This window comes from Xenopus laevis, chromosome 5L (genome assembly GCF_017654675.1).
Source record: "Xenopus laevis strain J_2021 chromosome 5L, Xenopus_laevis_v10.1, whole genome shotgun sequence".
NCBI classification, from domain to species: Eukaryota; Metazoa; Chordata; class Amphibia; order Anura; family Pipidae; genus Xenopus; species Xenopus laevis.
In genome coordinates, this window is record NC_054379.1 from 93,951,581 (window position 1) to 94,023,669 (window position 72,089).

Below are 72,089 nucleotides of genomic sequence, written 5' to 3' on the forward strand. Positions count from 1 at the left end.
CTTAAATTATGTATGTCATACCAATATTTTATTCGTATGACATTATCAGTTTATGCTGTTTGATCTTATTTTTAATTGATCTATTTCCTACTAGCTCACTTTATATTTGCTACTTTTATATTTGATATTATTTTAAATATATTTCCAACCCATTGTATCCTAGCTTATTTTAATCTTCTTCTTTTAGCTGTCCTCTGTACTTATATTTCTTGATTATTTTATGTTGTTTGGTCTCAATCTATCTGTTCACTTAATTTATATTTGCATCTTTTATACTTTTTGTTATCTTATATTTATTTCCATCCTATCTTATCCTAGCTTATTTTTAAGTATACTATACTCAGCACTAACATTTCTACTATTACCTTAATTCTAGTTTGATTTTATACTATCTGTTTTATAAGAGCCCTTTAGTTATATCATTTAGCCAAAACTTATATAACCAAAGGATCCCAGCTCTTTGAATATTTTTAAAATACTTACCACCATTTAAAAATACTTACATCAGCTCTTACACATTTATATGAGGGTTAGAGAGGGTAGCTCAGTAAGTCCATACAGAGATACAACTGATGGTAGGCCAGACCCAATGTTTTCACCTGAAGAGCCAGTAATCCGTTGAAGGGACAGGGACGCTGATGGTAGTTCTGGTGATTTCACAGATGGAGATGGAAGTAAAGGTGATGAAGTAGCTTTGATGGAAATGCAAGATGGACTTGATGGTAGTTCCAGAGATGGATTTGATGGTGGGACTGATGACTTTGAGTTGGCTGCTGAGCTTTATGTAGCAACGATGCATTAGGTGAAGCTGATGGTAGAGCTATAGATGGAACTGTGAATTCATACAGCAGACTGGTGGGATTATGCTGTTTCCTAGTTTGGATCTTGGACTTGGTGTATCCTCTCCCACAGTTGTAGTGAGTGGGCTTATGCCTGCCAGCTGGGGCTCAGATATGTGAAGTCCTGAAGATGATAGCTGTAAGGTGAGGTGCTGTCACTCTTCAAGACCTCCAAGGCACTGACTTGAATGTTCACATCAGAATTCTAGAAAAAACATGAAACCGTTAATTGCCTTATATGATCAATGATTAACTTAAATCAATAAGACCTGTGAGTGTGGTGTGTTATATTTTGTATGTGTATATATATATATATATATATATATATATATATATATATATATATATATAGTTTTTTTTTGTTTTTTTGAACTTTAGAAAATAAAGGTGCACTCCAATCTCTGTGTTTCTCTTCTCTGTGTTTAATGTAAAGAAACACTGATTCGTTGAGGGGTACCTCATATATTTATGGTTTTTGTTTAGGCCCTCTCTGAAAAATAAAGCACCAGTTTCTATAGAAACACCATGCCACCATCTTAATTATATTTCCCCCGGATCTCTAGTACAGGCTTAGCCTTTCATATGTGCAATGTAAGAAAATCAGAAAAGGTGCCTTGAGAAGCTTCACTATATATGTGTTGTGTACGTGAGACAAATTATATCTCCCATTCTGACTATTTAAGTAAAACGGGTACACGTTTTTTTTTTTACACATTATTAACTAAGTGGCCACTGCTTTTTATTCCTTGCTTTGCAGTCAGATAAAATCAATATAAAACTTTATAAGTACTCCTGGAATTTAAATAGTTATATGTGGTATTAAAGGCATTTTTTGTATAACTTGATAAATAGGTCCAAAATAGTAAACTGTGTTTGTAGTCTTTATCATACAAAAGGTACAATAGGTAGTTCACGTCTAGAGCTCTTCCTGTTATATAGGTGCATAAAGACAGACATATTGCTGGATATCTAGTGTGCTGAACTGTTAGATAAACTAAAGAGTGTAGCTTCAAATCCATGGTTTCACAATATTTCAGTCATATACTTACAGGTTCTGGCTGGAAAGGTGGTTTAAGCTTTTGACTTTCTGCTTCGATCCAGTTAATGGATTTGAAAAAGGGGTGTCTCCTGATATCCCCCTTGAACCCAAGCCGCTTGTATGGCTTCTTCTTTAGGAGCTAAGGGAACAAAAACAAGTGACTTACTGCTTCTAATAGAAACCAAAACTACAGTCCATATAAATGCCATATATATATCCTAATCAGATGCACTGGCACCCACCTTTTCCAGAAGATCTTGCAGTTCTGTACTGAGCTGTTCTGAATAGCTGGGCTGACAATTAAGGATGAAATGAATGCATTTCTCTGCTTTACGGCCTTCATAAAAAGGTGATCTTCCGGTGGCCATTTTGCACAAGACAATCCCAAAAGCCCACCAGTCTACTGCTGAATTATAGATGTGACACTGGATCATCTGAAATACAAAGAACAGTTAAAAAAAGGTTTAAAAACAAATGTCCACAAAGATCTGTGCAGGCAAAAAATTTGATGTAGTTTAAGTAGATAATGACAACAGTGTTGTACGTGTAATAATCTCTCACAATTCCTGCAGAACCCGTAAAACCTTGGGGTTGCATCACTGGGCCCACTATGTCTGTATGCAAATAGTCCACAGATCTGATTTTGCTCTGCATTCCTATTCCCTAACTAGCAGAAACCCACAACCCAAAATACAGAAGCTAACATTCAGTGCTGACATTCTGAAGCAGAGAGAGGAACCCAGGATGCTGAAAGTCAAGAATATGCCTTTAGGTAGATAACAGCTGTATATATATATAGAATAAATAATTGGCTTCTTCAATCTGTCAACATCAGGTTAAGATGCAGTTTATTGAGCCACTGATAAACATTATATGGAGTGTGCACTCATTGAAATTGTTGTGGTATTCTGTGCATTACATATATTAGTAATAAGTCTCTCACCTCTGGGGCCATGTTGTGCAATGTCCCAATTGATCCTGAGATGGTTTTGTTGCCAAATACGTTCTCAGCAGCCAATCCAAAGTCAGCAATCTTGATGTTTCCCTTGTTGCTGAACAGAATGTTTTCTGGTTTGAAGTCTCTGTAAGGTAAAGTACAGGTGTCACTTCATAATTCTGTTTGTATGGCAGAACCTGTGTGGGGTTCACTTCTACATAGGAAACACTTTATGGAATGGCCAATTTGAGTTTTTCCAAAGGGTGTTCATAATCTATGGAATGTCTTATTGGTCAGATAGATTGCTGCTCTGTTATGGGAGGGGAGATCAATGTTACCACCTGTCTATCTGTTAAATGTCTTTTGACATTTGTACAATATTGTAATTTTAAAACATTTAAAATGCATTGCCTTTCCCTACCATAACCTATATATTACATGGGTAAATGAAAAGGTAATTTCAATTATAAGGGGTTATTCAAATTGACCTTGGACACATGTGCAACAGTACTAAGCACCACCACTAGGAATTAGGCAGCCCTGTCCTTTCCATCTTCCATAGGTGCTCCATCCAGTGGCAGGATGCAAAGTGCACCTTTTTTTTGCACATTGACCCCTGCAATGCACTTGCAATACAACAATGCCAATAATATCAATCATTAAACATAAGATCACATTTTAAAAAGAAAACTGTTCTTACCGATGGATAATTCCTTCAGAGTGCAGAAATTGCAGGCCGCACACCATCTCAGCTCCGTAGAACCTTTGAAAAAAATGAGTAAAAAATGCACATAGTGGATATATATTCTTTACCTGATACCTTTAAAGGACAAGAAAGACTTAATTATTATAATTTTGTGCCAGGTGCTGGTAAAGTGATTGTGTTGCTGCTACAATCGGGCTAAATTTTGTTGCCATACTGCACATCGTATGGCTGCTACATGAAGAAAAACTCCAGGCTGTATGTCACTTACAGTACGGAGTCCATGTCCAGATAGCCTCTGTTGTTGAGAAGATCTTGTAGGCTTCCTCCACTTGCATATTCCATCACGATAAAGGCATGCAGCTGGATAGAATGACAAAATAAAAGCATCTGTACCGGTACAGGTTGCACAACCATCTTAAAGGAAAACTAAACTCAGTTAGTGACTATACACTCCCTCCATAGGCCCCTCTCCCGAACTAAAGCAACCATACTTCTGAAAGTGACCTTGCACCATGGTTATTTACTGTAAAATACTTCTGCTTCAATTCTACACTGATCACCAACTAGAAACATGTGCCCTGGAAGCCAGGACCAGATTTGCCACCAACCCTGCTATGTAGCTCAGCTGTAATAAGACAGGTACAGAGTAGCAGAGTCATTCTCAGGAACATGATTGCAGTGGGTTTGGAGGGGCCCTGTGTGGGGGGCCATATGGTCAATAACTGGGATTATATGCAGTAAAGCAAAAACTCACAAGGAAACTTCGGACGACTTCGGAAATCGAAAGCCATTAGGCATTACCGCAGGCGTTTTTTCATTTGAGCAGGCTTAAGGCAAGGGGAAGGCAGTTCGGGAAGATTGTCGTCCCAAAGAAGAGGCGATTAGTCACTAGGTGACTAAATCTCCCCAAATCTGCCCATGTGCTTAAACCCTAAGACTAAAAACATTCTCTTTGGAACCAAAAGAAGGACGCCAACATGCAAAGATTTTAAAAGGAAAGCTCAAGATTTTTTATCAAAATAAACCTACTTACAACTAACCCTTTAAAAACAACCATGTGTGCTGAGTGATGCATTATGCAAATAAAGTTCACAGAAATAAGAGGGATCTATTATCCAGAATGCTCAAAACCTGGGATTTTCGGGAATCTTTCCGTAATTTGGCTCACCATACTTTAATGCTACTAAAAATATATGGATTGATGCAGGTTAGTTAAGATCAAGTACAATGTACTGTTTTATTATTACAGAGAAAAAAAGATATCATTTATAAATATGTTCATTGATCCTATACCTGTACTTTGCTATATCTCCTCGTGGCTATGTGTAGGTGCCACAAGTATTAGGAATACAACAACAATAATAATGGGTAAATACAATGCCAAGATGAACTATAGAATATTTTATGGTCAGAAACATTTTTAGCTTTTTTTCATGTATTCATGTATAATGTAAGACATCCTTGGCAGTAACTAGGCCTCCTCTTCATCTGAATTCAGGTATCAATTTGCTGGGACCTGTCAGACTCACATAGGGATACTCCCTTCCCTCTAATTAAAATGTATGTCCTTTTAGGAAGAGGCCACTACATCAACACACCTCACTGCAATATGACACTTAATTGTACCTGTGTTTGGAATGCTGCATGGATGTTGCACAGGAAAGGACATTTCCAAGCCAGCTTCATCACCTTCACTTCAGTCTCATATCTTTCTTTAAGCTTGATGTTTTCTTTCTTAAGGATTTTAATTGCCACTGGATTCTTTCTGTCGGGCAATGATGCTAACATAACCTAAAAAAGAGAAGGGATAAATGATACAAAACCACCACAATGTGCACATTTTTATACATAGACCCAGGACCACCATGAAGGGGTAGAAATTAATCCATTCAGGAGAGGTGCCCAAAATCACAGACTACAAGAGAGGAAGGGCTTACCCAACAATGGATGGACAAGGGGCTTGTTTCACGGAATTGGAAGTAACTCATTAAGATGGATTTTTTACAACACAGGTCATTGTTCTACTTGGAAAGCCCATATACAAGGGTCCCAGTCACACAGAGGGCCAAGAACTCAAGCTACTTTTCCTAGATCCCTGGCATAATCAGGTTTTGCTTTGTGAAAGCCACGCAATAATTATTTGATAGCTAGCAAATACACTGATTGGGATGTGCCCTACATAATTACACCTGTATAATGATAATTATCATGATATATTACTAACTGGAAGTCATGTGATCTTGTTCCCAAACCCCATCACCTTTTCTTCTGTCTGTACCTTTTAACCCCACCCGTTGAGAAAACTGTTCAATAATAATCTATAAAATTAATAAAACATTTTTTTAAAAAGATAGTGGCAGTATGATAGTTCTAACCCCAGGGCCCTTGTTTTTAACTGTTAACTGTATGGGCTATGTTTAATGGCAGATAAGTAAAACATGCATGTATTGCTCACATTGCCAAATGATCCATTGCCCAGCTCGTGATGGAAATTGTAGCTGGAAATGTCCAGTGGATCACATCGTTCTTCATCCATGTGTGGTCTCTTCCAGGCACTTTCTCCTTCTGTTAGAAAAGAAATTACGTTAATAGTTTATATTGCAAATATATAATACAAATCTTATGGGTATAACACTGAGGATCTCTATATAAGAAAACAAAATTGTGTAAATACCTATTTTTCCCCAACTGAGGAACAGGTTGCTGTGGTATATACTATTAAAGGTCATAGTCATAATTTTTTATTTTCTATTTTATCATGATCGAAATTATGGAAAAATAAAATTAATCCTGACAACAGTTCATCCCAAGTATACCACTTAATAGATCCCAGACAGCATTATAGACTAAGCAATTCCAAATCATGCAACAAGTATAAAGGGAGACAGGCCAGAACATCCTGCCCATAAGAGCTTACAATCTAGAGGTTAGAGTACAAATTATAGAAGAGGCATGGGTTTGAGGCAGTGTTGCACACTACATATGATTCTGCTAGATACATTGCTAAACATTAGAAGGGCTGACATGGGCATTGCATTTTTTTAAGGAACAACACAGTAGTGAGACTTTTGAGGGATCACGATTTGTTGACTACAGTGACTAAGAGGGGATAGATAGATATAGATAGATAGATAGATACTATCAGATCCACCCTTTAGCCTTTGAAGAAGCACCCTTTAGCCAAGTCCCCCTTAGCTCATGAAATCTCACCCAACTGACAAGCTGAGTCAGTTATGGACCAGTGACAGCTTTCCCTTAGAGTGATTCTGCAGCAATGTCACTGTATCTAATACATTAAATACCATGTTACAGCCAGGCTCGGAATTTGCCTTTGCCAATGAGGTCAAAATATGATGTCCTGTGGCTAATAGCCATGGGTATAGGTAACAAGCTTGAAGAGACAGTTAGAGACAGTTACACTATGTTATGGGATAGTCTGATCCTTTTTACCTTCTGCTTCATCCCTGTCGCTGCTTCTTGGTCTTTTCCACCTTTGCTCTTCCTTCTTCTCATACAAGAGCCTCTGTCTCCTCCTCTCCCTCTTCCTCCTTCTCCTCTCCCTTGCTCGCTCTGTCTTTTGGTGGGGTCTTTTGTTGTTTGTCTCTGGGCTTTGCTCCCTCTTTCTCTTAACCCTCTCTTGTGTTTCAATCCTGCTGTCCTCCTCAAGCTGAGATCTTATTTGCTTGATCATATTGATTGTAGAGTCCATCCTGGATAAGTTCTTTTCTTCTCACTGTAAAAAAAATCGCTTTGGAAGACGCTAAAATCTCCAAAATCTCTAAATGCTGGTGCAGCACCAAAGACAACCAGGCTCGTTGCAACCAACTGTTACTTTGCAAGGGATCATGGGTATTTAACAGGAAGTGCGCATACCATGTGACCAACTGCCATTTTGCTGCACCTGAATGTTACAGCACATGTACACTGCAGGCCGGATTTAGGGCACATAGTATTAACTATAACAAGAAAACATATTGCTTGAGAAAATGTTTATTATTTAGATATACCGTATACTGTTGGATTTGCGTTGTGGCAGTTTTACTTTAGGCGAATGGCACGTGAACACATTTGTAGCAGTTTTTGTAGCCCCATGGTATTGTCACTCAGTGTTAGGGGGATAAAATTCTAGGAATCCCCCAATAAAATGTGAAAGTGAATTACTGTAAGGAAAATTGGGAAACACTGTTTAGCCTACAAAGAGACAGACTATTTAGGAAGTTGTCGGACACATCATCTCCTGTTCTATTATAATATAGGAAAAACATTGGAAGACACCTCCTACTACTAGTATGAGACAAGGCACGTTCCCAAAGGGCTACCATCGGGGGAGGCAGTTGTAGAAGGGTCAGGTCCTGGGGCCCTATGCCTAAAACTCAGTATGTATAAAGGAGAAGGAAAGGTCTTTTTACTTGGGGGTGCCTTAAGTAAGGCACCCCCAAGTACATGAAATCCCAGGCTGGTGCACCTGGTGCATCAGGAGGAAACCACACCAGTTCTGGACTCTTCCAGTGAGCACTATGGAGCGATCATTTTCCTGCTTCTTCGTTTTTCAAATGTCCTGGGGCAAGTGCATGCGCAGTAGAACAAAATAGCCAAATAGCCAAGGCTGGTGCACCTATCAGGAGAAAACCACACCTGTTCTGGACTCTTCCAGCAAGCACTATGGAGCGATCATTTTCCTGCTTCCTCATTCTTAAAATTTCCCAGGGCAGACGCATGCGCAGTAGAACGAAATAGCCAACTTTTTCATTAAACATTTTGCTCTACTGCGTATGCGCAGCGCGAGAAGAAAGAAGAAGCCAGAAGATGATCGATCCGTGGTGCTCACTGGAAGAATCCCGGCCCAGTTTTTTCCTGATAGGAGCACCTGCCTGGGGGTTTCAGGTAAGCAAATGCGATCACTTGGGGGTGCCTAACCTTTGGCACTCCCAAGTAAAACAGGGATTTCCTTCTCCTATAAGGGCACCTATAACATAAAAATAGTTTCCCCAACTTTGCACATTTTTAGCAGACGCACTACTAACAGTGATGGGTGAATATGTCCATTTTGCTTCGCCAAATAATTTGCGAAACATCGAAAATTAGCGAAAGGCGACAATTTTTGACACAAGTGTCAATTTTTATACACGCGACTATTTTGTCCATATACATTAAAGTCAATGGGAGTTGATTTTTGCATGCACCAATTTTTGTTATGGTGAATTTTCCGTGGGCAAATTTTCCGTGGGTGAATTCATTCGCAAAAACGTGGGCGGCAATAAGTGGAAATTTGCAGCGAATCCATGCCTGGCAAATTTATTCGCACGAAGGATAGAGATGCATCTTTTCTGGTCCAGTCCCGGACTGCTAATGGTGGGACAGGCAGTAGTCTATGCCAAACAAAGAGGTCTGGATATGGCAGAGTTTCCTGCTAAATGTTCACAGTAAGACCCCAAGTGCTCAGGCTCCAGTGTCTCAACTGTATAAGCATTATTCTCAAGCACAGGGTCGGACTGGGCCGGGTCATCGAAGAAAAACAGTATGCGCGACTGCACACATGAGCTCATGCGCGTAGCAGTCGGAGGGGGGCCCCCAGTCCAACCCTGCTCAAGCACAAATCAGTCGGCACTCTGTATAAAGCAGGTATATTGCATCAGGCTGCTAAGTAAACAGGTCTGTTTGATTAGCAGAATGCTGCAATAAACCTGTTTAATATAGAGTGCCGACTGATTTGTGCTAAATGGGCTAAATGCCAACACTTTGACTTGGAAATTTCTGGAATTTGCAGTGTATATAATAAGGCAGCTTGTAGGCCTGGAGTGGCAATCTGTGGGTTCTGGCAAATGCCAGAGGGGATGCTGTAAGGTCCCATAGACAGTCACTATTTATTGGGCTGGTGGGAGGCTCTTGGGGACTCTGTATACTTGGAATACCAGGGCCTATTTTTTCGGCTGCGCCCGTAACCAAGGTAACATTTTAGGTTTAGGAAAAATATAATATATAATGTGCTTATGTGTGTGTTAGAGGAATCAAGACCATTTGTTGGAACCTAACCTGTGAAATTCCCCACACCCCCATGATAAACACACATGTGCCCTTCTGCAATTGTATTGGAACCCTACTGGAATCAATGTTTCCAGTCAGTGTTCAGCCAGGGGAATGTAGTAGCTACCAATTTCACAGGGGGGGGGAGATGTTCTGCACTGACTAGTCATCCCCCCACCCTGCTGCTGTAAGTCATCTTCCCTGTGTGTCTGTCCATCTGCCACAAAGGGACTCAAGTGAAATGTCCATAAGAATGCATGGGAAGATACACTAGTCAGACTAAATTAGTGCACTGCTGCTCTGTAAAACATTGCTATTGCATAGGACTATTTAAAGGTAGAAACCCAGTTTGATAAGCCCCATTATTTCCCATGCACAAGGACATAATTAATAACAATGAAACCGTGACACTATGGGGCCCATTTACGTAGCTCGAGTGAAGGAATAGAGGAAAAAAACTTCGAATTTCGAATGTTTTTTTGGCTACTTCGACCATCGAATGGGCTACTTCGATTCGAAGTAAAAATCGTTGGACTATTCGACCATTCGATAGTCGAAGTACTGTCTCTTTAAAAAAAACTTCGACCCCCTACTTCGGCAAGTAAAACCTACCGAGGCCAATGTAAGCCTATGGGGAAGGTCAATTTTCTGATTGAAGGAAAATTTTTGCTCGAGTGAAGGAATAGAGGAAAAAAACTTCGAATTTCGAATGTTTTTTTTGGCTACTTCGACCATCGAATGGGCTACTTCGAATCGAACGATTCGAAGTAAAAATCGTTGGACTATTCGACCATTCGATAGTCGAAGTACTGTCTCTTTAAAAAAAACTTTGACCCCCTACTTCGGCAAGTAAAACCTACCGAGGCCAATGATAGCCTATGGGGAAGGTCAATTTTCTGATTGAAGGAAAATCCTTGAATTGATGGATTAAAATCCTTCGAATCGTTCGTTTCGAAGGATTTAATCGTTCGATCAAACAATTTTTCTTTCGATCGTACGGTCGTAGGAAATGCGCTAAATCCTTCGACTTCGATATTCGAAGTTGAAGGATTTCAATTCGGCAGTCGAATATCGAGGGTTAATTAACCCTCGATATCCGACCATAAGTAAATTTGCCCCTTAGTAATGAATATGGTAAGCAATGCATCAGGACAGCAAAACCACTGGCACCTAGGCTGCACATATTCATTGTTGTATTAGGACTGGGGAACACATGGTTATTAGCTTTATCTTAAAGAATTGCCTAATGCAACTGCTTAAAAGGTTCCCAATGTGAAATTAAATATGGCTTTTCGACATGACTTGAAAGATATATGAAAATAATGATTTGATGTTTCTTATTTAGCCCTGAGGACTTTAGATCTGTAGATAATAAAGACCATGAAAGAATGTGGCTTTTTTATTTCTTATCCTCAGATTTGCTTTCAACTCCATTACAATTAGCATTAGGATATGATCAGTCTGGGCACTCTAAAGGTGGCTATACACAGGCCAATAAAAGCTGCCGATTCAGTCCTTCTGGATCAAGTCAGCAGGTTATTGGCCTGTGTATGGAGCCCTCAAACAAGCCTGTGTGATGGATATGTCAGATCCTTGGGCACTTGGGATCAGCCCTATGTTGCTCATCTCAAGGTGGGTGTATTGGGGAAAGATCCACTCCTTTGTTGACCTCACCAAAAAAGCAGCTGTGAGACAAGTTGAGAAACTCGACTGCAAGTTACCAGGGGAGGCAAAAAAAGCGAAATACTGATTTTTATATCTATGTACTAGCGATGCTGCCTCCTTAGCCCTGCTCCAACGCTCTAAAAGGTAAGCACTGGATATGGGGGAAGGGATAGGCCTCCTCAGAGCAGCCAGAACCCTGAAATGACCCTGAGCAGATGTTTCAATATCTGACCAGCTTAAGACTAATGGAACATTGGACTGTGCTCAAAAAGCTCCTTTTAGCCTGTCACTGATTCCCAACCCAGTGCTTACAGGGAGACCAAAAACAAGGAGTTAACACTCAACTACAAGTTATGAAATAGTTGTGCATCTCACAGTGGCCACATTCTGTTGGTAAAAAATGTATGCTCTGTCTATCAGATAGAAAGCACCATATAAAGTTTTTAAATCCTTTATTACTAAAACAGGATGGAGTATGACGGTAGCAATACTTGAGGTGACCATAGTGTGACTTTGCCAATGCAGAAAACTTGATATGGTGCTGTCTAACCTATATTAACTCATTAATGAGCAATTTCGGTATATGATGGAAAGTCCCCTTGTCTGGAAAGGCACCGGCCATTCCATATGATAGATTCCATACCTGCATAACAATAACAATTATTCTTTAGATTTATTATATTTAATATGTAAGTGTAGAAGCCATTTTATTGCAGTGTTACCTGTCCATGTTTTTTGGCTCACCCTCCGTACAGTTCTGCTCCTTTGACAATATCAGCAGTGAGATAAGACTTTTGACAACAGCTGCTAGCATATTTATTTTGTTTTTTTTGTTAAATGGAACTTTGCGGCTATGACCTTGAGTGGGTGTGGTCAAGAGGGAGTGATCAAAAAGTAGTCATGCCCTAAATAAAAATCTGTACAATTAAAATATCCCTGGATTTTACTTCTGGGGCAGGAGGGGAGATGCCCATGTGCCCCCCAATGAAGCACAGTTAAATAGCAGGTGCAGTGCACCAAGTGAGACTCATTTACTCCTTGTCTATGGCAGGTGTGAAGTACAAAGACAAGAGGTCCTCTGCACTCACCCATTATGAATATTCTAAGGACATTAAGGAGGTTATTTATTACAGCTTGAATTTTTTTTGGTCGGGCTTTTAAAACGGAAAGCTCACATTTTTCGAGGAAAAACAACTTAAACTTTTCTAGATTTATTATATCCCGAAGCTGCTAAAAGTCAAGTCTCAAAGCTTTCGAGGTTCTGTAGAAGTCAATAGCAGATGTCCCTTTACCAATTTGAAGATGTCATGGTCTGTGCTGGGTTTTGTATGATAATTCCAAAAATTTGGGGCTTTCAGGCCATAACTAAAAAATCAAGCGATTCAGGAGTCGAATCCCAACAATTCATACGATTCGAGTTTTTTTTCACAATTTTATCGAGACTTTTCCCAAACTGAATAAAAAAGGTAAAATCGCAGACGGGAGTTTGGTGAGTTTGCTTTGTTAAAATTATGAGAAACATTTGATTTTTAGTAAATAACTCCCTAAATGTCATAAGTATTGCATCTTTGTACAGGTATGGGATCTGTTTTTCAGAAAGCACCAAATTACGGAAAGGCCATCTCCAATAGACACCATTTTATCCAAACAATCCAACTTTTTCAAATGTATTTATTTTTTCTCTGTAATAATAAAACAGTACCTGTACTTGATCCAAATATAATTAAGATATAATGAATCCTTTTTAGAAACAAAACCAGCCTATTGGGTTTATTTAATGTATCCATGATTTTCTAGATGAAGATCCAAACTACATTAAGATCCCTTATCTGGAAAACCCCAGGTCCAGGTCCCCAGCAATATGCATAACAGGCAAACTAAAATACATTTTTGTAAATAAGATCTAGTATACAGGATCTAGTATTCCGTAATTTGGATCTCCATACCTTCAGCTATCCCATTGAACTCCATTGTTACATACCGTGAGACGAGTCAGAAATGGTGAAAATGGCCACAGCATTTATTAACATTTCATCAAATAAATAGGACCTTTCCAGCCTCACCCCAAGGCAATATTCAAAGCCAGAATTCCATAAGGGGTCGCTGCTATGCTCTGCTGCTCCTCACTGGAGATCAGCACTGTGTCATTATATCCACCACTGAGTATTAGGCTGCCTCTTCCCCTGACATCACTTCCCTGTCTTTCTCCGCCTCCAGCCTGGCATTTCCCTGCCTTAACTCATTCCTACTCACCCACTCACAGCTACATCTGATATTGCCAGTCTTTAGATATAAACCAGTGTAATTTGGTTGCTGGTCATTCGGATCCCTTGTCATGCGGCCCCTGCGCTTATAGCTCCAGGGATTTCCTTTCTGGATAATGGGTTTCTGGACAATGGATCCCATACCTGTATTATCAAACAAATCATGCTAAATTTATAACTTGGTGACATTTATTTCCCAATTATTTAGGTCTGAGGTTGTTCTGTTTATAAATAAGGATGGGAGAAAAATATTAGCAGGAAGGAAGTTTCATGAAATGTGATATATACACCGGAGCTGCTGTTTCAGTGTCAGTTGTAGGAACTGGAAGATACTATTGGTGATACAATAAAAGGGGTAAGCTCCCAAATGCAAAAATTGAGTGTGTGCAGATACTTGAATATTTTGCTGTTGCTAAGGAATCTAGCCAGGTCAACGGAGGGCCAGCATCACCAGTGAATTGCAGGGGTGAGTTGGATAAATGACATAAACTTTTTTTTATTCAAAACAGGAGGGTTGATTTACCAATTAATGTTACTAATGTAAGTACAGGTATCGGACCTGTTATCCAAAATGCTCAGGGCCTGGCATTTTCGCATAAAGGATCTTTCCATAATTTGGATCTTTATACCTTAAGTCCACTAGAAAATCATATAAACATTACATAAACCCAATAGGCTGGATTATTGTTATCTTATTTGGAATCAAGTACAAGCTACTGTTTTATTATTATAGAGAAAAGGGGAAATGATTTTTAAAATTTGGATTATTTGGATAAAAGTAGAGTCTATGGGAGATGGCCTTTTCGTAATACAGAAATTTCTGGATAACGGGTTTCCGGATAACGGATCCCATACCTGTAGTAACATCTGATTTGCTTCCCTGGTCCAGCTTCTTCAATGATGCACTTGCCCAGGATACATTCTTCTAAGCAGAGAGTCACCTTCTCTTTCCACTTTCCCAGCATTCCCTGTAGTGCCCTACGCAAGCACATGCTCATTAATGAATGTCTCTGCCAATTTCTGTTCTGTGAATGCATTCAGCTTCATTAGATGCAGGGAGTGCCTGGGAACAGCAATTAAGATGGTACTCAGATGACACTACCTCTGGATGGTGGAGTGCTCAGGGATGCAGATTAAAGATTATAGTCCCTAGGGGGTACCTAACAGATTGGCACCCGCTCCAGTGATTTTATCTTTACTTCTCCTTGAAGGAAATTGGGTCCTCATAATGACATGGGCGTGATTTCTTAAATAATATCAATATATTTATTATTAACTGCTTTAACGTTAACTTTGAGTTAACTTTTAGGGGCATATTTATTAAGGGTCGAAGTGAAAATTCAAATTTAAAATTTTGAAATTCGAATTTTCGAGGGTTTTTTTTGTGAAATTCGACTAGGGAATGATTCAAATTCAATTCGAGTTTTCAAAAAAATTTGAATTCGATTTTCGAAATTGTACTGGCACTTTAAGAATTTAAATTTGACTATTCACCACCTTAAACCTGCCGAACTGCTGTTTTAGCCTATGGGGGATGTCCTGGGATCAATTTGGAGTTGTTTGTAGCCTTCCTGAAAATCACAGTTTTTTTTGGAGAAAAAACTCAAAACTAATTCGATTCAAATTCAATTCGAGTTTGCGGGTCTATCCCATTCATCCGAGTTTGAAAAATTCGAATTTGTAAATAAATTGCAGTTGGTTGAATTTTGGTCAAATTTCGAGTTCATGGGAGTTTTAAAAAACAATTTGCCATTAGTTTTAATTTTTTATTATTTGTGGTTTTTGAGTTATTTAGCTTTTTATTCAGAAGCTCTCCAATTTGCATTTTCCGCAATCTGGTTGCTAGGGTCCAGATTACCATAGTAACCATACATCAACTTGAATAAGTGTCTGGAATATGAATAGGAGAGGCCTGAATAGAAAGAGGAGTAATAAAAAGTAGCAATAACAATACATTTGTAGACTTACTGAGCATTTGTTTTTAGATCGAGTTAGTGACCCCTATTTGAATGCTGGAAAGAGTCAGAAGAATAAGGCAAATAATTAAAAAAAAATAATGAAGGCTGATTGAAAAGTTGCTTAGAATTAGCTATTCTATTACATACTAAAAGTTAATTTAAAGGTGAACCACCCCTTTAATTTATAAAAAGTCTGTGTCCCATATAGCTTTCTTTGATAGCTCAAGAACTACAGTAGATGAGAGCAGCAAGTCCACATTTTCTTGTATCTGTTACCTGGCAAAATTCATTTAAACATTAAATAAACCCAATGGGATTGTTTTGCCACCAATATGAAATCATGCAGCTTTGTTATTAAGTACAAGGCTGTTTTATTATTACAGGTATGGGATCCATTACCCGGAAACCCATTATCTAGAATTACGGCAAAGTCGTCTCCCATACACTCAATTATAATCAAATAATCCAGATTTTGAAAAATGATTTCCTTTTTCTCTGTAATAATAAAACAGTAGCTTGTACTTGATCCAAACTAAGATATAATTAATTCTTATTGGAAGGAAAATCAGCCTATTGGGTTTACTTAATGTTTACATGATTTTCTAGTAGATTTAAGGTATGAATATCCAAATTATAGAAAGATCCATTATCCAGAAAACCCCAGGTCCCGCGCATTCTGGATAACAGGTCCCATACCTTTACAGAGAAAAGTGAACTCTATGGGAAATCAATTATAGAAAAAATGGAAAAGGACTGCAAAATGACTAAATGTTTACAACACATCAAAAAATAAAGCCCTTGTTTCACAACATAATTCATTGTGAATACACATTTTAGATTCATTTTAGGGGTGTGCAAACCTTTTCTATTTATCGGGCCCTAAACTAATTCAGCTGTGAGGCCCAGCAATTTAGTTATGCCACTGTTTGCAGCTGGTGTAATGAATAAGTTCACTTCCACATTTCTGAATTTGTGTCTTAGTAGATTTATTGAGTGCTGCTGCTAGTCATTGGTAAATGAACCCAAATGTCTAGTATATATATATATATATATATATATATATATATATATATATATATATATATTTGTATGTATATATATATATATATATATATATATATATATATATATATATATATATATATATATATATATATATAGTGTGAATAAAGCACCCTCTGTTGAAAGATGTAGGCTATGACCCTATAAAAGCACGAGGCCAAAGACTATCCTCATTTTTATTATAATACACAAGCTTAAGTGAGTCACATGACAGTGAGTGAGTCACTAAGCACCAGTTATAAATGATAAGCTGAATCCTTCAATATCATTATTAACAAAAAATGGCCGACTAGTGGCACTAAGACTTTCGTGGAAGCTTTGAGTAGCTACTTACTGCATTCGTCTTACACTGGCAAACTTATCCTGATAGAAGTAATGGAAACATCTTCAGTATTTTTTTGGACCACCTCCTTTAACATGGAACATTAAATTGTTCAGGATTATAAAGAAAAGTTGTAACAACAAAAAAACTCTAGCAATTAAAACATAAGGGAAAAACTCTTGAAATTTCATGAATAAGCCGTTACATTGAATACATCTCGCTAAAAAAATGTGCTGCAGAAATGTTTTTATATATGTCCGTTTACCATCAACTTTGTATGTTTTTTTTTTTCATTAGGTTCAGTTCCATGTGACAATAGGACATTCAGCTTGATCGCTGTACATTGATTGTCCATTTCCCAAGTGGATGCATTGGGCTCTAATTGTATATGCCATCACTTTTATTATTCTTTTTGCTAACTTCTACTGTCGGACATACAATGCTCCTAAAGCAGCAGCTAAAAGTGGAAAATCACTCGTAGATGGAAAGACCTCTGTTAATGGCAAGTGCTCCGTGTTTGGAAAGTCCCAAATGAATGGAAAAGTGTTAATGAACAGATCAGTAAATGGAGCTGTAAGCAAGCATGAGAATGAGGTTGGGCAAGAAAATGGGCATAAAGGAGAAAAGGAAGAGCCCAGCGAGAATAGGAAGACGAAAGCCTTAAACCTGCTACTTGGAACCTCAGATCTAGGGGTGGCACTGATTAGCTAAATAGGCATACAGTTATTTCTGATTATGTAGATCAGGTCTGACCCAGCATTTTATAACCTATTTAGGTGCAATTGTTTGCTGACGTTATTTCTCATGTATTATTTGTGACGCTGGCACTGCCCCATACCCAGCGTATTGAGCTCTAATTAGTAATATTACAATTTATATCAATTCTCTGAACAAGAATATGGATTTGAACAGAAGTCCCTTTTTGGCTTTCAAGCAGTCATGGAGATACTGGTGAATAATCTATAGCGGAAGTATTTCTGGAACCAGCAATTTGGAGGATTAAGTGGGAGGCAGAAATCACTGGAAGCAAAGTCTCCTAATCTTATTTTACGCTAAAATATCATGGCACATTTACCTCATTTAGCCATACTGAAAGTTGCAATTATGTCTAACTGCCGTAATTATACAGAAACAAGAAGGTGGTATTTTACCCTACAGAGTCTAGTAGTGTCAGGCAGCACAGTTCACATTAGTAATGGCAAACCTATTGACCCCATGGTGTCTAGTTGTTTTAACACCCTGTACGAATTGTTGCGTGGCCTGTCTGTTCTAGCACCCTACAACCTACCAGGTTTTAGCTCAATACATATAGCAGCCATTAGCAAATCAGTCCAGAATTTTTAAGGGATACTGAACTTAAAATACTTGTTGCTCTTTTAGGAGAAACTACTGCTGTGGCATACAGAGGTGTATGTTTATATGAATCAATACGTTGATATAGAACTGCATATAAAGTTGCTGGTGTATTTTTTTCCTCTGGTTGGGTAATTTCCTGCTTCACTATAGTTACTTTTAGTACGATGTGAGAAAAAAGTGAATAATAAAACCTACTTACACAGAAAACCAGGCCCCTACCAGTATATCTTTTCTTTCAACTGCATGTTGCTTTGTTAACATGACATACTTACTGACTGGCTCCCATTTACTAACTGCTTCTTGCCACTAGAACAGGCACCACACATTGGATATAATTGTGAATGATTACATATGTATCAAACCTGCATTCTTTTGACTTTGTACATAGTGTAAAATAATTGAATAACCCCCTACAGCTTTTCATTTGTTTCCAAATTAATCAGCTTTTCCAATAGAATATGCATGATTATATGTATTCTATGGAACTATACACAACAGGAAAGGTAAGTATTGTCATGTTTAGTAACATGCCCATATAACAGTAATCTGGAACATTCAGTGATCTATATACATGGAATGCAATGCAGTTTACAGCATTGTATAGAGGGGAGCATTTCTTGCAACTTAGTAACTTCTTATTAAAACTTAAAGCTAGACAACCCAGTTGACAACTGATTATTTGATTTCAATGTATTGAATAAAATCATGGCATGTACCAAAAACCTATGCCTGCCAGCAGAGGTGTATCTTCACAGCCCTGAGTCCCCATGCAAGAAAACCTTCAACTTTGTACACATCCTGGGAGTGTTCAGCCCACAGTCCCCCACCCACCCTGCCAGTAATGTCCAAACAAACCCCCTCAATTATTATCCCACTGCCAACCAGCAAAGGTATTTCCATTTGCATGCGTCAAAACCTTATGATATGTACTACCTACTCTTTTAGGGTTCTTGTGTTCTTTAATGGCTGAAAACACTGGATTAGATTGAAAAAACCGTGAAGTGCTAGCGCCATCTTTTAATTTGAGATATTGTTTTAGAGTAATTGCACACATTGTTATAGGTCAAAAAAGGGCCGGGCCAAGGTATTTTGGCACCCTAGGCAAGGGCTTCAATCAGTGCCCCCACCCAGTCCTGCATTACCATTTCCCACATTCATATTGCCCCCTGTGCCAGCACCTATCATATTGCTCCATTTGTACTTGTGCCAATCGCAGTCAATTCCTCAGATTGCCCTCAAGCCCCCAATCTGTACCTGTGCCAGCATAATCCAAAACATCTATCATATTGTTACCCCCAATCTGTACCTGTGCCAGCAGCAGCCAAACAATCCACAATATTTCCCCCAAATATATACTTGTGGCAACAGGAGCCAAACATCCATCATATTGCCCCCAAATATGTACCTGTGCCAGCAGCTGCCAAGAGGGTGTGCTTCTGCCCGCTGTACAAATCACGGGCAAGAGAGGGTTGGAACAGGTGGTTTATAAATTTTAAAAACTATTAATGGCCAAGCAAACCAGGGTTGAAAAAAAAAAAAAGAAAAAAAAATCCTCTTAAAAGTGCGCCCCCCATGATTTCACCCTAGGCAGGTGCCTACTCTGTCTACTCCTAGTTCTGGTCCTGGGTCAAAATGAAGTGTTACATAGTCCCAAGCACTCCCTGGTTATGCTTCCTTTCCAGTACATTTTTGTTGCTCAATGGGCAGAAGACAAATTGCTGAACAGGTAAATTAACTGGTACTGTATGTCCTTTAAACAAGTGCTTGATAGGATGGCTGCACTGTATATATGGAGAGGAAGTTGGTGGTAAAGCTGAAATTTGGAGAATGAAAGCAACTCATTTGTAATTAAATTCAAGTTCAGGAATTGTTTTTATCATGCGTCCAACCCAGTGTACACCGATATAATAATAGACCCAGAAAAAGAAAAGAAGGATTTCCATGTTGGTGGAACACCAAAGGTATGTTAAAAAATTAGCACGTTAGCGACATATTAGGCACAGGGCTGCTGGCTTTAGTTGCCCTTAGTATAATGAATAGGACAAATGCTGGAGCAGACAGAGCAAGCAGCTTAACTATTTAACTCCTGTCTTGTACAGGGCTGCCCTCCTCCTGGGCAATCATTCTGTTAGTGGCTTTGCACAAAACATCTGTCATATACATATTGAGTTCTGACATAACTATGCAACTTCATCTTTAAGTAGTAGGGGGGCACATCTCTGTGGAAATTGACGTGAACAAATATTCATTTAGAACTAAATATGTATGCATTCTGTTAGTGTGATAAATAACAGGGCCAAGATTTTCTTTACAAAAAACGGTTGATTTTGTCATGACATAAGTTTTCCCGGTGAGAAGCACAGAAGATCATTAGACAGTGAATGTGAACATTAGCAATGTGGGTAAAATTTATTCTAATGTATTTATCTGTGTTCTTTTGTCTACCTGAATAGTTTATCACAACAATTCTGCAAAAACAAAAACCATACGATCCTGTCATCCCAGATATTCTTAAGCAGTGTAAGAAAGCAAATTGAATTCACATGTTTAAATGGGGTTTATGTTGTATTTTTCGTAAATGAAAATGATTCCTTTCTCACTGTTATTAAGTCGTTTTGCAGATGCTAGCTGGCTTGGCAGAGTACAAGATTCAATGCTGCCCTCCAGTGGGGAAACTCTCATAAATAATGATTTCACCAAAAAAGGATTTTTCGAAGTCAGACAGGCATGGATGTACACTTGTTTAAAAAAACAAAAGTCATAATGTCCTTTTGATCTTATTTCTTTTTGTCTTTTAATTAGGGATGCACTGCATCCACTATTTTGGATTTGGCCAAACCCCTGAATCCTCCGTGAAAGATTCGGCCGAATACCAAATCCAAATCCTAATTTGCATAGGGGTGGGAAGGGGAAAACATTTTTTACTTCCTTATTTTGTGACAAAAAGTCACAAGATTTCCCTCCCAGACACTAATTTGCATATGCAAATTTGGATTTGGTTTAGAAAAAGGCCGAATCCCGAACCGAATCCTGGATTTGGTGCATCCCTACTTTTAATACTCATGTTGAGCTTTTAGCAACGTTTGTGATATTTTCCCTCTTTCAATGTATTTACATCTTGACCTGTGCTATAACTTGTATTGTCTTGTATTAACCATTGATTCATTTCTGTTTTTGTTCTAAACACATCATTTTGAATGTCAATGTAACAATGATGTGTTCTCTTCTGGCATGAATGGGGTTAAAGGAAAAGCATGAGCTCATGTGTCCTTACAAAATCAGATCAATAAAGAAATCTGCGACATGTTTGATACTGTCTCTATGTGGAGAGTAGATTTGTCTTAAACATAATCTTCATTTTGACTTGGATTTTACAGATTTAAAAAGGTGTGGACACAAATACACTTTTTAATCTGTCTTTTATAGGAGAATTGTAACTTCTGTAACTGTTATTTTCTGCACCACTGGCAGACCACCTTAGCGGAGGTCCATTGTGCAGAAATTGCGTTTAAAGGGTTGTTAACCCTGATATTCCCAGACAACTATATTTTTTTGTATTTTTTTAAGTTCTCTTTTTATGCAGCAGCTCTCCAGTTTGCTATTACAGCAATTTAGTTGCTATGGTCCAAATTACCCAGGCAACCATGCCTTGATTTGAATAAGAACAGAAATATGAATAGGAGAGGACCTGAATAGAAATATGAGTAATAAAAAGTAGCAATAACTATAAATATTTAGCCTCACAGAACATTCATTTTTTTAGATGGGGTCAGTTACTTCCATTTGAAAGCTGGAAAGAGTTAAAGCAGAATTATTTAAAAATTATAAAATATAAATAATGAAGAAAAGTTGCTTGGAATTGGCCATTCTAGAACATACTAAAAGTTAACATAAAGGTAAACCACCGCTTTAATGCCTAACTCCCCCACCAAAGCTGCCCCTGACCATATCACTCAATTCCCATAGCTACTGAGACACATGTTATTGTCTGCAGAGTAACTTTTAAAATGGGGTCCAAAGAATTGCATCTGCTATTAGCAGGTGTATACACATATATCCAGCACTGGACAAAAGTCTAGTACTGGGCTTGGTCCATAATGTGGACACAATATTTCAGAGATCCTGAGCTAATTCACATCTTTACTTACCGCTGATATCTCTCTGCTAAGGAAAAGAATCTCATATTTAAATGAAAACATGTTCACGTAATAGACAAAATGATTTTAATTCCAAAATTGCCAATTTAAAAATACAAATATTTATTTATTTTATTTTTCAATATATTTTAAAGGAGAAGTAAAGGCGCTTTTTACTTGGGGGTGCCAAAAGTTAGGCATCCCCAAGTGATTGTATTTACTTACCTCCCACTCCTATCAGCAGAAAACTGCACCTGCACAGGGTTATTACAATGAGGACCACAGAGCGATCAGCTTCCGCCTTCTTCTTGCTTCTTGTGGCTGTGCATGCGCAGTTGAGCAAAATGCCGAACTTGAACAAAAAAAAGCCAGCTACTTGTTCTACTGAGAATCCTGCTGCCCTGGGAGAGCACATAAAAGCAACACTGCTATGATTAGATATTAATTTCTGGACTACAAATCACACAACATGTTTCAGGCCTGACATGCACACTTGAGAAAGGGCACATAAGGCCCCAAACATGTGTGATTTTTAGTCCAGACATGAACTAATAAGAGCAATATTGCTTTTGAGTGCTCTCCTTAATCACTATGGGGCAAAAATTACTGAGATTCGAAGTTGCGCCAGCGTCCGCTTCGCCACACTTCACCAGGCGAATTTTCACCAGCGCTACGCAAATTCACTAAAATCCGAAGTTGCGCTCAGGGGAAGCGTAATGTTGCAAAGTTGCGCTAGCGTTAATTCGCCAAGCAAAGCGAAGTTACACTAGTGATCATTAATTTACATACAGCGCCAAATTGAAGTTACAATGGAGGTATATGTAGCAGCACTACACAAGCCTGGGAAACCTTCAAAACAGCAAATAAAACTTTTATTTTGCCCTACACATGTACCCACTGTATAGTTAAGGTGCCATGAGTTAGGAAATGTAGGGGGGAAGGAGGGTAGCCCCAAAAAAATCTTTTTCAGCCCATCACCCATAAAAAAGAAAAAACGCCATTGTTTTTTGGGACTTAGAAAATTTTTAAACTTTTTTTGAAGCAATCCCTATCTACTCTATTGCACTTTGCCTGGTCTGAGGTGGCGAAGGAAGCCTGGCGTAAAAGGTAGCGTTCCGGAAAATGCGCGCATCAGTGAATTTGCGTAGTTACGTCTGTTACGCAAATTCGCCAGGCGTAAGGGTGCGAAGTAACACTAGCGAATTTACGCCAGCGTCCGTTAGTGAATCAGCGAATTAACGCTATCGTTAGGCGCTTTGTCCTTTAGTGAATTTGCCCCCAAATTGGAAGTAAGTATATATATATAATCACTTGGGGGTGCTTAACTTTTGGCACCCCCAATTAAATCTACCTTTTCTTCTCCTTTAAAGCATTTTAAGTATTGCCTTTTAAGATATTATAAAAATAATATAACTTTTAAGATGCATAGTTAGTTTACACAAGTTACAGTAAAGTTCATCTTTATTGCGTCTGGGTGATCAAAATGGATGGATAGTTGCTTTCATGCCTCTAAGTGCCCAACGTGAACTAGCTATATTTTCTTTGTGTATATCTACATGGAATATTGGTTCTCTTACATAGGTTGTAGAAGAGTAAACAGGACAATTGTATGTTTCTAATCCTCTTAAAGTATCTCCAATTCCAGGTTTCTCTGAAATGGGAAGACATTGCAGGTAAATGACTGGCAAAGTATTCACTGCTTGTTTTGGGGGGGAATCCACAACTTCTGAATCCGTTTTGTTCCATAACACTCCCCAGATATGGATTCCATATATAAATATACCGTCATGCGGTGGATCTCTTATCTAAAAACAAAAAGGATAAATAAGCTGTGAGTGTTGGAGGAATGATTGGAAGGTTGGAGGTGAATTAATCAGTATCTTGGAGCATGCTAATCAAGTAGGATTTTCAGTAAAATACGTTTGGCAAAGATTTGCTTTGAAAATGTTGTTTCTAGCTATGTGTGTTTATGATTATTGAGGGGCAAGGAGCACATTGAGGTCAACATGAATAAAAAGCTTCCAGGGCTCATTTACTGTTACACCTTAGCAGTTTTGTCGATGTTAGAGTGAAAAAGGTATTGAATGTTTTAGCAAAATCTAAATATGTCCCTTAACACTTGCCTCCTCATAGAGGCTGATCAGACCAGCTTGGCATTAGCAGTAGGGATGTAGCGAACATCGGAAAAAATGTTCGCGAACATATTCGCGAACTTGCGTCAAAAATGCGAACGGTTCGCGAACGTCGCGAACCCCATAGACTTCAATGGGAAGGCTAATTTTAAAAGCTAGAAAAGACATTTCTGGCCAGAAAAATGATTTTAAAGTTGTTTAAAGGGTGCAACGACCTGGACAGTGGCATGCCAGAGGGGGATCAAGGGCAAAAATGTATCTGAAAAATCCATTGTTGACACAGCGCTGCGTTTTGTGCTGTAAAGGGCAGAAATCACACTACGTCACTCAGGTGATGTTTCTGGACACGGAATGTGAAAAAGCTCACACAGCTAGGTGGCACTTGGTTAAAGACTGGGCAAACAATGCCTGCAAGGGCAACGTATACAGTAGTGGATACGGAATATATTATTGCTGCTATAAAAACATCACTCAGGTGATGTTTATGGACACGGAATTATTATTGTTATTTAGACAGAATGTGAAAAAGCTCACACAGCTAGGTGGCACTTGCATACCTCCCAACTGTCCCTCTTTTGACCACTCAACCCCCTGTCCCTCTTTTGTACTGGAAAGTCCCTCTTTTCTCTGCACTGAACAGCCAGAAAAAAACCAGTTTCTCACTTAATTGGCTTTTGGCAGAGAGCTCAGAACAGCTAACAGGTGCAAATAAGATACTTTGTAACAATTTTGACTCTGGTTGGTGCTGGTAGTGGTGAACTACTAGGAGGAGCAGCACACCAGTCCCACTCCCCAACACAGCTAGACTAATAGCACTGGGCTCTTATAGTAGCAAAGTAAAAAAACAAAAAAGAAAATAAAAGCAGTCCTTACAAGGACTATTGGGTTATTACAGCAGTCAGCAGATGAGATCAGAAGCAGTGCCCACAGCAGTTACATACAGAGCACTGCAGTAGAAGGTAGATTACTAGTCAGCAAAGCTAACTAACCTAAACTCACTGTCCCTCAAATCCCTGCAGAGTTCTGTCCCTACAATACAGAGCAGTATCAAGTAGATTACTAGCCAGCAAAGTTACTATCAACTGTCCCTCAAATCACTAACAGCTCTCTCCCTACACTAGCTCTTCCAAGCACACACAGGCAGAATGAAAAAATGCTGCAGGGCTTCAGTTTATATATGGAAGGGGAGTGGTCCAGGGGGTGTGGGGGTGGTCCAGGAGGGAGAGCTTCCTGATTGGCTGCCATGTATCTGCTGGTCTGGGGTGAGAGGCGAACCCAAATTGGCGAACGTCGCGCGACGTTCGCGAACATTCGGCGGACGCGAACGGTCGATGTTCGCGCGAATTAGTTCGCGGGCGAACAGTCCGCGACATCCCTAATTAGCAGTAATTCAATCATCTATTCTATTTCATCTAATCTATCTAATCTATTCTGATGCTATGAAATCAGCAGAGTACTATATATTGTTTGTAATTCTGTGTACAATCTGGTACCCTTTAAAAACTGTTCTCACTACAGATATTAGTTACATTTGTCTGTATTTCCGTTATCTTATCCTGTCCACTTTTGAATATTTTTCCTATGTTTACTGACACTGATTAATTCGGAAGTATTAACATAAATACTTAAGTACATGCCTGCCAGTTAAGTGCAGGCATATTGCAACATAATGGGAAGATTGTTGTGTTGGATGGTATATATACAGAATTAAGTTACTCTTCTAAAGCTTCATATTATGTCATTAAGTTTACTCACAGACAATGAATTTTAAATATATATACAGACATATATACAAACACGCACTCTAATGTCTCTACATTTTTATCATAGGAAGTTCCAGGGGAGCTGTTTGATATGGCTGAAAGATACCGGCAATTAAAGATAAAGAAGGATAGCGAAAGAGACCTAATACCCAGCAAGGGATGCTGGCGAGAAAACTTTTGATTTCAGAGTATGAATATCACTCTTACTAAAGAAGAGGTTTTTCTAAGCAACTGATTAAACATTTTGAATGGTTTTGAAGTTATTTGTAAATGTTCCTACAATTAAGCTGTCATATAAGCTGTTTTCAGTAGCTATTCCATTTGCAAATACAGTTGAACCTCAATTTTACATTTCCCAGGGTTCCACATCAAAACGGGTAAATTCAGGGAAAATACTAAATCCACAAACTATTTTCTTTCAGTCATCCTTTTTGTCCCTGACATGCAAATCAGCTGCAGCAGCTTTAGGTACCTCTCATTTCACATTGACCTCATTCCCAAATGAAGCTCCAATCTGACACCATTGTATTTGCTTGCTAGGTAACACTAGTAATGCACACGGCTCCTGTGTCCAGCCGTAGGATGCAGGCGATTGGTGACCATATCTTTAAAAGCTCTAAATAGAAGTTTGCATTGCAACTTTATATGCTAAGATTATCCATCTGATTCACACATTATTCCATGTAACGTTAACAATTATACCTGTCTTATTGTTTCATTGTAATGATGTAACTGGATACATTATCTAGTAGAGGGAGTGATAAGTCTAAAGCAACTGGATTTTCTGAGTAATCTTGAAAGCATTTCACCTCTGTTCAACCGAGTGGCTTTTTAAATCCTTATGGGTAATAAGAGTCACCACCATCCAATCTCAGTGGTTCCAGTGAAATTATTCAGGAAGGTATAAACTAAAACGAAGAGTTGGGAAAGTGTGATCCAGTCACAATTGGGCAATGAATCTCATTGAATCAGGAGTTTTTCAAATTATTTGAATGAAGGTGTGAAATGTGAAACAGCCGGGGTAAGTGTGTTAAAGCAGCATTGTATGTTGCTAACAAGGGTCTGATAAGAAATGGTTGTCCCGGTTTGTGACATAAATGGCCTCTTTCACTTCACTTTCAAACCATGTGTCTCTTCAGTCTAAAATATGTGCATTTCCCTTTTCTTTTAGATATAGATAGACTGCTTGTCCTGATATGTTAGCTTAACTGAGTGGTGGACCTTTTGGGTGTAAGACTCATTTTGGCAGTTTCTTCTCTCCTACAGAAGCATGCAGTTTGCATCAAACTCTCAGACCCAAATGTATACAGGTCTGGACTGGGAGCAAAAATAGTCCCTGGTATTCCAAGTAAACAGAGGCCCAAATAGTCCTTCACTAGCCCACTAAATAGTGACTGTCTATGGCACCTTAGCAGCCCCTCTGGCATTTGTCAGAACCCACAGATCTGCCTGCATGTATAGGTATGCCCGCTGGTGCTGTGGAATATCCACTGTTTGATTGCTGCTACTTGTGACAGTGATAAAATATCTAATAGCTTTTCAAGACTATTTCCCATTTGACTTGGGGTAGACTGGCACCTGCTGCTAGATTTTGGAAACCGTCTGTTCTTATTTATGTGAATAGTAGTGGTGTTCTGCTTGTCGCTATCTATTGTAAGAATAAATTATCAAAATTCAGTGTTATACTAATATAAATTTACACTCAGCTTAGGTGATTCAAAAATATTTCTGAATATGTCAACTGCATTGTATTGTAGTATAAAACACTTATAGAAAGATTTCTTCTAAATAAAGTCTTACATAAAAGTCGATACCCCCCTTATCCTATTAAAGTACAGTTATACATAACTGTGTTAAAGTTTTAAAGTGAAATTGACTTTGTTCTTTTATTTGAGTTACCACTCAGTTAACTTTAATTTGCAATATTGTTACTTTCTGTAATTGCTGCGTAGAGTAAAATGTCACAGTGATTTTAGCTGGAAGAGTCAGAATTGTTCTTGCACGTTGCCTATTAAAAGTTATGTATCAGAACCCGGTTATAAAGCTCTTTTTTTGGGGGGAATATGTTAGATATATATCTTTCATAAATGTCTCAGAATATTAAATGAAGATATTTATCAAAACTGAACTTCTGTATTTGTACCTGCAATAACTGAAAAGTTAAACAGTAATTTGCACATTTTTTAAAGTAATTTTGGCCATGCTATGCATACATTTGTGTCTCATTCTGTCTTGTCTTTGTGGCAGAGAAATTGGATCAGAAAACATTTGACTGATTGGACTGGGATTCTATTAGAGAATTGTAGTCTTTTGGGCACCTCCACATTTGGTACAAAGTCACCATGTAAGACCCTGCTATGATCAGTAGCAAGTTACCAGATAAACTTCATAGGATATTACATATATTCCAAGCAGGTCCACAGGCTGGACTGTAACCTTGTTGGTACCATCAGTCTCAGCATGGCACCATTAAGTAATGACTATGTTCTCCCAGTGAAATATGTTGCTGGTAAATATATGCACACGCATTCCAGAATTGCTCTAAATTACCACACAATATTAAAAATCATTTATTGTATTGCAAAATATCTGTAATCTTAAAATAAAGGAACAGTCATCTTTATTAAAGCCGGTAATACACACGATTTAATTGGACAATAAGACACTGATGACTGATATATTATGGTCCTTATGGGACTGTTTCATAAGAATCCGACAGCTCTTCTTCCATCCCATGGTATATTTTATCTCAAAACTAAAGCCCTTTTGGCCATATATCCAAGATTAAGAAAAAAATTAGATCCTACTTGTTATACAATTTTAAACGAGTATCTCTGTACAGTCAATGATGGTCCAAGCAGTGCGGGAGTTTGACTTGCACAAATTTCTCAACACACACAGTCGCTAAAGAAGCTTAGAGCCAAGCAAACCATGCATTGGCACAGATGTAGCAAAGGACACTTAATGGGCTGATTCTTTATTAATCAAGGGTTCAAGGTGACTGAGAATAGTGCGTAACTGTGCTAAATTGTTATGTAAATGCCCAAAATGGTAATTTTCGTGTAGAGGAGGGAAGCAAAACAGGTGAGTGGGCAACCCCTGTCCTATCTTTCCGTAATTTGGATCTTCATACCTGAGGTCTACTAGAAAATCATGTAAACATTAAATAAACCCAATAGGCTGGTTTTGCTTCCAATAAGGATTACTTATATCTTAGTTTGGATCAAGTACAAGACATTATTTTATTATTACAGAGAAAAAGGTAAATAATTATTTAAAAATGTCGATAAAATGGAGTCTATGGGAGACATCCATTCCATGGAGCTTTTTGGATAACAGGTTTCTGGATCCCATAACTGTACAATCTACAATTGTCACAGACTCACTGAAGGGGAATGCTTCTATGTGTTAGGATTTTGGCTGTTAGATGTCTTGAAATGCCACAAAGGACCATGTTCTTAGTATCACACGTAGCAGTTAAGATCAGTTACAGTCATCAATTACAGTCTAGATATGGGTTCTAAAGTGCTTCTTGCTTTTGTTGGCAATATATGAATGCTATTGTATATACTGGTTTACAAAAAGCAGAGCTTGTTCACAATGGCATTCAAAAATTAGCCACAAGTGGTAAGAGAGGTTTCTTAAGATCTTAAAAGTTTCAGAACAGTTCTGGCATTCTCTTCCATGGTAGCTATAATATTTAAAATTCAATATCTTTATTAACATTCCTTATCTTGACAACTGATGTAAGGCAGGGGCAGAACAGCAGCACCTCTTAAAGACACTTGAGGCAGATTTATGGGCAAATCAATGGCAAAAAAACATGCACGTTTCTGAACTCACATTTTTTGCAATTTATTGCTTTTGCTTGATCCTCATACGGTTTCTTTTTTTATTATAGTAATTCAGTTAAAGATATTCCTTAAATAGGTAGGTACCATCTATACATTTTACAAATGACCCACGTCTAGATTCAGCTCTGGTATTAAGATGTTTTCTTGACACTAGTGATGGGCGAATAAATTCATTAGGCATAGATTCACGGTTTCGCCGTCTGCAAATGTTTTCGCAAAACCAGCCAAAATTTGCAGGCGAAAAATACACAGCAAAATACAATCGTCGCATGTCAAAATTGTTGATCACGTCTAAATTGTCGCACGTCATAATTACTTTGACGCCTATTGACTTCAATGAGTTGCACAAATTTTCCGATGGAACCGGACAGATTCGCCCATCACTACTTGATACACAAATGTTTTAAGTATGTTTTCATGGAATGGACCCAATATGCAGGTTGCTTTTCCAGAAAAATATTAGTCTTCTCTCTCAACCTGGTTTAGCAAGTAGGGACCTTTGAAAGCTGTGCCGCTCACTTCCACTTGCCAAAGCACAATAAAGATGTTTCCTTTCATCTAATGTTTAATTCATTCAGGTAATGTGGAATATTATTTCCATACACATGACGTTGTGGAGTTGCCTCCTTGGTTTCCCACACTCCAGAGTTGTCCCACCTGACAGGCTGTCCCTCCACCTCTGCAACAGGAGGAATAGCATTTGCCTGCAGTACATATTCCACATCCTGGCCTTCCCTCAACAGCCACAGGCTCTTTAGTTCTGGCCCAAATACTTCTTTCTTCCAGCAGAGCAGGGTAAACTTTTACATTCTCTCACGTCATCGTAAACACTATGTCACCCCATTATGTGAGCAGAGCCTTTCAAAACTTTTTTTCAGATCAGGTGTTATAATTGATACAAAAGTTACTGCTGAGAAATGTATCAATTAAAGGAGAAGGAAAGCCCCAGGGCGCAAAACCCCTCCCCCCTCCCGTGTATTGCCCCCCCTCCCTCCTCCCCCCTGGCCTACCCCTCCCGCTGGGCAAATGCCCCTAACTTTTTACTCACCCCTCTGCGCAGGTCCTGTCCACGGAGTTCACAGTCGCCATCTTCTCCCACGCGCGTCTTCTTCCTGCTCTGACCGGCGTCTTCTGGCGCATGCGCAGAAGGAACAGGTACCGGTACAGCTCTATTGCGCATGCGCCGAATGTCACGAAGTTTTCCGATTTCACTTCGTGACATTCGGCGCATGCGCAATAGAGCTGTACCGGTACCTGTTCCTACTGCGCATGCGCCAGAAGACGCCGGTCAGAGCAGGAAGAAGACGCGCGTGGGAGAAGATGGCGACTGTGAACTCCGTGGACAGGACCTGCGCAGAGGGGTGAGTAACAAGTTAGGGGCATTTGCCCAGCGGAAGGGGTAGGCCAGGGGGGAGGAGGGATGGGGGGCAATACACGTGAGGGGGGGAGGGGTTTTGCGCCCTGGGGCTTTCCTTCTCCTTTAATGGAGCAGTTCAGAGTCTGCACCTGAATCGCTGAGCTGCCAGACTGAAACACCAAAGAGAGGAATACTAAAGGTATGTTCCTCTAGTTGGAGGGGTCACACAAATGGTGCACCCAGTTGCTTCCAATGATTCAGGTAGATGATTGGCTGATAGCTGGAGGGACAACTCCTACTACATGTCAGAGGATAATGGCAAAAGAGCATTTACACTTGCTTGCAGCAGACAGGACCCCTCATTACACAGTGAATATTTTATTTGCCTTTATGAAATGAATATATGAAGGCGGCCCTCCTGCGATGTGAAACATCGTGATTTATTTGTTTTTCCCACTGAAATAATATAAGACCTTGTCGTTTACTGCATTATAATTGGGATTCCTTATGGCAATGTGTGCAAAAAAGAGAAATATTATGGGGAAAATGAAATGTAATATTATGTTACATACATGAAATACGTTTGGATCTTTGGAGCTAGTGACAAGATCAGCTGTCAGCTTATTGAACAGATATAAGTATATTAGCAGCAGTGAGACGCAGGTAAGGACTTGGGTGGAGTTTGGGCTGCTGCTACAAAATTCTGCCTGTCTAGTACTACTTTGTGTGGAAGAGCTAGACATCCAGCCCTCATTACAGCCAGGACACTGAAGGAAAAGAATCTGGCTGCAGCTCACATATAATGACACATCTATTAGGTAAAGGGTTTTATTTATTTTTTTAACATTTTTTTCTGGAGCACTGTCAGTTTTTAAGATGGGGGCACAGTATACTAGAAGATGTAAATGACACAGTATGGCTCCTTTAAACTGTAATTTTAGAAAAACAGTAAATGAAAATAGGAAGCAATGGAAAATTATCATTATATCTGCTGTACTATCTGAACTCTTTAAAAGTGAAAGAATGGTTTGGAAAGTCAATAACCCCTTAGACTAGATTTGGCTAAAAGATATCAAGCCTGCCACCACGTCAAGGTAGGCTCACTGAGCAGGTCCCTAACTACTCTAACCATCTTATTATTTCCTATTATACTATCTGCTGTGCTAACCTGACTTCTAGTGACATATGGTCCAGGGGAAGGCAAAAAACCCAACGGAAACAACTCAATAGTTTGTTTCTGTCAGGGAAAAAATCCTTCCTATTATTCCTGGAACAAAATCCTTCCTATTATTCCTGGAACAGACTTTGCTCCATCTATATGTCCTATGTATTCCACTAATTTATATTAAACAATTAATCCTACTGTAAACTCTATCATTTTATGTTTATTTGATCATATTATCTTATGGCTTCTTCTAACATTTTATTACTGGCCCTGTCTTATGGCTTCTTCTAAAATCTTTTTATTATTTATTATTGTTTTCTTTCTTTATCATATGACATTTTACATAAAAAGTATGGTTCTAGGAATAATATCTTATCTTTAAACTCTACTACGTATTCTTATATTTGACAGTTTATTCTACCTTGTCCTAAATGCAAATATTATTATATTCTATATTTAAACTTCATCCTTTTTATTTTATCATGCTATCCTTTCTTATTAATATTCTACAATTTGCTCCTCTTTTCTTGTATTTTAATTTCTAATAACTTGGTGTTTATCCTATCGTATAATGTGTTACCATAATACCTTAAATTATGTATGTCATACCAATATTTTATTCATATGACATTATCAGTTTATGCTGTTTGATCTTATTTTTAATTGATCTATTTCCTACTAGCTCACTTTATATTTGCTACTTTTATATTTGATATTATTTTAAATATATTTCCAACCCATTGTATCCTAGCTTATTTTAATCTTCTTCTTTTAGCTGTCCTCTGTACTTATATTTCTTGATTATTTTATGTTGTTTGGTCTCAATCTATCTGTTCACTTAATTTATATTTGCATCTTTTATACTTTTTGTTATCTTCTATTTATTTCCATCCTATCTTATCCTAGCTTATTTTTAAGTATACTATACTCAGCACTAACATTTCTACTATTACCTTAATTCTAGTTTGATTTTATACTATCTGTTTTATAAGAGCCCTTTAGTTATATCATTTAGCCAAAACTTATATAACCAAAGGATCCCAGCTCTTTGAATATTTTTAAAATACTTACCACCATTTAAAAATACTTACATCAGCTCTTACACATTTATATGAGGGTTAGAGAGGGTAGCTTAGTAAGTCCATACAGAGATACAACTGATGGTAGGCCAGACCCAATGTTTTCACCTGAAGAGCCAGTAATCCGTTGAAGGGACAGTCGAAGCTGATGGTAGTTCTGGTGATTTCACAGATGGAGATGGAAGTAAAGGTGATGAAGTAGCTTTGATGGAAATGCAAGATGGACTTGATGGTAGTTCCAGAGATGGATTTGATGGTGGGACTGATGACTTTGAGTTGGCTGCTGAGCTTTATGTAGCAACGATGCATTAGGTGAAGCCGATGGTAGAGCTATAGATGGAACTGTGAATTCATACAGCAGACTGGTGGGATTTTAAACAAATTATGCTGTTTCCTAGTTTGGATCTTGGACTTGGTGTATCCTCTGACACAGTTGTAGTGAGTGGGCTTATGCCTGCCAGCTGCGACTCAGATATGTGAAGTCCTGAAGATGATAGCTGTAAGGTGAGGTGCTGTCACTCTTCAAGACCTCCAAGGCACTGACTTGAATGTTTACATCAGAATTCTAGAAAAAAAAATGAAACCGTTAATATGATCAATGATTAACTTCAATCAATAAGACCTGTGAGTGTGATGTGTTTTATTTTGTATGTGTATGTATATATATATATATATATATATATATATATATATATATATATATATATATATATATATATATATATATATATATATATATATATATATATATATAGTTTTTTTTTTGTTTTTTTGAATTTTAGAAAATAAAGGTGCACTCCAATCTCTGTGTTTCTCTTCTCTGTGTTTAATGTACAGAAACACTGATTCGTTGAGGGGTACTTAATATATTTATGGTTTTTGTCCAGGCCCTCTCTGAAAAATAAAGCACCAGTTTCTATAGAAACACCATGCCACCATCTTAATTGTATTTCCCCGGATCTCTAGTACAGGCTTAGCCTTTCATATGTGCAATGTAAGAAAATCGAAAAGGTGCCTTGAGAAACTTCACTATATATGTGTTGTGTACGTGAGACAAATTATATCTCCCATTCTGACTATTTAAGTAAAACGGGTACACAGTTTTATTTTACACATTATTAACTAAGTGGCCACTGCTTTTTACTCCTTGCTTTGCAGTCAGATATAATCAATATAAAACTTTATAAATAGTCCTGGAATTTAGATAGTGATATGTGGTATTAAAGGCATTTTTTGTATAGCTTGATAAATAGGTCCAAAATAGTAAAACTGTGTTTGTAGTCTTTATCATACAAAAGGTACAATAGGTAGTTCACTTCTAGAGCTCTTCCTGTTATATAGGTGCATAAAGACAGACATATTGCTGGATATCTAGTGTGCTGAACTGTTAGATAAACTAAAGAGTGTAGCTTGTAATCCATGGTTTCACAATATTTATTCAGTCATATACTTACAGGTTCTGGCTGGAAAGGTGGTTTAAGCTTTTGACTTTCTGCTTCAATCCAGTTAATGGATTTGAAAAAGGGGTGTCTCCTTATATCCCCCTTGAACCCAAGCCGCTTGTATGGCTTCTTCTTTAGGAGCTAAGGGAACAAAAACAAGTGACTTACTGCTTCTAATAGAAACCAAAACTACAGTCCATATATATGCCATATATATCCTAATCAGATGCACTGGCACCCACCTTTTCAAGAAGATCTTGCAGTTCTGTACTGAGCTGTTCTGAATAGCTGGGCTGGCAATTGAGGATAAAATGGATGCATTTCTCTGCTTTACGGCCTTCATAAAAAGGTGATCTTCCAGTGGCCATTTTGCATAAAACAATCCCAAAAGCCCACCAGTCTACTGCTGAATTATAGATTTGACACTGGATCATCTGAAATACAAAGAACAGTTAAAAAAGGTTTAAAAACTAATGTCCACAAAGATCTGTGCAGGCATAAAATTTGATGTAGTTAAAGTAGATAATGACAACAGTGTTGTATGTGTAATAATCTCTCACAATTCCTGCAGAACCCTTAAACCTTGGGGTTGCATCACTGGGCCCACTATGTCTGTATGCAAATAGTCCACAGATCTGATTTTGCTCTGCATTCCTATTCCCTAACTAGCAGAAACCCACAACCCAAAATACAGAAGCTAACATTCAGTGCTGACATTCTGAAGCAGAGAGAGGAACCCAGGATGCTGAAAGTCAAGAATACGCCTTTAGGTAGATAACAGCTGTATATATATAGAATAAATAATTGGCTTCTTCAATCTGTCAACATCAGGTTAAGATGCAGATTATTGAGCCACTGATAAACATTATATGGAGTGTGCACTCATTGAAATTATTGTGGTATTCTGTGCATTACATATATCAGTAATAAGTCTCTCACCTCTGGGGCCATGTTGTGCAATGTCCCAATTGATCCTGAGATGGTTTTGTTGCCAAATACGTTCTCAGCAGCCAATCCAAAGTCAGCAATCTTGATGTGTCCCTTGTTGCTGAACAGAATGTTTTCCGGTTTGAAGTCTCTGTAAGGTAAAGTACAGGTGTTACTTCATAATTCTGTTTGTATGGCAGAACTTGTGTGGGGTTCACTTCTACATAGGAAACACTTTATGGACATTTTGAGGGCAAAAGAACGGCCAATTTGAGTTTTTCCAAAGGTTGTTCATAATCTATGGAATGTCTTATTGGTCAGATAGATTGCTGCTCTGTTATGGGAGGGGAGATCAATGTTACCACCTGTCTATCTGTTAAATGTCTTTTGACATTTGTACAATATTGTAATTTTAAAACATTTAAAATGCATTGCCTTTCCCTACCATATCCTATATATTACATGGGTAAATGAAAAGGTAATTTCAATTATAAGGGGTTATTCAAATTGACCTTGGACACATGTGCAACAGTACTAAGCACCACCACTAGGAATTAGGCAGCCCTGTCCTTTCCATCTTCCATAGGTGCTCCATCCAGTGGCAGGATGCAAAGTGCACCCAGTGCACCTATTTTTTTGCACATTGACCGCTGCAATGCACTTGCAATACAACAATGCCAAAAATATCAATCATTAAACATAAGATCACATTTTAAAAAGAAAACTGTTCTTACCGATGGATAATTCCTTCAGAGTGCAGAAATTGCAGGCCGCACACCATCTCAGCTGCGTAGTACCTTTGAAAAAAATGAGTAAAAAATGAGTAAAAAATGCACATAGTGGATATATATTCTTTACCTTATACCTTTAATGGACAAGAAAGACTTAATTATCGGGGGTACTAATTTTTTGCCAGGTGCTGGTAAACTGATTGTGTTGCTGCTACAATCTAGCTAAATTTTGTTGCCATACTGCACATCGTATGGCTGCTACATGAAGAAAAACCCCAGGCTGTATGTCACTTACAGTACGGAGTCCATGTCCAGATAGCCTCTGTTGTTGAGAAGATCTTGTAGGCTTCCTCCACTTGCATATTCCATCACGATAAAGGCATGCAGCTGGATAGAATGACAAAATAAAAGCATCAGTACCGGTACAGGTTGCACAACCATCTTAAAGGAAAACTAAACTCAATTAGTGACTATACACTCCCTCCATAGGCCCCTCTCCCGAACTAAAGCAACCATACTTCTGAAAGTGACCTTGCACCATGGTTAGTTACTGTAAAATACTTCTGCTTCAATTCTACACTGATCACCAACTAGAAACATGTGCCCTGGAAGCCAGGACCAGATTTGCCACCAACCCTGCTATGTAGCTCAGCCGTAATAAGACAGGTACAGCAGAGTCATTCTCAGGAGCATGATTGCAGTGGGTTTGGAGGGGCCCTGTGTGGGGGGCCATATGGTCAATAACTGGGATTATATGCAGTAAAGAAAAAACTCACAAGGAAACTTCGGATGACTTCGGAAATAAAAAGCCATGAGGCATTACCGCAGGCGTTTTTTCATATAAGGGGAAGGCAGTTCGGGAAGATTGTCGTCCCAAAGAAGAGGCGATTAGTCGCTAGGTGACTAAATCTCCCCAAATCTGCCTTTGTGCTTCAACCCTAAGACTAAAAACATTCTCTTTGGAACCAAAATTTGCACCCCAACATGCAAAGATTTTAAAAGGAAAGCTCAAGATTTTTTATCAAAATAAACGTACTTACAACTAACCGTTTGAAAACAACCATGTGTGCTGAGTGATGCATTATGCAAATAAAGTTCACATAAATAAGAGGGATCTTTTATCCAGAATGCTCAAAACCTGGGATTTTTGGGAATCTTTCCGTAATTTGGCTCACCATACTTTAACGCTACTAAAAAATATATGGATTGATGCAGGTTAGTTAGGATCAAGTACAATGTACTGTTTTATTATTAAAGAGAAAAAAATGATATCATTTATAAATATGTTCATTGATCCTATATCTGTACTTTGCTATATCTCCTAGTGGCTATGTGTAGGTGCCACAAGTATTAGGAATACAACAACAATAATAATGGGTAAATACAATGCCAAGATGAACTATAGAATATTTTATGGTCAGAAACATTTTTAGCTTTTTTTCATGTATTCATGTATAATGTAAGACATCCTTGGCAGTAACTAGGCCTCCTCTTCATTTGAATTCAGGTATCAATTTACTGGGCCCTGTCAGACTCACATAGGGATACTCCCTTCCCTCTAATTAAAATGTATGTCCTTTTGGGAAGAGGCCACTACATCAACACACCTCACTGCAATATGACACTTAATTGTACCTGTGTTTGGAATGCTGCATGGATGTTGCACAGGAAAGGACATTTCCAAGCCAGCTTCATCACCTTCACTTCAGTCTCATATCTGTCTTTAAGCGCGATGTTCTCTTTCTTAAGGATTTTAATTGCCACTGGATTCTTTCTGTCGGGCAATGATGCTAACATAACCTAAAAAAGAGAAGGGATAAATTATACAAAACCACCACAATGTGCACATTTTTATATATAGACCCAGGACCACCGTGAAGGGCTAGAAATTAATCCATTCAGGAGAGGTGCCCAAAATCACAGACTACAAGAGAGGAAGGGCTTACCCAACAATGGATGGACAAGGGGCTTGTTTCACGGAATTGGAAGTAACTTATTAAGATGGATTTTTTTTACAACACGGGTCATTGTTCTACTTGGAAAGCCCATATACAAGGGTCCCAGTCACACAGAGGGCCAAGAACTCAAGCTACTTTTCCTAGATCCCTGGCATAATCAGGTTTTGCTTTGTGAAAGCCACACAATAATTATTTGATAGCTTGCAAATACACTGACTGGGATGTGCCCTACATAATTACACCTGTATAATGATAATTATCATGATATATTACTAACTGAAAGTCATGTGATCTTGTTCCCAAACCCCATCACCTTTTCTTCTGTCTGTACCTTTTAACCCCACCCGTTGAGAAAACTGTTCAATAATAATCTATAAAATTAATAAAACATTTTTTAAAAAAGGTAGTGGCAGTATGATAGTTCTAACCCCAGGGCCCTTGTTTTTAACTATTAACTGTATGGGCTATGTTTAATGGCAGATAAGTAAAACATGCATGTATTGCTCACATTGCCAAATGATCCATTGCCCAGCTCCTGATGGAAATTGTAGCTGGAAATGTCCAGTGGATCACATCTTTCTTCATCCATGTGTGGTCTCTTCCAGGCACTTTCTCCTTCTGTTAGAAAATAAATTACGTTAATAGTTTATATTGCAAATATATAATACAAATCTTATGGGTATAACACTGAGGATCTCTATATAAGAAAACAAAATTGAAAGAACAAGTGCAAATACCTCTTTTTCCCTGACTGAGGAACAGGTTGCTGTGGTATATACTATTAAAGGTCATAGTCATAACTTATTTTTTTTAATTTTTTTTATCATGATCGAAATTATGGAAAAATAAAATTAATCCTGACAACAGTTCATCCCAAGTATTCCACTTAATAGATCCCAGACAGCATTATAGACTAAGCAATTACAAATCATGCAACAAGTATGAAGGGAGACAGGCCAGAACATCCTGCCCACAAGAGCTTACAATCTAGAGGTTAGAGTACAAATTATAGAAGAGGCATGGGTTTGAGGCAGTGTTGCACACTACAAATGATTCGCTAGATACATTGCTAAACATTAGAAGGGCTGACATGGGCATTGCATTTTTTTAAGGAACAACACAGTAGTGAGACTTTGGAGGGATCAGGATTTGTTGACTACAGTGACTAAGAGGGGATAGATAGATATATAGATAGATAGATAGATAGATAGATAGATAGATAGATAGATAGATAGATCAGATCCACCCTTTAGCCTTTGAAGAAGCACCCTTTAGCCAAGTCCCCCTTAGCTCATGAAATCTCACCCAACTGACCTACAAGCTGAGTCAGTTATGGACCAGTGACAGCTTTCCCTTAGAGTGATTGTGCTCCAATGTCACTGTATCTAATACATTAAATACCATGTTACAGTCAGGCTGGGAATTTGCCTTTGCCAATGAGGTCAAAATATGATGTCCTGTGTCTAATAGCCATGGGTATAGGTAACAAGCTTGAAGAGACAGTTAGAGACAGTTATACTATGTTATGGGATAGTCTGATCCTTTTTACCTTCTGCTTCATCCCTGTCGCTGCTTCTTGGTCTTTTCCACCTTTGCTCTTCCTTCTTCTCATACAAGAGCCTCTGTCTCCTCCTCTCCCTCTTCCTCCTTCTCCTCTCCCTTGCTCGCTCTGTCTTTTGGTGGGGTCTTTTGTTGTTTGTCTCTGGGCTTTGCTCCCTCTTTCTCTTAACCCTCTCATGTGTTTCCATCCTGCTGTCCTCCTCAAGCTGAGATCTTATTTGCTTGATCATATTGATTGTAGAGTCCATCCTGGATAAGTTCTTTTCTTCTCACTGTAAAAAAAATCGCTTTGGAAGACGCTAAAATCTCCAAAATCTCTAAATGCTGGTGCAGCACCAAAGACAACCAGGCTCGTTGCAACCAACTGTTACTTTGCAAGGGATCATGGGTATATAACAGGAAGTGCGCATACCATGTGACCAACTGCCATGCTGCTGCACCTGAATGTTACAGCACATGTACACTGCAGGCCGGATTTAGGGCACATAGTATTAACTATAATAAGAAAACATATTGCTTGAGAAAATGTTTATTATTTAGATATACCGTATACTGTTGGATTTGCGTTGTGGCAGTTTTACTTTAGGCGAATGGCACGTGAACACATTTGTAGCAGTTTTTGTAGCCCCATGGTATTGTCACTCAGTGTTAGGGGGACAAAATTCTAGGAATCCCCCAATAAAATGTGAAAGTGAATTACTGTAAGGAAAATTGGGAAACACTGTTTAGCCTACAAAGAGACAGACTATTTAGGAAGTTGTCGGACACATCATCTCCTGTTCTATTATAATATAGGAAAAACATTGGAAGACACCTCCTACTACTAGTATGAGACAAGGCACGTTCCCAAAGGGCTACCATCGGGGGAGGCAGTTGTAGAAGGGTCAGGGGCAGGTCCTGGGGCCCTATGCCTAAAACTCAGTATGTATAAAGGAGAAGGAAAGGTCTTTTTACTTGGGGGTGCCTTAAGTAAGGCACCCCCAAGTACATGAAATCCCAGGCTGGTGCACCTGATGCATCAGGAGGAAACCACACCAGTTCTGGACTCTTCCAGTGAGCACTATGGAGTGATCATTTTCCTGCTTCTTCATTTTTCAAATGTCCTGGGGCAAGCACATGCGCAGTAGAACAAAATAGCCAAATATCCAAGGCTGGTGCACCTATCAGGAGAAAACCACACCTGTTCTGGACTCTTCCAGCAAGCACTATGGAGCGATCATTTTCCTGCTTCCTCATTCTTAAAATTTCCCAGGGCAGACGCATGCGCAGTAGAACGAAATAGCCAACTTTTTCATTAAACATTTTGCTCTACTGCGTATGCGCAGCGCGAGAAGAAAGAAGAAGCCAGAAGATGATCGATCCGTGGTGCTCACTGGAAGAATCCCGGCCCAGTTTTTTCCTGATAGGAGCACCTGCCTGGGGGTTTCAGGTAAGCAAATGCGATGACTTGGGGGTGCCTAACCTTTGGCACTCCCAAGTAAAACAGGGATTTCCTTCTCCTATAAGGGCACCTATCACATAAAAATAGTTTCCCCAACTTTGCACATTTTTAGCAGACGCACTACTAAAAGTGATGGGTGAATATGTCCATTTTGCTTCGCCAAATAATTTGCGAAACATCGAAAATTAGCGAAATGCATTGAAGTCAATGGGCGACAATTTTTGACACAAGTGTAAATTTTTATACACGCGACTATTTTGTCCATATACATTAAAGTCAATGGGAGTTGATTTTTGCATGCACCAATTTTTGTTATGGTGAATTTTCCGTGGGCAAATTTTCCGTGGGTGAATTCATTCGCAAAAACGTGGGCGGCAATAAGTGGAAATTTGCAGCGAATCCATGCCTGGCAAATTTATGCGCACGAAGGATAGAGATGCATCTTTTCTGGTCCAGTCCCGGACTGCTAATGGTGGGACAGGCAGTAGTCTATGCCAAACAAAGAGGTCTGGATATGGCAGAGTTTCCTGCTAAATGTTCACAGTAAGACCCCAAGTGCTCAGGCTCCAGTGTCTCAACTGTATAAGCATTATTCTCAAGCACAGGGTCGGACTGGGCCGGCGGGTCATCGAAGAAAAACAGTATGCGGGACTGCACACATGAGCTCTTGCGCGTAGCAGTCGGAGGGGGGCCCCCAGTCCAACCCTGCTCAAGCACAAATCAGTCGGCACTCTGTATAAAGCAGGTATATTGCATCAGGCTGCTAAGTAAACAGGTCTGTTTGATTAGCAGAATGCTGCAATAAACCTGTTTAATATAGAGTGCCGACTGATTTGTGCTGAATGGGCTAAATGCCAACACTTTGACTTGGAAATTTCTGGAATTTGCAGTGTATATAATAAGGCAGCTTGTAAGCCTGGAGTGGCAATCTGTGGGTTCTGGCAAATGCCAGAGGGGCTGCTGTAAGGTCCCATAGACAGTCACTATTTATTGGGCTGGTGGGAGGCTCTTGGGGACTCTGTATACTTGGAATACCAGGGCCTATTTTTTCGGCTGCGCCCGTAACCAAGGTAACATTTTAGGTTTAGGAAAAATATATATAATGTGCTTATGTGTGTGTTAGAGGCATCAAGACCATTTGTTGGAACCTAACCTGTGAAATTCCCCACACCCCCATGATAAACACACATGTGCCCTTCTGCAATTGTATTGGAACCCTACTGGAATCAATGTTTCCAGTCAGCGTTTAGCCAGGGGAATGTAGTAGCTACCAATTTCACAGGGGGGGGGGGGAGATGTTCTGCACTGACTAGTCATCCCCCCACCCTGCTGCTGTAAGTCATCTTCCCTGTGTGTCTGTCCATCTGCCACAAAGGGACTCAAGTGAAATGTCCATAAGAATGCATGGGAAGATACACTAGTCAGACTAAATTAGTGCACTGCTGCTCTGTAAAACATTGCTATTGCATAGGACTATTTAAAGGTAGAAACCCAGTTTGATAAGCCCCATTATTTCCCATGCACAAGGACATAATTAATAACAATGAAACCGTGACACTATGGGGCCCATTTACGTAGCTCGAGTGAAGGAATAGAGGAAAAAAACTTCGAATTTCGAATGTTTTTTTTGGCTACTTTGACCATCGAATGGGCTACTTCAAATCGAACGATTCGAAGTAAAAATCGTTGGACTATTCGACCATTCGATAGTCAAAGTACTGTCTCTTTAAAAAAAACTTCAACCCCCTACTTCGGCAAGTAAAACCTACCGAGGCCAATGTTAGCCTATGGGGAAGGTCAATTTTCTGATTGAAGGAAAATCCTTGAATTGATGGATTAAAATCCTTCGAATCGTTCATTTCGAAGGATTTAATCGTTCGATCAAACAATTTTCTTTCGATCGTACGGTCGTAGGAAATGCGCTAAATCCTTCAACTTCGATATTCGAAGTTGAAGGATTTCAATTCGGCAGTCGAATATCGAGGGTTAATTAACCCTCGATATCCGACCATAAGTAAATTTGCCCCTTAGTAATGAATATGGTAAGCAATGCATCAGGACAGCAAAACCACTGGCACCTAGGCTGCACATATTCATTGTTGTATTAGGACTGGGGAACACATGGTTATTAGCTTTATCTTAAAGAATTGCCTAATGCAACTGCTTAAAAGGTTCCCAATGTGAAATTAAATATGGCTTTTCGACATGACTTGAAAGATATATGAAAATAATGATTTGATGTTTCTTATTTAGCCCTGAGGACTTAAGATCTGTAGATAATAAAGACCATGAAAGAATGTGGCTTTTTTTTTTTTTATTTCTTATCCTCAGATTTGCTTTCAACTCCATTACAATTAGCATTAGGATATGATCAGTCTGGGCACTCTAAAGGTGGCTATACACAGGCCAATAAAAGCTGCCGATTCAGTCCTTCTGGATCAAGTCAGCAGGTTATTGGCCTGTGTATGGAGCCCTCAAACAAGCCTGTGTGATGGATATGTCAGATCCTTGGGCACTTGGGATCAGCCCTATGTTGCTCATCTCAAGGTGGGTGTATTGGGGAAAGATCCACTCCTTTGTTGACCTCACCAAAAAAGGAGCTGTGAGGCAAGTTGAGAAACTCGACTGCAAGTTACCAGGGGAGGCAAAAAGAGCGAAATACTGATTTTTATATCTATGTACTAGCGATGCTGCCTCCTTAGCCCTGCTCCAACGCTCTAAAAGGTAAGCACTGGATATGGGGGAAGGGATAGGCCTCCTCAGAGCAGCCAGAACCCTGAAATGACCCTGAGCAGATGTTTCAATATCTGACCAGCTTAAGACTAATGGAACATTGGACTGTGCTCAAAAAGCTCCTTTTAGCCTGTCACTGATTCCCAACCCAGTGCTTACAGGGAGACCAAAAACAAGGAGATAACACTCAACTACAAGTTATGAAGTAGTTGTGCGTCTCACAGTGGCCACATTCTGTTGGTAAAAAATGTATGCTCTGTCTATCAGATAGAAAGCACCATATAAAGTTTTTAAATCCTTTATTACTAAAACAGGATGTAGTATGACGGTAGCAATACTTTAGGTGACCATAGTGTGACTTTGCCAATGCAGAAAACTTGATATGGTGCCGTCTAACCTATATTAACTCATTAATGAGCAATTTCGTTATATGATGGAAAGTCCCCTTGTCTGGAAAGGCACCGGCCATTCCATATAATAGATTCCATACCTGCATAACAATAACAATATTCTTTAGATTTATTATATTTAATATGTAAGTGTAGAAGCCATTTTATTGCAGTATTACCTGTCCATGTTTTTTGGCTCACCCGCCGTACAGTTCTGCTCCTTTGACAATATCAGCAGTGAGATAAGAGTTTTGACAACAGCTGCTAGCATATTTATTTTGTTTTTTTTGTTAAATGGAACTTTGCGGCTATGACCTTGAGTGGGTGTGGTCAAGAGGGAGTGATCAAAAAGTAGTCATGCCCTAAATAAAAATTTGTACAATTAAAATATCCCTGGATTTTACTTCTGGGGCAGGAGGGGAGATGCCCATGTGCCCCCCAATGAAGCACAGTTAAATAGCAGGTGCAGTGCACCAAGTGAGACTCATTTACTCCTTGTCTATGGCAGGTGTGAAGTACAAAGACAAGAGGTCATCTGCACTCACCCATTATGAATATTCTAAGGACATTAAAGAGGTTATTTATTACAGCTTGAATTTTTTTTGGTCGGGCTTTTATTTTTTTTCAAAATAAAATTTTTTATTGGTTTCTCACAATCCACAGTACAGAATAAAAGGCATAATGCACACAATAGGTCACGGCAATGAAAAAGATACCATAGTAGCGTGTCTACAAACAGACCAGGTACCAGATGGACACAGTAATGTCTAGGACAATCGAAAGTTCTACAATCAGCCCTTCAAGCGAAAGACATGTGGTCAATATCAAATAAGTACCGATAAGACAGTGTAGGCAGAAAGCAGTGGAGTGGAAACCAAGGAGTATTTTTGCAAATCAAAAGCTATTGTAACAACAAAAGGAATAACAAATAGAATAGAACGGAGAGGAAAAGATAAGAAAAGAGGAAAAGATCAAGAGGAAAAGAGAGTGAAATGGAAAAGGAGAAGAAGAACTGTCCAGGATTATTCAACCGAAAAATAAGTAAACGTCCCTGTGCAAAACCAAAACCATTACCTGAGTCAGCACGGCCGAAGCCCGGGGGAAGGAGCTAGTAGGAGATACTGCATAAAAATAAAAAGAAACAATTGACGGCACAAAAAGCCACCCTAGCCCAATCTAACTTTAGGTCTGGAGAAGCCGCAGGTATCGGTCAGAATGCACGTATTGGGTCCAATAGAACCATTTTTTAGTGAAATTCCTCGTTTCCCTTTCCGAGGTGGGTCTCAGCTGCTCAAACCTATAGACTTCCATCACCTTATTACACCAGTCTTTTAGAGTTGGAGGGTCGGTTTGTTTCCAGTGTAGTGGGATTAGTGCCTTGGCGGAATCTAATAATATAGGTGTCAAAGATTTTTTGTAAGTAGACCAGGGAAGATGTGTATTGTGTAGTAAAGCTACTAGGGGGTCATTTTCAATGTCAGTCCCGGTAATCTCTAAAATGATATTCCTTACGGCGATCCAGAACGGCTTCAGGACAGGGCAACTCCAGAATACATGCAACAAAGAGCCCTGATGGACCTTGCATCTCCAACAGAGAGGCGAGGCCGTCTTATAAATCAAAGCTAACTTAGTGGGGTATTTGTACCATTTTGTGTAAATTTTATAATTAAGTTCCTGCATCTTCGTACAAGTGGAGGACGTGTGCAAAAGCTGAGTAATTTTATCCCACGAGTCCATAGGTATTTCGATGGCCAGGTCATGTTCCCATTTAGCTTTAAAGTAAAGAGCTGGGCGCCGGGATAGGTCAGACATAGTCCGGTAGAGAAAGGAAATCGCTTTTGGAGGGGCCTTGTCCGTCCCCCAAGCGAGTTCTATCGCGGTAGGCTCAGGACGCGGAATGTGTGAGGGAAATATCGAAGTGATAAAGTGCCTGATCTGGCGATATTTGAACCTATCCAAATCAGAAATATCTTGAGTAGGAATGAGTTCTTCTATATGTTTCAACCGATTCCCAATATAAAAAAAGCTGGCACCCGAGTGCAGTTGTCGCTTCCAACCCTTGTAATAATCCAGGTCTAAACCAGGTGTGAATGCTGAATTGCCAAAAACTGGGGTATGTAAAGGGGGGTATTAATCCATTTACCAGTCTTGACCAGACCGTCCCAGGTGTCCAGAGTGTACCTAAGCTTTAGATCAGTTTTATCTCTGAATACTCTTTGGGAGTGCGGCATCCATAAGCTGGCCCACAAGGGTGTGACCATGGAATCTTGCTCAATTCTAGTCCACAATTTGGACTGTCTATGAAAGGACCAGTCCAGACATCTGGTTAAGACAGCAGCCTTATGATAGTTAATCCAATTGGGAAGACCCAATCCCCCCTGTGCTTTGCTAGCTGAGAGCTTTTGACGGGCGATCCTCGGGTTTTGTTCGCCCAGACAAATTTACTAGTGATGTTATTTAAATTCCGAAACATCAATTTGGGGGGGGGGGTATGGAATCGTTTGGGAAAGGTACAAAAAGCGAGGAAGAACATTCATCTTCAGTACGTTTATTCTACCTATCCAAGAGAAAAGCGGCTTAGACCAGTTGTGAAGGTCACGAGAGATAGCTTGCAGCAAGTCCTTATAGTTGTGTTCGGTAGTTTGCTTGGGGTCTGAAAATATTTTAAGGCCTAAATAGACAAAGTGAGAATAAGTAGGTTTTATCAGGAAGTTTTGTAAAATAGCCGCGAAGTCAGCAGGAGGATGGGAAATATTAAAAGCCACTGATTTTGACAGGTTTATCTTAAAATTGCTAAATTTGTTGTAGGTTTGAAGCTCTATCAGTAAATTAGGCAAGGAAATACGTGGTGTTTTGACAAAAAATAAAAGATCATCAGCGTAAGCTGCTATTTTATGCTCCCGAGAGCCAATTCGAACCCCATTTATATCTGGGTTGGCCCGTACTCTATTAAGAAAGCTTTCTAAGGCGAGAATAAAGAGCAAGGGCGAAAGCGGGCAACCCTGGCGTGTGCCGTTCCTAATAGTGAAAGGTTCCGACAAATCACCGTTAATCTTCAATTTGGCCGTCGGGAGAGTGTAGAGATCGGAGATCCATTTTATCATGTTAGGGCCTAGGTTAAATTCCAATAGTGTAGCACGAAGGAAATCCCAATCAACCCTATCAAACGCCTTTTCAGCGTCAGTGGATAGCAGCATTAAAGGGTGGCCAACAGTCCTAGAGTGATGCAAGACACTAAACAATTTGTTGGTGTTGTCTCTGGCCTCACGACCAGGGACAAAACCAACCTGTTCTGGGTGAATCAAAAGGGAAAGAATTTGGTTGAGCCTCATAGCGAATACTTTGGCATACAGCTTGATGTCGGTGTTGAGTAGGGAAATAGGACGAAAGTTGCCTGGGTCTAAGGGATCCTTGCCTTTTTTGTGTATCAGTGTGATGTGAGCCTCAAGGGCTTCTTTTGGAATGGTGGATCCAGTGGGTACAGAGTTGAACGCAGAGAGTAAGTAGGGAGTCAGGTAGCTTTCCATTTCCTTGTAATAAGAGATGGTAAAGCCGTCGGGACCCGGGGCTTTGCCAGATTTAGTGGTTTTCAGGGCTAAGGCAATTTCCTCCTTAGAGATCGGAGAATCTAAGAACTCACGGGTCTCATTGTCTATCACAGAAATATTAGAGCCGCGTATGTAATCCCTGCATGCTAGTAACCGTGCAGTAGGAGCAGAGCCAGGTGTTTGGGTTTGAGGTAATTGATACAGGTTTATATAGAATTGTCGAAACACTTCAGCTATATCAGCCGTAGTGGTAGCTAAGCGGCCCTGCGGGGATCTAATCTGTGTGATGTGATTGCGAAGCTGCTTTTTCTTGAGCATAGCCGCTAGCAACCTACCGCATTTATTACCATGCTCAAAGAAAAATTTTTTTGTTAAACTCAATGGCTTTATTGGAATAAAGGGAGTAGTTGTCCCGGAGGTCTTTCCTCGCTAGGGTGAGGGCGTCGAAAATGTGGGCAAGTTTGAATTGCTTATGTTGCGCTTCGAGGGCATGAACTCTGGTTATTAAGTTTGTGAGTGCAGCACGACGCTCGGCCTTTTTCCTAGCACCAATTTTAATTAGCTCCCCCCTGATCACACATTTGTGCGCCATCCATAAAGTCCAGGGACTAACCCCTTCAGTGTTGTTTTCAGCGAAATAGAGTTTCAGGGATTGGCCAATATCAGTTTTGGTCTGTGGATCGCATAAGAGGGTGTCGTTGAGTCGCCAAGTAGAGGATTTACGTGTATGTGACGAGTGCAGGAGAGTGCAAGTAATCGGGGCGTGGTCGGACCAGGAGATAACATCTATTGTAGCATCTTTAAGGAGCGGGACGTCAGAGTGACGTATGAAAATATGATCTAGCCTAGAGTAAACATTATGCACCGGGGAATAAAATGAATAATCCCTAGCAGTAGGATTGATAAGGCGCCATGTGTCTATTAATGTATGGGCTCTGAGTTGTTTTTTAAAGATTTCAATTCTTTTATGGGAGATGCAGGAACGTCCTGAGGAAGTATCCACAAGCGGTTCCATGGCCACATTAAAGTCCCCCCCCGAATACAAGAGTACCCTGCTCAAATTCTGTAAGGGCCTGCAATATGTCTGCCAGAGCTTTGTGTTGTTCCGTAGGTGGAAGGTAGGCTGAAGCGAAAGTGTAAGTAACATTATTAATCACCCCTTTTACCATATTAAATCTACCCAAAGGGTCGGCTCTTGTGTCCGTAAGGGAAAAATGTAAGGAATCAGCAAGTAATATCATGGTTCCCCTAGACTTGGATGTATATGGGGAACTGGTGAAAACAGTCGAGAAGCCTCTAAATTTAAGAGCTGGGACCTGAGATTTTTTAAAATGAGTTTCTTGTACAAACATGACCTGTACCTGAAGCCTCCGCATGTCCCTCAGCAGATTATGGCGTTTGAAAGGTGAGTTTAATCCCTTAGCGTTGAGGGATCCAATGCGGATTTCATCCATCATCAGCCAAGTAACGTATGGAACGCCGCGTCCCCCGGGCTCCGACCACTCTGAGACCTGCAAGGGAGGTAAAGAGTAAATTATACAGAGTAAAACAATCCTGGACAGAGGAGAGAAAAAGAGAGAAAGAAGAAAAGGATTTCTTGTAACATCCAAAAAGAGAAAACATCAACCATGCTGCAGACGTGTTGCTCCCCATTGTCACGTCTGAGATAAACCCTATGGTATACCCTCGGGGGGGCATGAGTGTGGTTGCCAGAGGTACAGGAAGTCCTGACTCCGACCCAAGCCGTATGTAACTTAAAAAAAAAAAGAAATTACAGGGCCCAACTCAAAGTGGGTCTTAGTAGCAAAACTAAACATCAAAACATCAGAAGAACTCAAAACCGGAAGTGATATCAGGAAAGTTGCCCAGAGGTGTCTACTCAATGATTTGCGAGCTTTCAAAAGGGAGGAAAGAGAAGAAAAAAAAAAAAAAAAAAAAAAGGGGGAGAGAGAAAAGGGGGAAGGAGCAGAGACAGAAACTAATCGTCATACAATAAACAGAAAACATGAAGAAACAATGCATTAAACGGCAGGTCAAAACAAGTTGAATGGACAAAGGCAATAGTGCAGCAAAAAAAAAAAAAAACCCCCCCCAGCATGAACATAGGCAGGCTGCCAGCCTGCCCGCCATCCCAAGTGTAAAACCAAGATATGTCAATCAGAAGTAGCATAGTCTCACACATATAAGTCCAGGGGATGAGGAAAATAAGCACGGAACCCAGGGCTTCAGAAAGATGTTACCATACGAAGAGAGGAGCGAAGGGTTCATAGTAGCCGAGGTGAGTGGTAATGATGTTCCATCATCGAAAAGCAGTTCCACGTTGAGATGAGCAGTAGAAGTACGTAACATCAAAGGGATCATTGCAGCAGCCTCCCTAAAAGGGGGGAAAGAGAGAAAAAAAAAAAAAAAAAAAAAAGGGGGGGGGGAAAGGAAAGCTGGAAATCAGCAGCAGTGGCTCCAGAAAGGACAAGTATCCTCCGAATCTTCTCAACTGGTGACTAATGTGTTATAGGTGAGGCCCCAACTCCGAAGAGGAGTATCTTCGGACTGGGAAAGTGACCCAAGTATAGACAGGGGATCAGTCGAAGCCCAAGTGGATGGGCAAGGCTCAGTCAGTTTTATCCGGAGTGCTCGCAGGGGTATGCCTCTGGCGCTTAGCAGATTTCTGCCAGTGAGCCAAATCCAATAGATCCAAGGGATCCCCGCTGTAAGCCAGGTCCCTCCATTCCTTAAGATCCAGCAATGGCAGGCCAATACGTTCACAGAAAGCCTCCAAATCATCAGGTTCTTTAAGGCTAAAAACCCTCTCATTCTTTCTTACAATCAAGGCAAAGGGAAAACCCCATCTGTAGACAATACCCTTGTTGCGTAGGGCTGCAGTAAGGGGTCGGAGTGCCCTTCTCTGCTGGATGTGAGCCACGCTAAGTCCTGAAATATGGAGACGTCATAATCTTGAAATTTGAAGCTTTCAGTATTGCGCGTTTTGCGCACAATGTCCTCCTTCAGTGTGAATTTGTGAATACAGCAGATCACATCTCGGGGTTGTTCAGCTCCCAGCCTAGGGGTGCCCAGGGATCGATGTACCCGGTCTAGCTCAATAGGGGTAGCTATGTCCCTGCCCAGAATAGCATTAAAGAGCGAACATACCGTTTGGCCCAGCTCAGCATTGGTTACAGTTTCTGGGATGCCGCGTATTCTCAGATTGTTGCGGCTGTCCGCGATTGTCTAAGTCCTCCATGTGTTTGCGAAGCATGTAAATAAATTTTTGGTGGTCATTCACCCTTTTGTCGTGCTGTTATGGGCCTGTTCCACCACTTCCAGCCTAGCCTCCATTTTACCAGTCGCCTCACCTATGGCCCGCAGTTCAGTTTTAAGATCCGCCATATCTGCCCTTTGCGATTCCCGCAGCGTCTTCGCCATGGCGCGCAGGTCTTCCTTAGTTGGAAGGGAGGATAAGATTGCCCGCAGGTCAGAGGGGCCGAGGACGAGCTAAACCCGGAGCAGGCCGAGCCGGCAGGACTGGGGCTTCTGGTAGGTGCACGCGCCATCTTGGGATCACGTGTTCCTGTACGGGCGCTAGATCTCCTGCCCAGAAAGGGAGACATTGTGCTTTGAGCGCTATGCGTACTGGTTTGGGAAGATTGCTCACCCTTCTTATGGTGTTTCCCCATATTTCCAGGAGTGTCCGGTAGAGAAAAAGGGCTCTGTAGTAGGCTTTGAGAAGGCTTGGGTCGGGAGCTCAGACAAAGTGCGTCCTCTCAGCACGCCATTACGCCACGCCCCTGGTCGGGCTTTTAAAAGGGAAAGCTCACATTTTTCGAGGAAAAACAACTTAAACTTTTCTAGATTTCTTACATCCCGAAGCTGCTAAAAGTCCAAATCCGAAAATACTCCATCTCAAACCTTTCAAGGTCCTGTAGAAGTCAATAGCAGATGTCCCTTTAAAAAATTTGAACATGTCGTGGGTCTGTGCTGGGTTTTGTATAATTCCAAAAATTTGGGTCTTTCAGGCGATAACTAAAAAATCAAGCGAATCCCAATAATTCATACTATTCGAGGTTTTTTTCACAATTTTATCGAGACTTTTCCCAAACTGAATAAAAAATATAAAATCGCGGACGGGGTTTGGTCAGTTTGCTTTGTTAAAATTATGAGAAAAATTTGATTTTTAGTAAATAACTCCCTAAATGTCATAAGTATTGCATTCTTTGTACAGGTATGGGATCTGTTTTTCAGAAAGCACCAAATTACGGAAAGGCCATCTCCAATAGACACCATTTTATCCAAACAATCCAACTTTTTCAAATGTATTTATTTTTTCTCTGTAATAATAAAACAGTACCTGTACTTGATCCAAATATAATTAAGATATAATGAATCCTTTTTAGAAACAAAACCAGCCTATTGGGTTTATTTAATGTATCCATGATTTTCTAGATGAAGATCCAAACTACATTAAGATCCCTTATCTGGAAAACCCCAGGTCCAGGTCCCCAGCAATATGTATAGCAGGCAAACTAAAATACATTTTTGTAAATAAGATCTAGTATACAGGATCTAGTATTCCGTAATTTGGATCTCCATACCTTCAGCTATCCCATTGAACTCCATTGTTACATACCGTGAGACGAGTCAGAAATGGCGAAAATGGCCACAGCATTTATTAACATTTCATCAAATAAATAGGACCTTTCCAGCCTCACCCCAAGGCAATATTCAAAGCCAGAATTCCATAAGGGGTCGCTACTATGCTTTGCTGCTCCTCACTGGAGATCAGCACTGTGTCATTATATCCACCACTGAGTATTAGGCTGCCTCTTCCCCTGACATCACATCCCTGTCTTTCTCCGCCTCCAGCCTGGCATTTCCCTGCCTTAACTCATTCCTACTCACCCACTCACAGCTACATCTGATATTGCCAGTCTTTAGATATAAACCAGTGTAATTTGGTTGCTGGTCATTCAGATCCCTTGTCATGCGGCCCCTGCGCTTATAGCTCCAGGGATTTCCTTTCTGGATAATGGCTTTCTGGATAATGGGTCCCATACCTGTATTATCAAACAAATCATGCTAAGTGTATAACTTGGTGACATTTATTTCCCAATTATTTAGGTCTGAGGTTGTTCTGTTTATAAATAAGGATGGGAGAAAAATATTAGCAGGAAAGAAGTTTCATGAAATGTGATATATACACCGGAGCAGCTGTTTCAGTGTCAGTTGTAGGAACTGGAAGATACTATTGGTGATACAATAAAAGGGGTAAGCTCCCAACTGCAAAAATTGAGTGTGTGCAGATACTTGAATATTTTGCTGTTGCTAAGGAATCTAGCCAGGTCAACGGAGGGCCAGCATCACCAGTGAATTGCAGGGGTGAGTTGGATAAATGACATAAACTTTTATTATTCAAAACAGGAGGGTTGATTTACCAATTAATGTTACTAATGTAAGTACAGGTATCGGACCTGTTATCCAAAATGCTCAGGGCCTGGCATTTTTGCATAAAGGATCTTTCCATAATTTGGATCTTTATACCTTAAGTCCACTAGAAAATCATATAAACATTACATAAACCCAATAGGCTGGATTATTTTCATCTTATTTGGAATCAAGTACAAGCTACTGTTTTATTATTACAGAGAAAAGGGGAAATGATTTTTAAAATTTGATTATTTGGATTAAAAGTAGAGTCTATGGGAGATGGCCTTTTCGTAATACAGAAATTTCTGGGATAACGGTTTCCGGATAACGGATCCCATACCTGTAGTAACATCTGATTTGCTTCCCTGGTCCAGCTTCTTCAATGAATGCACTTGCCCAGGATACATTCTTCTAAGCAGAGAGTCACCTTCTCTTTCCACTTTCCCAGCATTCCCTGTAGTGCCCTACGCAAGCACATGCTCATTAATGAATGTCTCTGCCAATTTCTGTTCTGTGAATGCATTCAGCTTCATTAGATGCAGGGAGTGCCTGGGAACAGCAATTAAGATGGTACTCAGATGACACTACCTCTGGATGGTGGAGTGCTCAGGGATGCAGATTAAAGATTATAGTCCCTAGGGGGTACCTAACAGATTGGCACCCCCTCCAGTGATTTACTTTACTTCTCCTTGAAGGAAATTGGGTCCTCATAATGACACGGGCGTGATTTCTTAAATAATATCAATATATTTATTATTAACTGCTTTAAAGTTAACTTTGAGTTAACTTTTAGGGGCAGATTTATTAAGGGTCGAAGTGAAAATTCAAATTTAAAATTTTGAAATTTGAATTTTCTAGGTTCTTTTTGTGAAATTCGACTAGGGAATGATTCAAATTCAATTCGAGTTTTCAAAACAATTTGAATTCGATTTTGGAAATTGTACTGGCACTTTAAGAATTTGAATTCGACTATTCGCCACCTTAAACCTGCCAAACTGCTGTTTTAGCCTATGGGGGATGTCCTGGGATCAATTTGGAGTTGTTTGTAGCCTTCCTGAAAATCACATTTTTTTTTGGAGAAAAAACTCAAAACGAATTTGATTTGAATTCGATTCAAATTCAATTCGAGTTTGCGGGTCTATCCCATTCATCTGAGTTTGAAAAAATTCTAATTTGTAAATAAATTGCAGTTGGTCGAATTTTGGTCAAATTTCGAGTTCATGGGAGTTTTAAAAAACAATTTGCCATTAGTTTTAATTTTTATTATTGTGGTTTTTGAGTTATTTAGCTTTTTATTCAGAAGCTCTCCAATTTGCATTTTCCGCAATCTGGTTGCTAGGGTCCAGATTACCATAGTAACCATACATCAATTGAATAAATGGCTGGAATATGAATAGGAGAGGCCTGAATAGAAAGAGGAGTTATAAAAAGTAACAATAACAATACATTTGTAGCCTTACTGAGCATTTGTTTTTAGATTGAGTTAGTGACCCCTATTTGAATGCTGGAAAGAGTCAGAAGAATAAGGCAAATAATTAAAAAAAAAATAATGAAGGCTGATTGAAAAGTTGCTTAGAATTAGCTATTCTATTACATACTAAAAGTTAATTTAAAGGTGAACCACCCCTTTAATTTATAAAAAGTCTGTGTCCCATATAGCTTTCTTTGATAGCTCAAGAACTACAGTAGATGAGAGCAGCAAGTCCACATTTTCTTGTATCTGTTACCTGCCAAAAATCATTTAAACATTAAATAAATCAAATGGGATTGTTTGCCACCAATATGAAATCATGCAGCTTTGTTATTAAGTACAAGGCTGTTTTATTATTACAGGTATGGGATCCATTACCCGGAAACCCATTATCTAGAATTACGGCAAAAAAAGTCGTCTCCCATTACACTCAATTATAATCAAATAATCCAAATTTTGAAAAATGATTTCCTTTTTCTCTGTAATAATAAAACAGTAGCTTGTACTTGTTTCAAACTAAGATATAATTAATTCTCATTGAAGGAAAATCAGCCTATTGGGTTACTTTAATGTTTACATGATTTTTTAGTAGATTTAAGGTATGAAGATCCAAATTATAGAAAGATCCGTTATCCGAAAACCCCAGGTCCCGAGCATTTCTGGATAACAGGTCCCATACCTTTACAGAGAAAAGTGAACTCTATGGGAAATCAATTATAGAAAAAAATGGAAAAGGACTTTAAAATGACTAAATGTTTCCAACACATCAAAAAATAAAGCCCTTGTTTCACAACATAATTCATTGTGAATACACATTTTAGATTCATTTTAGGGGTGTGCAATCCTTTCTATTTAGGGGGCCCTAAACTAATTCAGCTGTGAGGCCCAGCAACTTAGTTATGCCACTGTTTGCAGCTGGTGTAATGAATAAGTTCACTTCCACATTTCTGAATTTTAAGTGTCATTAGTAGATTTATTGAGTGCTGCTGCTAGTCATTGGTAAATGAACCCAAATGTCTAAGTATATCTATATATATATATATTATATATATATATATATATATATATATATATATATATTATATATATATATATTATATCATATCTATATCTATATCTATATCTATATATATATATATATATATATATATATATATATATATATATATAGTGAATAAGCACCCTCTGTTGAAAGATGTAGGCTATGACCCTATAAAAGCACGAGGCCAAAGACTTATAATATCCTCATTTTTATTATAATACACAAGCTTAAGTGAGTCACATGACAATTACATCACTAAGCACCAATTATAAGCTGAATCCTGCAATATCATTATTAACAAAAAATGGCCGACTAGTGGCACTAAGACTTCTGTGGAAGCTTTGAGTAGCTACTTACTGCATTCGTCTTACACTGGCAAACTTATCCTGATAGAAGTAATGGAAACATCTTCAGTATTTTTTGGACCACCTCCTTTAACATGGAACATTAAATTGTCAGGATTATAAAGAAAAGTTGTAACAACAAAAAAAACTCTAGCAATTAAAAACATAAGGAAAAACTCTTGAATTTCATGGATCAGCCGTTACATTGAATACAGCTCGCTAAAAAAATGTGCGGCAGAAATGTTGGGCAAGAAAATGGGCATAAAGGAGAAAAGGAAGAGCCCAGTGAGAATAGGAAGACGAAAGCCTTAAACCTGCTACTTGGAACCTCAGATCTAGGGGTGGCACTGATTAGCTAAATAGGCATACAGTTATTTCTGATTATGTAGATCAGGTCTGACCCAGCATTTTTTAACCTATTTAGGCGCAACTGTTTGCTGATGTTATTTCTCATGTATTATTTGTGACGCTGGCACTGCCCCATACCCAGCGTATTGAGCTCTAATTAGTAATATTACAATTTATATCAATTCTCTGAACAAGAATATGGATTTGAACAGAAGTCCCTTTTTGGCTTTCAAGCAGTCATGGAGATACTGGTGAATAATCTATAGCGGAAGCATTTCTGGAACCAGCAATTTGGAGGATTAAGTGGGAGGCAGAAAATCACTGGAAGCAAAGTCTCCTAATCTTTTATTATGCTAAAATATTATGGCACATTTACCTCATTTAGCCATAGTGAAAGTTGCAATTATGTCTAACTGCTGTAATTATCCAGAAACAAGAAGGTGGTATTTTACCCTACAGAGTCTAGTAGCTGTCAGGCAGCACAGTTCACAATAGTAATGGCCAACCTATTGACCCCATGGTGTCTAGTTGTTTTAACACCCTGTACGAATTGTTGCGTGGCCTGTCTGTTCTAGCACCCTACAACCTACCAGGTTTTAGCTCAATACATATAGCAGCCATTAGCAAATCAGTCCAGAATTTTAAGGGATACTGAACTTAAAATACTTGTTGCTCTTTTAGGAGAAACTACTGCTGTGGCATACAGAGGTGTATGTTTATATGAATCAATACGTTGATAGAACTGAAGAACTGTATATAAAGTTGCTGGTGTATTTTTTTCCTCTGGTTGGGTAATTTCCTGCTTCACTATAGTTACTTTTAGTACGACGTGAGAAAAAAGTGAATAATAAAACCTACTTACACAGAAAACCAGGCCCCTACCAGTATATCTTTTCTTTTAACTGCATATTGCTTTGTTAACATGACATACTTACTGACTGGCTCCCATTTACTAACTGCTTCTTGCCACTAGAACAGGCACCACACATTGGATATAATTGTGAATGACTTACATATGTATCAAACCTGCATTCTTTTGACTTTGTACATAGTGTAAAATAATTGAATAACCCCCTACAGCTTTTCATTGTTTCCAAATTAATCAGCTTTTCCAATAGAATATGCATGATTATATGTATTCTATGGAACTATACACAACAGGAAAGGTAAGTATTGTCATGTTTAGTAACATGCCCAGATAACAGTAATCTGAACAATCAGTGATCTATATACATGGAATGCAATTGCAGTTTACAGCATTGTATAGAGGGAGCCTTTCTTGAAACTTAGTAGCTTCTTATTCAAACTTAAAGCTAGACAACCCAGTGACAACTGATTATTTTGATTTCAATGTATTGAATAAAATCATGCATGTACCAAAAATCTATGCCTGCCAGCAGAAGTGTATCTTCACAGCCCTGAGTCCTCATGCAAGAAAACCTTCTGGGCCCCCTCAACTTTTGTACACATCCTGGGAGTGTTCAGCCCACAGTCCCCTGCTTGATCACCCACCCCTGCCAGTAATGTCCAAACAAACCCCCTTCAATTATTATTCCACTGCAACCAGCAAAGGTTATTCCATTTGCATGCGTCAAACCTTATGATATGTAGTACCTACACTTTTAGGGTTCTTGTGTTCTTTAATGGCTGAAACACTGGATTAGATTGAAAAAAACAGTGAAGTGCTAGCGCCATCTTTTAATTTGAGATATTGTTTTAGAGTAATTGCACACATTGTTATAGGTCAAAACAGGGCCGGGCCAAGGGTATTTTGGCACCCTAGGCAAGGACTTCAATCAGTGCCCCCACCAGTCCTGCATTTACCATTTCCCACATTCATATTGCCCCCTGTGCCAGCACCTATCATATGCTCCATTTGTACTTGTGCCAATCGCAGTCACATTCCTCAGATTGCCCTCAAGCCCCCAATCTGCTACCTGTGCCAGCATAATCCAAAACATCTATCATATTGTTACCCCCAATCTGACCTGTGCCAGCATAATCCAAAACATCTATCATATTGTTACCCCCAATCCTGTACCTGTGCCAGCAGCTGCCAAGAGGGGAGTTGCTTCTGCCAGCTTACGAATCACGGGCAAGAGAGGTTGGAACAGGTGGTTTATAAAATTTAAAAACTATTAACGGCCAAGCAAACAGGGTTGAAAAATATAAAAGGAAAAAAATCCTCTTAAAAGTGCGCCCCCCATGATTGCACCCTAGGCAGGTGCCTACTCTGTCTACTCCTAGTTCTGGTCCTGGGTCAAAATGAAGTGTTACATAGTCCCAAGCACTCCCTGTTATGCTTCCTTTCCAGTACATTTTTGTGCTCAATGGGCAGGAGACAAATGCTGAACAGGTAAATTAACTGGTACTGTATGTCCTTTAAACAAGTGCGTGATAGGATGGCTGCACTGTATATCTTTGGTTTCTGGGTCTCAGACTGTTGAGTTTCAGAAGATCAGCTGGGAGAGGAAGTGGTGGTAAGCTGAATTTGGAGAATGAAAGCAACTCATTTGTAATTAAAATTCAAGTTCAGACTTATTTTTATCATGCTTCCAACCCAGCGTACACCGATATAATATAGACCAGAAAAAGAAAGAAGGATTTCCCATGTGGTGGAACACAGAAAGCTGTGTTAAAAAATGAGCACGTTAGCACATATAGGCACAGGGCTCCTGGCTTTAGTTGCCCTTAGTATAATGGAATAGGACAAATGCTGGAGCAGACAGAGCAAGCAGCTTAACTATTTAACTCCTGTCTTGTACAGGCTGCCCTCCTCCTGTGGCAATCATTCTGTTAGTGGCTTTGCACAAAACATCTGTCATATACATATTGAGTTCTGACATAACTATGCAACTTCATCTTTAAGTAGTAGGGGGGGCACATCTCTGTTGGAAATTGAGAGTGAACAAATATTAATTTAGAACTAAATTATGTATGCATTTCTGTTAGTGTGATAAATAACAGGGGCCAAGATTTTCTTTACAAAAAAACCGGTTGATTTTGTCATGACATAAGTTTTCCCGGTGAGAAGCACAGAAGATCATTAGACAGTGAATGTGAACATTAGCAATGTGGGTGTAATTTATTTGTGTCTTTTGTCTACCTGAATAGTTTATCACAACAATTCTGCAAAAACAAAAAACCATACGATCCTGTCATCCCAGATATTCTTAAGCAGTGTAAGAAAGGCAAATTGAATTCACATGTTTTAAATGGGGTTTATGTTGTCATTTTTCGTAAATGAAAATGATTCCTTTCTCACTGTTATTAAGTAGTTTTGCAGATGCTAGCTGGGCTTGGCAGAGTACAAGATTTCAATGCTGCCCTCCAGTGGGGAAACTCTCATAAATAATGATTTCACCAAAAAAGGATTTTTGAAGTCAGGACAGGCATGGATGTACACTTGTTTAAAAACAAAAGTTCATAATGACCTTTTGATCTTATTTCTTCTTTGTCTTTTAATTAGGATGCACTGCATCCACTATTTTGGATTTGGCCAAACCCTGAATCCTCCGTGAAAAGATTCGGGCCGAATACCGAATTCCCAAATCCTAATTTGCATAGGGGTGGGAAGGGCGGAAAACATTTTTACTTCCTTATTTTGCTGACAAAAAGTCACAAGATTTCCCTCCCAGACACTAATTTGCATATGCAAATTTGGATTTGGTTTTAGAAAAAGGCCGAATCCCGAACCGAATCCTGGATTTGGTGCATCCCTACTTTTAATACTCATGTTGAGCTTTTAGCAACGTTTGTGATATTTACCCTCTTTCAGTGTATTTACATCTTGACCTGTGCTATAACTTGTATTGTCTTGTATTAACCATTGATTCATTTTCTGTTTTTGTTCTAAACACCATCATTTTGAATATCAACTGTAACAATGATGTGTTCTCCTTCTGGCATGAATGGGGTTAAAGGAAAAGCATGAGCTCATGTGTCCTTACAAAATCAGATCAATAAAGAAATCTGCGACATGTTTGATACTGTCTCTATGTGGAGAGTAGATTTGTCTTTAAACATAGATCTTCATTTTGACTTGGATTTTACAGATTTAAAAAAGGTTGTGGACACAAATACACTTTTTAATCTGTCTTTCTATAGGAGAATTGCAGCTTCTGTAACTGTATTTTCTGCACCACTGGCAGACCACCTTAGCGGAGGTCCATTGTGCAGAAATTGCGTTTAAAGGGTGTTAACCCTGATATTCCCAGACAATTATATTTTTTTGTATTTTTTAAGTTCTCTTTTTATGCAGCAGCTCTCCAGTTTGCTATTACAGCAATTTAGTTGCTATGGTCCAAATTACCCAGGCAACCATGCCTTGATGTTGAATAAGAACAGAAATATGAATAGGAGAGGACCTGAATAGAAATATGAGTAATAAAAAGTAGCAATAACTATAAATATTAGCCTCACAGAACATTCATTTTTTAGATGGGGTCAGTTACTTCCATTTGAAAGCTGGAAAGAGTTAAAGCAGAATTATTTTAAAATTATAAAATATAAATAATGAAGAAAAGTTGCTTGGAATTGGCCATTCTAGAACATACTAAAGTTAACATAAAGGTAAAACCACCGCTAATGCCTAACTCCCTCACCAAAGCTGCCCCTGACCATATCACTCAATTCGCATAGCTACTGAGACACATGTTATTGTCTGCAGAAGTAACTTTAAAATGGGGTCCAAAGAATTGCATCTGCTATTAGCAGGTGTATACACATATATCCAGCACTGGACAAAAGTCTAGTACTGGGCTTAGTCCATAATGTGGACACAATATTTCAGAGATCCTGAGCTAATTCACATCTTTACTTACCGCTGATATCTCTCTGCTAAGGAAAAGAATCTCATATTTAAATGAAAACATGTACACGTAATAGACAAAATGATTTTAATTCCAAAATTGCCAATTTAAAAATACAAATATTTATTTATTTTATTTTTCAATATATTTTAAAGGAGAAGTAAAGGCGCTTTTTACTTGGGGGTGCCAAAAGTTAGGCATCCCCAAGTGATTGTATTTACTTACCTCCCACTCCTATCAGCAGAAAACTGCACCTGCCCAGGGTTATTACAATGAGGACCACAGAGCGATCAGCTTCCGCCTTCTTCTTGCTTCTTGCGGCTGTGCATGCGCAGTGAGCGAAAATGACCGAACTTGAACAAAAAAAAGCCAGCTACTTGTTCTACTGAGAAATCCTGCTGCCCTGGGAGAGCACTTAAAAGCAACCCACTGCTATGATTATATATTAATTTCTGGACTTACAAATGACACAACATGTTTCAGGCCTGACATGCACACTTGAGAAAGGGCACATAAGGCCCGAAACATGTGTGATTTTAGTCCAGACATTGAAAGTCTTAATTAAGAGCAATATTGCTTTTGAGTGCTCTCCTTAATCACTATGGGGCAAAAATCGAATAACGATTCGAAGATTCGAAGTTCGAAGTTTCGAAGTTTCGAAGTTTGCGCCAGCGTCCGCTTCGCCACACTTCACCAGGCGAATTTTCACCAGCGCTACGCAAATTCACTAAAAATCGAAGTTGCGCTCAGGGGAAGCGTAATGTTGCAAAGTTGCGCTAGCGTTAATTCGCCAAGCAAAGCGAAGTTACACTAGTGATCATTAATTTACATACAGCGCCAAATTGAAGTTACAATGGAGGTATATGTAGCAGCACTACACAAAGCCTGGGAAACCTTCAAAACAGCAAATAAAAACTTTTATTTTGGCCCTACACATGTGCCCACTGTATAGTTAAGGTGCCATGAGTTAGGAAAGTTAGGGGGGAAGGAGGGTAGCCCCAAAAAAATTTTCGAATCTTTTTTCAGCCCATCACCCATAAAAAAGAAAAAACGCCAGTGTTTTTTGGACTTAGAAAATTTTTAAACTTTTTTTGAAGCAATCCCTATCTACTCTATTCACTTTGCCTGTCTGAGGTGGTGAAGGAAGCCTGGCGTAAAAGGGTAGCGCTCCGGAAAATGCGCGCATCAGTGAATTTGCGTAGTTACGTCTGTTACGCAAATTCGCTAGGCGTAAGGGTGCGAAAGTAACACTAGCGAATTTACGCCAGCGTCGTTAGTGAATCAGCGAATTAACGCTATCGTTAGGCGCTTGTCCTTTAGTGAATTTGCCCCCAAATTGGAAGTAAGTTATATATATTATAATCACTTGGGGGTGCTTAACTTTTGGCACCCCCAATTAAATCTACCTTTTTCTCCTTTAAAGCATTTTAAGTATTGCCTTTGAGATATTATAAAAATGAATATAACTTTTAAGATGCATAGTTAGTTTACACAAGTTACAGTAAAGTTCATCTTTATTGCGTCTGGGTGATCAAAAATGGATGATAGTTGGCTTTCATGCCTCTAAGTGCCCAACTTGAACTAGCTAGTATTTCTTTGTGTATATCTACATGGAATATTGGTTCTCTTACATAGGTTGTAGAAGAGTACACAGGGCAATTGTATGTTTCTAATCCTCTTAAAGTATCTCCAATTCCAGGTTTCTCTGAAATGGGAAGACATTGCAGGTAAATGACTGGCAAAGTATTCACTGCTTGTTTTGGGGGGGAATCCACAACCTTCTGAATCAGTTTTTGTTCCATAACACTCCCCAGATATGGATTCCATATATAAATCATCCGTTCATGCGGTGGATCTCTTCATCTAAACAAAAGGCATAAATAAGCTGTGAGTGTGGAGGAATGATTGGAAGGTTGGAGGTGAATTAATCGGTATCTTGGAGCGTGCTAATCAAGTAGGATTTTCAGTAAAATACGTTTGGCAAAGATTTGCTTTTGAAAATGTTGTTTCTAGCTATGTGTGTTATGATATTGAGGGGCAAGGAGCACATTGAGGTCAACATGAATAAAAGCTTCCAGGGCTCATTTACTGTTAACCTTAGCAGTTTTGTCGATGTTAGAGTGAAAAGGTATTGAATGTTTGTAGCAATAATCCTAAATATGTCCTTAACACTTGCCTCCTCATAGAGGCTGGATCAGACCAGCTTGGCATTAGCAGTAATTCAATCATCTATTCTATTTCTCATCTAATCTATCTAATCTATTCTGATGCATTAAATCAGCAGAGTACTATATATTGTTGTAATTCTGTGTACAATGTGGTACCCTTTAAAAAACTGTTCTCACTACAGATATTAGTTACATTTGTCTGTATTTCCGTTATCGTTATCCTGTCCACTTTTGAATATTTTTCCTATGTTTACTGACACTGATTAATTCGGAAGTATAACATAAATACTTAAGTACATGCCTGCCAGTTAAGTGCAGGCATATTGCAACATAATGGGAAGATTGTTGTGTTGGATGGTATATATACAGAATTAAGTTACTCTTCTAAAGCTTCATATTATGCATTAAGTTTACTCACAGACAATGAATTTAAATATATATACAGACATATATACAAACACGCACTCTAATGTCTCTACATTTTTATCATAGGAAGTTCCAGGGGAGCTGTTTGATATGGCTGAAAGATACCGGCAATTAAAGATAAAGAAAGGATAGCGAAAGAGACCTAATACCCAGCAAGGGATGCTGGCGAGAAAACTTTTGATTTTCAGAGTTTGAATATCACTCTTACTAAAGAAGAGGTTTTTCTAAGCAACTGATTAAACATTTTGAATGGTTTTGAAGTTATTTGTAAAATGTTCCTACAATTAAGCTGTCATATAAGCGTTTTCAGTAGCTATTCCATTTGCAAATACAGTTGAACCTCGATTTTACATTTCCCAGGGTTCCACATCAAACGGGTAAATTCAGGGAAAATACTAAATCCACAAACTATTTTCTTTCAGTCATCCTTTTTGTCCCTGAGATGCAAATCAGCTGCAGCAGCTTTAGGTACCTCTCATTTCACATTGACCTCATTCCCAAATGAAGCTCCAATCTGACACCATTGTATTTGCTTGCTAGGTAACACTAGTAATGCACATGGCTCCTGTGTCCAGCCGTAGGATGCAGGCGATTGGTGACCATATCTTTGAAAGCTCTAAATAGAAGTTTGCATTGCAACTTTATATGCTAAGATTATCCAGCTGATTCACACATTATTCCATGTAACGTTAACAATTATACCTGTCTTATTGTTTCATTGTAATGATGTAACTGGATACATTATCTAGTAGAGGGAGTGATAAGTCTAAAGCAACTGGATTTTCTGAGTAATCTTGAAAGCATTTCACCTCTGTTCAACCGAGTGGCTTTTTAAATCCTTATGGTTAATAAGAGTCACCACCATCCAATCTCAGTGGTTCCAGTGAAATTATTCAGGAAGGTGTAAACTAAAACGGAGAGTTGGGAAAGTGTGATCCAGTCACAATTGGGCAATGAATCTCATTGAATCAGGAGTTTTTCAAATTATTTGAATGTGGGTATGAAATGTGAAACAGCCGGGGTAAGGGTGTTAAAGCAGCATTGTATGTTGCTAACAAGGGTCTGATAAGAAATGGTTGTCCCGGTTTGTGACATAAATGGCCTCTTTCACTTTACTTTCAAACCATATGTCTCTGCAGTCTAAAATATATGCATTTCCCTTTTCTTTAGATATAGATAGACTGCTTGTCCTGATATGTTAGCTTAACTGAGTGGTGGACCTTTTGGGTGTAAGACTCATTTTGGCAGTTCCTTCTCTCCTACAGAAGCATGCAGTTTGCATCAAAATCTCAGACCCAAATACTGTATATACAGGTCTGGACTGGGAGCCAAAATAGGCCCTGGTATTTCAAGTAAACAGAGGCCCAAATAGCCCTTCACTAGCCCACTAAATAGTGACTGTCTATTGGCACCTCTGGCATTTGTCAGAACCCACAGATTGCCTGCATGTATAGGTATGCCCGCTGGTGCTGTGGAATATCCACTGTTGGATTGATGCTACTTGTGACAGTGATAAAATATCTAATAGCCTTTCAAGACTATTTCCCATTTGACTTGGGGTAGACTGGCACCTGCTGCTAGCTTTTGGAAACCGTCTGTTCTTATTTATGTGAATAGTAGTGGTGTTCTGCTTGTCGCTATCTATTGTAAGAATACATTATCAAAATCCAGTATTATACTAATATAAACTTACACTCAGCTTAGGTGATTCAAAAATATTTCTGAATATGTCAACTGCATTGTATTGTAGTATAAAACACTAAGGGCCGATTCACTAAGCTCGAGTGAAGGTTCTGAATGAAAAAAATTCGAATTTCGAAGTAATTTTTGGGTACTTCGACCATCGAACTGGTTAAATTCGTTCGAATTCGAACGAAATCGAACGAATCGAACGAAAAATCGTTCGACTATTCGACCATTCGATAGTCGAAGTACTTTCCCTTTAAAAAAAACTTCGACCCCCTACTTCGGCAGATAAAACCTACCGAAGTCAATGTTAGCCTATGGGGAAGGTCCCCATAGGCTTGCTAAACTTTTTTTGATCGAAGGATTTTCCTTCGATCGTTGGATTAAAATCCTTCGAATCGATCGAACGAACGTTTAGCGCTAAATCCTTCGACTTCGATATTCGAAGTCAAAGGATTTCAATTCGAGGGTCGAATTTCGAAGTATTTTTAACTTCGAAATTGACCCTTAGTGAATCTGCCCCCTTATAGAAAGATTTCTTCTTAATAAAGTCTTACATAAAAGTTGATACCCCCCTTATCCTATTAAAGTACAGTTATACATAACTGTGTTAAAGTTTTAAAGTGAAATTGACTTTGTTCTTTTATTTGAGTTAACTTTAATTTGCAATATTGTTACTTTCTGTAATTGCTGCGTAGAGTAAAATGTCACAGTGATTTTAGCTGGAAGAGTCAGAATTGTTCTTGCACGTTGCCTATTAAAAGTTATGTATCAGAACCCGGTTATAAAGCTCTTTTTTTGGGGGGAATATGTTAGATATATATCTTTCATAAATGTCTCAGAATATTAAATGAAGATATTTATCAAACTGAACTTCTGTATTTGTACCTGCAATAACTGAAAAGTTAAACAGTAATTTGCACATTTTTTAAAGTAATTTTGGCCATGCTATGCATACATTTGTGTCTCATTCTGTCTTGTCTTTGTGGCAGAGAAATTGGATCAGAAAACATTTGACTGATTGGACTGGGATTCTATTAGAGAATTGTAGTCTTTTGGGCACCTCCACATTTGGTACAAAGTCACCATGTAAGACTCTGCTATGATCAGTAGCAAGTTACCAGATAAACTTCATAGGATATTACATATATTCCAAGCAGGTCCACAGGCTGGACTGTAACCTTGTTGGTACCATCAGTCTCAGCATGGCACCATTAAGTAATGACTATGTTCTCCCAGTGAAATATGTTGCTGGTAAATATATGCACACGCATTCCAGAATTGCTCTAAATTACCACACAATATCAAAATAATTTATTGTATAAAGGAACCAGTCATCTTTATTAATGCCGGTAATACACACGATTTAATTGGACAATAAGACACTGATGACTGATATATTATGGTCCTTATGGGACTGTTTCATAAGAATCCGACAGCTCTTCCATCCCATGGTATATTTTATCTCAAAACTAAAGCCCTTTTGGCCATATATCCAAGATTAAGAAAAAAATTAGATCCTACTTGTTATACAATTTTAAACGAGTATCTCTGTACAGTCAATGATGGTCCAAGCAGTGCGGGAGTTTGACTTGCACAAATTTCTCAACACACACAGTCGCTAAAGAAGCTTAGAGCCAAGCAAACCATGCATTGGCACAGGTGTAGCAAAGGACACTTAATGGGCTGATGTTTTATTAATCAAGGGTTCAAGGTGACTGAGAATAGTGCGTAACTGTGCTAAATTGTTACGTAAATGCCCAAAATGGTAACTTTCGTGTAGAGGAGGGAAGCAAAACAGGTGAGTGGGCAACCCCTGTCCTATAAGTCAATATTCCTCAACCCCAATGGGCCATCAGTGACTGTATAGACATTTGGTAAATACATATTTTGTGAATTGAAGATGTCTTAAGTAAAATACATTGTGGGAATAATCATATACAGGTATGGGACCTGTTATCCAGAATGCTCAGGGCCTGGGGTCTTCCAGCATAATGGATCTTTCCGTAATTTGGATCTTCATACCTGAGGTCTACTAGAAAATCATGTAAACATTAAATAAACCCAATAGGCTGGTTTTGCTTGCAATAAGGATTACTTATATCTTAGTTTGGATCAAGTACAAGACATTATTTTATTATTACAGAAAAAAGGTAAATAATTATTTAAACATTTTGATAAAATGGAGTCCATGGGAGACATCCATTCCATGGAGCTTTTTGGATAACAGGTTTCTGGATCCCATAACTGTACAATCTACAATTGTCACAGACTCACTGAAGGGGAATGCTTCTATGTGTTAGGATTTTGGCTGTTAGATGTCTTGAAATGCCACAAAGGACCATGTTCTTAGTATCACACGTAGCAGTTAAGATCAGTTACAGTCATCAATTACAGTCTAGATATGGGTTCTAAAGTGCTTCTTGCTTTTGTTGGCAATATATGAATGCTATTGTATATACTGGTTTACAAAAAGCAGAGCTTGTTCACAATGGCATTCAAAAATTAGCCACAAGTGGTAAGAGAGGTTTCTTAAGATCTTAAAAGTTTCAGAACAGTTCTGGCATTCTCTTCCATGGTAGCTATAATATTTAAAATTCAATATCTTTATTAACATTCCTTATCTTGACAACTGATGTAAGGCAGGGGCAGAACAGCAACACTTCTTAAAGACACTTGAGGCAGATTTATGGGCAAATCAATGCCAAAAAAACATGCACGTTTCTGAACTCACATTTTTTGCAATTTATTGCTTTTGCTTGATCCTCATACGGTTTCTTTTTTATTATAGTAATTCAGTTAAAGATATTCCTTAAATAGGTAGGTACCATCTATACATTTTACAAATGACCCACGTCTAGATTCAGCTCTGGTATTAAGATGTTTTCTTGACACTAGTGATGGGCGAATAAATTCATTAGGCATAGATTCACGGTTTTCGCCGTCTGCAAATGTTTTCGCAAAACCAGCCAAAATTTGCAGGCGAAAAATACACAGCAAAATACAATCGTCGCATGTCAAAATTGTTGATCACGTCTAAATTGTCGCACGTCATAATTACTTTGACGCCTATTGACTTCAATGAGTTGCACAAATTTTTCCGGTGGAACCGGACAGATTCGCCCATCACTACTTGATACACAAACGTTTTAAGTATCTTTTCATGGAATGGACCCAATATGCAGGTTGCTTTTTCCAGAAAAATATTAGTCTTCTCTCTCAACCTGGTTTAGCAAGTAGGGACCTTTGAAAGCTGTGCCGCTCACTTCCACTTGCCAAAGCACAATAAAGATGTTTCCTTTCATCTAATGTTTAATTCATTCAGGTAATGTGGAATATTATTTCCATACACATGACGTTGTGGAGTTGCCTCCTTGGTTTCCCACACTCCAGAGTTGTCCCACCTGACAGGCTGTCCCTCCACCTCTGCAACAGGAGGAATAGCATTTGCCTGCAGTACATATTCCACATCCTGGCCTTCCCTCAACAGCACAGGCTCTTTAGTTCTGGCCCAAATACTTCTTTCTTCCAGCAGAGCAGGGTAAACTTTTACATTCTCTCACGTCATCTTAAACACTATGTCACCCCATTATGTGAGCAGAGCCTTTCAAACACTTTTTTTCAGATCAGGTGTTATAATTGATTACAATAGTTACTGCTGAGAAATGTATCAATTAATGGAGCAGTTCAGAGTCTGCACCTGAATCGCTGAGCTGCCAGACTGAAACACCAAAGAGAGGAATACTAAAGGTATGTTCCTCTAGTTGGAGGGGTTCACACAAATGGTGCACCCAGTTGCTTTCCAATGATTCAGGTAGATGATGGCTGATAGCTGGAGGGACAACTCCTACTACATGCCAGAGGATAATGGCAAAAGAGCATTTACACTTGCTTGCAGCAGACAGGACCCCTCATTACACAGTGAATATTTTATTTGTCTTTATGAAATGAATATTGAAGGCGGCCCTCCTGCTGTTTGTGAAACATCGTGATTTATTTGTTTTTCCCCACAGAAATAATATAAGACCTTGTCGTTTACTGCATTATAATTGGGATTCCTTATGGCAAAGTGTGCAAAAAAGAGAAATATTATGGGGAAAATGAAATGTAATATTATGTTACATAACATGAAATACGTTTGGATCTTTGGAGCTAGTGACAAGATCAGCTGTCAGCTTATTGAACAGATATAAGTATATTAGCAGCAGTGAGACGCAAGTAAGGACTTGGGTGGAGTTTGGGCTGCTGCTACAAAATTCTGCCTGTCTAGTACTACTTTGTGTGGAAGAGCTAGACATCCAGCCCTCATTACAGCCAGGACACTGAAGGAAAAGAATCTGGCTGCAGCTCACATATAATGACACATCTATTAGGTAAAGGGTTTTATTTATTTTTTTAACATTTTTTTCTGGAGCACTGTCAGTTTTTAAGATGGGGGCACAGTATACTAGAAGATGTAAATGACACAGTATGGCTCCTTTAAACTGTAATTTTAGAAAAACAGTAAATGAAAATAGGAAGCAATGGAAAATTATCATTATATCTGCTGTACTATCTGAACACTTTAAAGTGAAAGAATGGTTTGGAAAGTCAATAACCCTTAGACTAGATTTGGCTAAAAGATATCAAGCCTGCCACCACGTCAAGGTAGGCTCACTGAGCAGGTCCCTAACTACTCTAACCATCTATTATTTCCTATTATACTATCTGCTGTGCTAACCTGACTTCTAGTAACATATGGTCCAGGGGAAGGCAAAAACCCAACGGAAACAACTCAATAGTTTGTTTCTGTCAGGGAAAAAATCCTTCCTATTATTCCTGGAACAAAATCCTTCCTATTATTCCTGGAACAGACTTTGCTCCATCTATATGTCCTATGTATTCCACTAATTTATATTAAACAATTAATCCTACTGTAAACTCTATCATTTTATGTTTATTTGATCATATTATCTTATGGCTTCATTTTAAAACATTTAAAATGCATTGCTTTCCCTACCATAAACCTATATATTACTTGGGTAAATGAAAGGTAATTTCAATTATAAGGGGTTATTCAAATTGACCTTGGACACATGTGCAACAGTACTAAGCACCACCACTAGGAATTAGGCAGCCCTGTCCTTTCCATCTTCCATAGGTGCTCCATCCTGTGGCAGGATGCAAATTGCACCAGTGCACCTATTTTTTTGCACATTGACCCTGCAATGCACTTGCAATACAACAATGCCAATATCAATCATTAAACATAAGATCACATTTTAAAAAGAAAACTGTTCTTACCGATGGATAATTCCTTCAGAGTGCAGAAATTGCAGGCCGCACACCATCTCAGCTGCGTAGAACCTTTGAAAAAAATGAGTAAATAATGCACATAGTGGATATATATTCTTTACCTTATACCTTTAAAGGACAAGAAAGACTTAATTATCGGGGGTACTAATTTTTTGCCAGGTGCTGGTAAAGTGATTGTGTTGCTGCTACAATCTAGCTAAATTTTGTTGCCATACTGCACATCGTATGGCTGCTACATGAAGAAAAACCCCAGGCTGTATGTCACTTACAGTACGGAGTCCATGTCCAGATAGCCTCTGTTGTTGAGAAGATCTTGTAGGCTTCCTCCACTTGCATATTCCATCACTGATAAAGGGCATGCAGCTGGATAGAATGACAAAATAAAAGCATCAGTACCGGTACAGGTTGCACAACCATCTTAAAGGAAAACTAAACTTCAATTAGTGACTATACACTCCCTCCATAGGCCCCTCTCCCGAAACTAAAGCAAACCATACTTCTGAAAGTGACCTTGCACCATGGTTATTTACTGTAAATACTTCTGCTTCAATTCTACACTGATCACCACTAGAAACATGTGCCCTGGAAGCCAGGACCAGATTTGCCACCAACCCTGCTATGTAGCTCAGCCGTTAATAAGACAGGTACAGAGTAGCAGAGTCATTCTCAGGAACATGATTGCAGTGGGTTGGA

At 39.1% G+C, this 72,089-nt stretch overlaps 2 protein-coding genes across 2 annotated transcripts; both read right to left on the reverse strand.

Annotated features, from left to right (window-relative positions):
* Positions 1-35,991: 35,991 nt before the first annotated feature.
* On the reverse strand, positions 35,992-37,234 carry LOC121393920 (protein kinase C delta type-like). Its single transcript, XM_041563767.1, has 3 exons — positions 37,054-37,234; positions 36,762-36,824; positions 35,992-36,178 (listed from the first exon to the last, which is right to left on the reverse strand). Exons 1-3 carry the CDS (start codon positions 37,197-37,199, stop codon positions 35,992-35,994), a joined length of 396 nt encoding a protein of 131 aa, XP_041419701.1. The 5' UTR covers positions 37,200-37,234.
* A 1,132-nt stretch (positions 37,235-38,366) lies between these two features.
* Positions 38,367-40,565, reverse strand: LOC121393921 (protein kinase C delta type-like). The gene is made up of 3 exons (XM_041563768.1): positions 40,266-40,565; positions 39,225-39,334; positions 38,367-38,558 (listed from the first exon to the last, which is right to left on the reverse strand). Exons 1-3 carry the CDS (start codon positions 40,522-40,524, stop codon positions 38,367-38,369), a joined length of 561 nt encoding a protein of 186 aa, XP_041419702.1. The 5' UTR covers positions 40,525-40,565.
* Positions 40,566-72,089: the final 31,524 nt, after the last annotated feature.

What these genes read in the sequence shown, in the direction of transcription:
- LOC121393921 (XM_041563768.1), bottom strand. Translation starts at nt 40,524, where the DNA reads ATGGACTCTACAATCAATATGATCAAGCAAATAAGATCTCAGCTTGAG. An exon ending in CGACAGGGATGAAGCAGAAG is followed by an intron (nt 39,335 to 40,265) that starts GTAAAAAGGATC and finishes ATTTTCTAACAG; the next exon opens with AAGGAGAAAGTGCCTGGAAG. An exon ending in GCAATGGATCATTTGGCAAT is followed by an intron (nt 38,559 to 39,224) that starts GTGAGCAATACA and finishes TCTCTTTTTTAG; the next exon opens with GTTATGTTAGCATCATTGCC.
- LOC121393920 (XM_041563767.1), bottom strand. Translation starts at nt 37,199, where the DNA reads ATGGTTGTGCAACCTGTACCGGTACTGATGCTTTTATTTTGTCATTCT. An exon ending in CTGGACATGGACTCCGTACT is followed by an intron (nt 36,825 to 37,053) that starts GTAAGTGACATA and finishes TTTTTTTCAAAG; the next exon opens with GTACTACGCAGCTGAGATGG. An exon ending in TCTGAAGGAATTATCCATCG is followed by an intron (nt 36,179 to 36,761) that starts GTAAGAACAGTT and finishes TTTACCTTACAG; the next exon opens with AGACTTCAAACCGGAAAACA.